This window comes from Hippocampus guttulatus, chromosome 5 (genome assembly GCF_054856545.1).
Source record: "Hippocampus guttulatus isolate MCC_2025c chromosome 5, RoL_Hgut_1.0, whole genome shotgun sequence".
NCBI lineage: Eukaryota > Metazoa > Chordata > Actinopteri > Syngnathiformes > Syngnathidae > Hippocampus > Hippocampus guttulatus.
The window spans coordinates 19926520-19997776 of record NC_141265.1 but is presented as its reverse complement, the minus strand read 5'-3'; the positions used below and the strand labels follow the sequence as shown (position 1 = coordinate 19997776).

The following is a 71257-nucleotide window of genomic DNA, read 5'->3' as shown; positions in this document are numbered from 1 at the left end:
CCAATTTTCGGACCGGAGAGAAGCACCGCAGTTCCGCCGATTACTCCGCCGACAGCAAGAAGCAGAAGACAGACGATAAAGAGTTGAGCTCCACACGCTATGTAGGTTTTTATTCCACCTTTGACGTGAATATATTCATTTTCTGCAACAAGGGCAAAATTCCATGAAACTTGACAATGTGTCGTTTTATCCACAATCGGAAGCGCAAAAGTTGATACGTTTCTTTGTGGATGAAAATCGACTAGGAGAGCGACGGTGAGAAGAGTGACGACAACTTGGTCGTGGACGTGTCCAACGAGGTCCGTATGGCAACCGTAACGCCTTGTGAGCTTCTCGATCAGCAAAATGAATGCGCTTTCCAAACCGCCACCCCAGGATCCAGCCTCTCCCAGAGGAAGTCCCGCCCACTCTCCTCGGGAGAACGGATTGGACAAGAGCCGCCTGCCGAAGAAGGATGCGCCACTGAGTCCCTCTTCTGTCGCCTCTTCCAGCAGCACCCCTTCATCCAAATCCAAAGAGATTAATTTAGTGAGTCGTCTGATCTTCTTCGTACCATTTCACTTGGTAGTTTCTATTTTTAGCGATAAAAGGTTTATAAGGCAAGCGTCATAGATGAAAACTTAGCTGTGTCGTTTTTCCACTATTATTAGTTATTGGTTATACATACACCCAAATTAATTGTTGCCTTTTTTTTCTGGAGAAGAATGAAAAGTCCACCACACCAGTTTCCAAGTCCAGCACACCCACATCTCGGTGTGACGCGCCCACTCCCAGCAGCACCACCACCACCAGCCTGAGGGCAGCTCCGAGTAAGCCAACAGGAGTCGAGACGCTAGGTAAGTGTCGTGCGATTTGGAGCGGGATACACACAAGCCAATTTTTAAATTTTTGAACCATTTTGAAAAATAGGCTCAATGCGATGATTTTTGCACGATTGTGAATTACAGGTAATGTGCCATTATTTTTTTCAAGGTCCTCTTCCGGTATGTTTTGCTCAAAAGCCAGCTGGAATAGGCTCCACCACGCCCGTGATTCTCGTGAGGATAAGCGGATCAGATAATGGATGGATGTATTAGAATCAACAATGTCAGATTTATTGTACATGAAGGAGGGCGGCCCAGTGGTTAGCGCGTTGACCTCACAGTGTGTCCGATTCCAGCTCCCTCCTTCCTGTGTGGAGTTTGCATGTTCTCCCCGTGCCTGCGCGTGTGTAGGTTTTCTCCAGGTTCTCGGTTTCCTCCCACATTCCAAAAAACCTGCATGACAGGCTGATTAAACAGTCCAAATTGTCCCGAGGTGTGATTGTGAGCACGGACAGTTGTTTGTCTCTGTGTGCCCTGCGATTGGCTGGCAACCGGTTCAGGGTGTCCCCCGCCTACTGCCCGAAGACAGCTGGGATAGGCTCCGGCACCCCCCCCCCCCCCCGCGACCCTTGTGAGGATAAAGCGGATGGGAAAATGAAAGGATGGATATACATGAAGGTTTTGGTTTTATAGGTTAGGCTCACACCAAAATAAAGGCAAATGAATCATGAATGAATATGAAAGACAGTTGATCTATTTCAATTAGACTTGTATTACAGTCGTTGACTTGCATAAGCATTCACTTCGACGACTTCAATTCTACAAGTGTGGCGTTGACATAAGTGTGGCGTCAACATAAGTCTGTGGCGAAGTCTTCAGTCAGAATTCAAGACGAATACAAACAAATGGCATTAAAAATGTTTCTCCTTTTCTTGGCTCTTCCCATCCAGCTGATAAAAGAAGTTTGGATTGCCTTCTCGTTGCAGCACCCGGCCTGCGCACACCTATGGCAGTGCCATGCTCGTACCCCGGCCCGTTCGGCATGGTCCCTCACCTCGGCATGAACGGCGAGCTGAGCGGAACGGGCGCCCCCTACACCGGCCTGCATAGCATGAGCACTGTGGCCGCAGCCGCCGTGGCCGCCTACGGACGCACACAAGTGGTACGCAAAACGCAGGCATGTTGTATAACGACAGTAGCAGATAGATTTTCCCGGAGTTGTTCTCATTTCCCACGAGTCTAAATTCTCCAAAAGGCTTGTTTGTCTATATGTGCCCTATGATTGACTGGCGTCCGGTCAAGCGTGTACTTGGCCCATATCAGTCGCTCACCCTTATGACAAGCGCTAGAGAACATGAATGCAAAAGTGATTGATAAACGTCTCAAGACTTTGGTCTGCAGTGAATGTGGCCTCTGTTCTCTCTTAATTCAAAGTTCATCTTTTGTAGGTGGGTTTTGATCCTCACCATCACATACGAGTCCCCGGCCTTCCTCCAAACCTATCAGGAATCTCTGGTGGAAAACCGTAGGTCTCCTTTTTTGTTTCAAAAATGTATACAGGATACGGTATCTGCCCATCTGTTTGTGCGTGTGCTTAGAGCGGATGAGCGTCACATCACAGATGTGTTCCGTCCACATTAGGAGTCACGTTTGTTTTTGCAGTGTGAACGAGTACAGATTGGATTTCACAAACAAACAAACAGAACCAAAAAAAAAAATTTTGAATTGAGCAGCACGCCCTGCAGTGTGAACGTAACCTTAGATCTCGTCCATCTGACCGCAATATCCACCTGCCGAGATGAAAACGACATGTAAATGTAATACATGTAAAATTCTGCGCCTCGCCGATTTCCTGGAGGGGACTAATTAATCTCTGAACCGCAAGCAACAAAAGTGAGTAGTCCAACTCCAAATTGTGCCCAATATTTTGTGTGGCCACCTTTATTTTGGAGCATTGCCTCAACCTTCTTGGCCATGAAGATTATCAGGGCTTCACCGGTTGCCACTGGAATCCTCTTCCACTCCTTCCTCTCACGAAGCTCGTGAATGTCAGAGACACATGACCAGGGAAGCAAAATGCCCTCATTTTTGTTGTCAGTCATTTATTATCATTCTATTATTGTCATTCATGAATGGCTGTGTTATTTTCAGGGAGCAGTAAATTGACAGTTTTACAAGCGTGCAAAGTGTGTTCTCACTTTTTTGGTATACTGTATATTTCTTTGCTCCAGAGCCTACTCCTTTCACGTGAGCGCTGACGGACAAATGCAGCCAGTACCTTTCCCTCCGGACGCTCTGATCGGCCCGGCCATCCCGCGTCACGCCCGACAGATCAACACACTTAACCACGGGGAGGTGGTGTGTGCCGTCACCATCAGCAACCCGACCCGTCATGTTTACACCGGCGGCAAGGGTTGCGTCAAGGTGTGGGACATCAGTCACCCCGGCAACAAGACCTCCGTGTCACAGCTGGACTGCCTTGTGAGTCACTTCAACGGCGCCCCGATTCACGACAGAGAACGGGCTCCTAAATGTGCAAGATTAGAATGAAACGTGTGTGCCATCAGAACAGAGACAACTACATCCGCTCCTGTCGACTGCTCCCCGATGGACGGACGCTCATTGTGGGGGGTGAGGCGAGTACTCTGTCAATCTGGGACTTGGCCTCGCCGACGCCGAGGATCAAGGCGGAATTAACGTCATCGGCGCCTGCGTGCTACGCCTTGGCCATCAGCCCCGACTCCAAAGTCTGCTTTTCCTGCTGCTCGGACGGAAACATCGCCGTCTGGGACCTTCACAACCAGACCCTGGTTCGGTAGGCTCTCAGAGGTGTTGTAAATAATCGAAAATGTTTTGTCATTTTCTTTAATTGAACTCAGACTTGTACGTAGGCATGTAATAAATACCTAAATTTCATTGGCCAAAGTGTGGGCACATGTTTTCTTGGTGTGAGTCAGCAATACTGAACTTAAAAATCAAACATCTGCGGCCCACATTTTGGAACTTGTGTTTTTCCAAAGAAAACACTGTCCCTCAAGGGTTTGATGTCAAACCAGTATCCCGCCCTCCCATTTTGAAAGCGGAACGCTCTTTTCTATAATTGGCTTATATGCGTACCCCGCAGACAGTTCCAGGGCCACACCGATGGAGCAAGCTGCATAGACATCTCGAATGATGGCACCAAGCTTTGGACGGGAGGCCTGGACAACACCGTCCGCTCGTGGGATCTCCGAGAAGGCCGCCAACTGCAGCAGCATGACTTCACCTCGCAGGTAAACTCAGTGTGACTCGTACAGGCGGGTCAGAGCACAAAGAGAGGCAGTGAAATGGTTTAAGATAAGAAAACTTTGATTTGTCTCACAATGGAGAAATTCACAATTTACAGCAGCAAAATTATGAAAGGACAGCACACCTGAAAAACCGCTCTGCGACAGGCCAGCACCAGTTGTGCTCCGAAATGAGTAAAACAGCGTTTAAAGGACTTTTTTGTCAGTGCTATGACTCCTTCTGGTAACTCCTTCTTATCCGAGTCAGACCTTATATTGTTTCGAAGCTTCACAATGGCATTAAATCCGTGTTTCTGGAATCCCCAAAAATGTTTACACGATCGAAAAGCATCTGTTTTCCCCGTCTGCACACATTTTGTCTCCTCGTTACGGCGACGCGGCCATCATGGCGCACGGCGGTGCCGCGTCGCTCCCGCATTTCAAATGTGCGATTTAACAACGCAAAAATCAGCCGTCGCAATTGTTCTCAGATTTGTGAAATCTCACACCTTGCGTTTGCAGATCTTCTCACTGGGATACTGTCCAACTGGCGAGTGGCTGGCCGTCGGGATGGAGAACAGCAACGTGGAGGTCCTGCACGTCTCCAAACCTGACAAGTATCAGCTCCACCTCCACGAAAGCTGTGTGCTCTCGCTCCGATTTGCTCACTGTGGTGAGTCAATGTGGTCTTGATGCGTTTGTTTGGACAAAAGAGGTCCTTGCTGAGCTGAAGTAGACCTTATCACTCATCGGATCTTCCGCTCTGCTCTCCCTTGCAGGAAAGTGGTTCGTCAGCACGGGAAAAGACAATTTGCTCAATGCCTGGAGAACCCCGTATGGAGCGAGCATATTCCAGGTAACTCCAGGAACATATATGGCCGGTATCCATCAGTTACTTTGAGTCAAAGAGGAAGAAAGAGAAAGAGAGAGAGAGAAGCAGGGATCTACAAAAAAAAGTAATGGGAGCGAAAACACGCAACATGCTGTCCGGAACATGAAATGGTAGTTTTGAGACATCTACAGGACTTTGACATTCTGTATTTCCTTCCCCACCAACAGTCCAAGGAGTCGTCTTCGGTGCTGAGTTGCGACATCTCCGTAGATGACAAGTACATTGTGACCGGCTCCGGAGACAAGAAGGCCACTGTCTATGAGGTCATATACTAGGGTGGGCCCGGGGGGGGGGAGGGGGGGTCATCCTCCCACCCAGGCACCATTCAACGAGGCCAACCCTGTGTACCATATGTAATGTGTATAATAGGGATTTTACGTTGTTCTTGGAATTTTTTAAGGCTGTTCAGAAATTGAACAAAGCACAGATTCTTTTTTTTTTCTTGAATGAGTGAATGTAATGTCCATGCACACTGAGCAAACTGTCTGTTATTAAGTCATTATCCACACATTTCTCGACCCCCCCCCCCCAAAAAAAACCCCTCCTCGTTTCTTTTTGAGTGTTTGCGTAGATGTGCGGCACAAACACGAGCTTGTTTATTGTTTCCATTCAGTATTTTACTTTATTCCTGTGTGTGGTTGGATGCTTGAAAGAGGGCTGTGTTGCACTTAACATTTGACACTGGATTTAGCCGTCAAAATTACCTGTAGATTCATAAGACATTGAGATGGTTCTTCACATTTACCAGAAAAATGTATGTTTGTTTCAATTGAAGACCCTCAATCATCCAATGGTATGAATGGGTGTGAGAATGCCTGTTTGTCTGGAATGCCTGTCCAGGGTCCGACATTAACGGTGGCCCAATGACCCTTATACAACACCACTACGTACTTACCTCAGTGTCTTCCATCAAGAGGAATGGCGCAGAATAACCCAAAAAATTAAATCACAAAATATAATATCCCTTACGTTCATGAGTATTTGTGCGTGTACAGTAATAACAAGATTGCCCTCCGTGCCCTCACTACGTTGCGTGTAGGGGGAAAAAAAACACACTGTGCCTTTACACCTCTCTGTCCAACCACGGTTACTGAATATTACTGTTGCCGAAGATGAATTATAAAACCTGCATTTTTGCCTTTTTGGGGGGGGGGGCATTTTTTCTTCTCGTGTTGAAGTCATGCCAAGTTGGACTATCACGGTATCCCATGTATACTGACTAAACTGACGCTCAATAAATGTTTACTAATAATAAGTTTTCCGTCGATAAATAATTCACAAATACGGCTCTTCTCCCAAAACATGTGAGAAAGCCCATTTTTCACATACATGACTGAACCTGATCGTACGTGTATTTAAAAACAGATTTACCCAAGAAATAATATCAAGCGAATGAATCCATTGCAGGGTTCCCATCATAAAATATTCACAACGGGAAATGTGTGAAGTAACATTTAACATTCCTACACGTCTAGAAAGTACAAAAAGAAACGTATCACTGAAAAACAAAAACGTGTCAAAGTAAAATAAAGTAAAATTGCTCACCTTTTGAATATCCCTGACCGAATTTGGAAGGGAACAAGCGCAATTTAGCACTGTAAAAATGTTTGAAATAGAAATTGTACAACTTTTAGAAAGTCCACTCCCTGCTTTTGAATCCTATTGTAGTGTTTTTTGTTTTTTTTGGGGGGGGGGGCGGTTTGTTCTCTTCTGTGAAAAAATTGCGCTTGAAGGAAAAGTATGTTTCACTCAAATTTCAGTGTCTCAAAATAACATGACCAAACAACGATATTCTTCTGGACTAATCTAAACACCCTTGTGCTTTTGTCCATCCACATTTCCATTACTTATACTCAGTATTCATGCAGACAGTTTAAATGAGTAAAGTAACACTGACAAGCAGGAATTACTGGATCGTATGTTGGATAAAAAAAAAAAAAAAAACTTTTCAGAGTTGTGTTACAGGCAGTTCTCTGCTCAAGACTGGAATCGATAGTTAGCTGCTTTTATGTTCCAGGATGTTAGCATTCTGTTATAGCTCAGTGCTTCAGTAATTCATGCATTTTGTTCTCGATTGTTTTTTTCGTCCTGCTGTGTAAATACTGTAACTCTCCCTTTCTCTCTCTCTGTCTTTTTTTTTTTTTTTTTTTTTTTGATCAAGAAACAAAAACAACAAAAAGTTCATGCTAACGCAAGCTGATCCGGAACGATTACATCCAGTGATGGTGCATGAAACATTCAGCTTGGAAGAAGTTTGATAGGATTGTTCAAGAACAGTAAACATGTAATTATTTAAATTTTTAAAAAAGCATCCTGCCGCTAACAGCTATGTTTCTTCTACTGTATATGAATGGCCTTTTTTTTTTATTATTATTTTTTTATGAAGTCTGTAGTTGAGTTAATTAAATTATTGTGTGGATTTTTTTGTGTAAGATGTGTTCATTGTTCTCTCGTCCCATAACTAATCAGAGTAAAATATTTCAGTGGAATACAATGGAAACATTTAAATATACCAAATTATTAATTTATTGTTCTTATTGTTTAGATCTTTGTCTTTTCATTATTGAAAAATGCAAAAATATAGTTAAAGAAATAACACAATATTTCCCTCCTATTTGAGAGGAGAAATAATCATGATGAATAAAAGTATGCTATGGAAACGGGGTTTGTAATCAGAGTTTCAGTTATGGAAAATAAGTAATCATAAAATAATTTAAAAAATGGAAATCAAAACTCAAATAATTCATTGAGATCATGGTTTAAAGAAAATACTGTATATTTCTCCCCTACTCAAGTAACAAGTAAAAATAGATTGTCCAACAGACAGTTTTACTAATGAGGCTTTCATTCGTGGAAAATGTTAAAAATGAAGAAAAAAAAAAGAAGTAAATTAAAAATTTCCGCTGAAGAGGGACAAAACTATTGGGACTGACCCACCGCCTGCAATGGTTTGTGCCCCCAGTGCTTGCGTGTATATTGGCGCAAAAAAAAATAAAATAATAATAGCGGCACTTTGGATGGTGGTGTTGAAATACTCCACACGTTGGTTGGAGAGGATGATCAAAGTGAGCGCTGTGGAGGAGGCGGATGATGATGCCACCATTACAGTGAATGATCCTCCTGTTAGCGCTCTCCAGCAGCAGGCCCTTCAGAGCAGCCCGAAAGGTGCTGCCGTCATGTGGAACGAGCCACCCCACTTTGCTGTGTTATATTAGGAGCTCTTTCGGGCGGCAAATTGCTCACTTTGCAGGCAAAAAAATAAATAAAAATAGAAGGGGGATTAAACAAATGGACGGTGGATTATTCCAAGATGGTCAAAGTGTTGAAAATGAAACATGCAGCAGATGGCGCTGTGTTGAAAAACAAAACAAAACAAACAAACAAACAAAAAAACCCAGCGGATTACTTTTTACAAATGAGTGATTCATTTGTGAAATGAAGGCAATTTTGAAGCCATGTGTAAGTTTGGCTTCCCTGTTCCTGCCAGGACTCCCTGTCTTTTTCCTGAGGTGTTGTGCCATGTCAACAGACATCCCATTGAAATGTACTTGAGAGTACGTTTACTGTCAAGCTACGCAGTGACACCTTTCGACAATTTCTATCTTACTTTTATGTCACCATTGTTAATTCATTTGAACAGAAAAAAATTCGAGAGCATCGCAACTTGCAGTTGTCAAGTAATAATGAATAGACAATGAAAAAAAACAAATTATAACTAAAATGCCATAATTCCTTGATAACCTCCCGTTTCAATGATGATCAGCAAAATTGATACACAATGTCTCCACAAGGGGGCAAAAAGTCCCCATTGCCCAATAATTTGACGTTTGGAGGCCTTTCATTTAGGATTTTTTTGTAGGCGAAATGCTGTGCTGTGCGGCCGCACATATCGCACATACCAGAAACTGTCACTGAATGTCGTTGTGGCTGCTTAATCACCATCCTATCTTCACAGTGTTGGACAGCAGGCCCCCCTCCCCATATACTGTTACCTTGGAAACAGTGTATTTCGTATGAGCATGCCAATTTGTTTGTATTTGCGCTTGCACAAATTTAAGCAACAGATGCTGTGAATTTGATCGCAAGATCTTACATTTTGAAGTTTAAAAAAGAAATGACTGTTTTTGACAATGTTTGTTTGTCTAAGTGTGCCCTGCGATTCGTTGGCAACCAGTTCAGGGTGTACCCCGCCCGCTGCCCGATGACACCTGGAATGATGACACCCCGCGACCCTTGTGAGGAGAAGCGCATCAGAAAATACATGGATGGATGGACTGTTTATGACATTTCTGACAAAAAAGTGGTGCGAGCAATTTAGTGCCCTATTACAAGGCCTGCTGATGATTAATTCATGTCCATGACGCCCCTTAACGAGGTTGTGCCCCTGAGTGGGCAGGAGGGGGCCGCACTCAGCAGCGCTTTGATATCCTTCATTTAAGGCCGTGGCAGCCATTAATGACTTCTTTCAGCCGGGAAACGAGCATCATTATCGCTTTATAAAAGCAGATAGGGGAGAAAGTTTGGGGCGGGGGCTCATTGTGTGCATATGTGTTCTGATTTTCAGCACTTTGTGAGGACAAAACTTTGTTTACACCGTCATGGGAATCTCACAGAGTCGGGACAAACAAAAACCAGGCAGATGACTAAAGAGTTACTTGAGTGGGCAGGCGCAAACTATTTGTATTAGGAATGTTCGATACCATAGAAGTATACGCTCTTTCAGCACTCATCGATACCTTCAGTACTTTTGATTTAGAACATTTTATCGAACACAATGACCAAAAAAAATTGTCATCAAAAACATTTCATCAAATACACATGATGATTTGCCGAGGTGTCAAACTTTTTTTGCCTCTAGTATCAGTGGCTGGCATCGTCAGCGTACACGAGTACCTGATACCTGAAAATAAGGTCAGTATCGGCCCAGTACCGATACCTCTATCATAACTCGCCCATCGCTTATTTACACAAAAGCAATTCAAAAGTAACATTTTCATAATATGTCTCGTAAAAATATAATGATGACCGCAGTACAACTAAATACGAAATGATTCATTCATTCATTCATGATTGTTTTGTAAATTGTTTTGGTAAATTGAGTTTACTTATAGAGCACTTTTCTGTGTGTTTTTCAATGTCACTTCATTCACGTAGTCCTACAATGGTTAATGGAATCATTATTCACGATTTCATTGTGTTTAGAGGATGTGCTGTTTTGTGATTTGTCGTGTTTCAGTAGTGTGGCCATTAATGCACTGAAACTGCATCTCGGTATTCCAAAAATATTCCTCTACACATGCTTCATTAAAATAAAAAATAAGGAAATTCATGTAGCTGAGAATTTCACATCAATTGTTAGACATTTCCAAAGCATTCATTTCATGTTCTATTGTATGAAGCACTCGCCAGCTCTTTACTCCAGCTGGCAGCTTTTCATGTCTTAACTGTAGATCCATTCTGTCACTCCACCGCTGCGGTTGGCGAGGAGGCAGTCAGAGGTCACCGCAAAGTAGAACGAGCCGGCCGGGCGAGAGTAGAGGATCGTGCGTTTCCTAAGAAAACAGGAGCAGCCCGTTGGAGTGGAGGTCACGGGTGCGCCGGCCGAGCGTTGGAGGAGGAATGAACTGAACTAAAAGCTCTCGTTTGGAATGCTCTTCAGCACCACTCTGACAAATGGACGGTGCCTCTCCACGCAGCGCTTGGGTCAGAAAGGATGCTTTTTACAGCTTTTAAGCCAACGCTGATTTCCATTTAAAAACCTCTTTAGTTCACATTTCTAAATGAGAAACAGCACGTGCGTTTAAGTGTTACAGGTTGCCTGGAATTTTCTTACAAAGGACTCAGTTTGTTTGAATCCACAAGTGGGTATTAATCGTGAGCTATGGACGCTAAGCTCGATTCAAACAATTTAGTATGCTTCATTTACATCAACCATCGTATCGTCATTATCTCTGACCATAATGATCACAAGGGTAACAGAAAACGGATGGAAGGCTGAGTTGAAAGGCCCGCGATGTCAGTTTTGACCACTCTCATTTATTTTGCATTGATGGTTTTCCACTTTCATAATGGTTTTTGGTCATACACAATGGGCCCAGCGGTGTGCTTTAAAGCATTTATGGCAGTTATTTTTTTGCAGGAAGTGAAATGCACTTTAAAATAATACAAACACATTTTAAAACATAATATATTAACAGAGAGAAAGAGAGTGTAACAGTATACTGATCTCTTTGTGTTTACACTAAAGGACCGCGTGACTAGTTCTAAAATAGCTTAAAAGTGACGGGACATTGTGATTTTCTAGGAATGTTGTGGGAGTCCTAATTTGAAAATATAAACACTGGAAGAGATTTGTCCTGTGTTATTATGAGAAACCCTTAACACGATCACTGTCTTCACGTGAATTAATATAATTAATTATTAATGATCACATTTACAAAAACATACATGTAAAATACAGTTACAGGTTTTTTTTCTCAGAAGTGTGTCTCAAATTCGCGCTTTGTATTAATCAGTTCAGAGGCACTGTGTGTTTCAAGGTACTGCGTCTCCATCTGCTGGCAAAATATAAAATTTCAAGCCTAATTTCTATTTATTACATTACAGTGAAGAAAAATGATCCCAGATATGAATAGAGTCATGTAACACATTAACTGTATTTCAAGATACCACTGTGGAGATTGATATCATTTTAACTTTCACTTTATTTTTGTATTTTAAAGCGGCGTCTGAATGCACTACGTCATACTGCCACCAGAGAGCGGTATGGATTTCAATTGGCGCTGACAGCAACCAGAAAGCAAGAGCGTTGCTAGGCTAGGCTACCAAATAGAGGGGAAAAAACTTCCCATTGAGTAAAAACTTGGCCTCAGCATGCTTCTTCAGATGGTTAAGCCGCTGCTGCTCCGTTACAGGAGTCCCCTCCTGGCTTGGACGAGATGTTATCACGGTGACAAAGTCGCCCGGCTCGGCTCTCAGCCTGACAAACACTCCGCCGACTATCAGGTGAGCTACATGCTATCGTCAACTGGCTAGCGGCAACCTTGCTCATGTTATCGAGAGAAGCTGCACGTCTCAGGAAAAGGTCAAAATGTTGACTGACTGCAAAAGAAATCGTTTGAACCTCATATAAGTGAGAACAGTATTGATTATCTTAAAAGTGAACATTGGCATTGACAGTGTCTTATGCTGCATTTGGAATTTGGGAGTTATGTTGTCAGTAGTTTATATTAGTATGGAATTAAAGAAACATGTTCATTTTTAGTAAAACTTGTACCTATATGTAGCAAAACAATCCATCCATCCATCATCCACCAAGGTGCCCCTGACACAACTCTCTATTTCTTTCTTTCTTTCATCTGTACTCGGCTACAACATGGTGTATATTCCCCAAAAATGCCAATAGTATTCACCAAGAGGAAAATTCACTTTTCACAGTGTGTGCGCAACAATTTGCATTCCTCTCTTTGTGTTTTGGTGTGTATGGACAACACTTCAAATACTTTGCGGGTGGATTTTAAAACTATTGCTATCACTGATTTTTACAATGTCTAATGTATATAAAGAGTTCATGACTTCTTATTTTGTATTCAAAGTCAATCTTTCACTGTATCTGTGATATAGTTATTTTTTATGTTTTATTCTCTGACTCGAACCATCCTCACATTAAAGGAGAATGGTTTGACTCTATTGTTTTTTCCCCCCTCCCGACTGTTTTCCTTTCACATCTAAAATATCAAGGTGCTTAACAACAACCCGCCATGCTTCTCGTTCTGTCTCCCCCAGGTTGGTTATTGGTGTCTTGTTTATTTTGTCTTGTTCCTCCGAATGGGTAGTAACTGGGAAGTAAATTCGTTGTCTGTTTCTAATACTGGCAGAGGATAATCCCGATGTAAATGTTTATACCATCTCTTAAGTAGGTTGGTGCACTTGTATCACAGTTAGAAGACATATGACTCAACATACAAATATCATTTTTGTCTTCCAGGAGAATTATGAGCGGATGCAAGCCCTTGTTGATGAATTGAAAAGCCGGACGGAGAAGATTAAATTAGGTGGGTGGGAATTAGTTACAGCATTTGTAGTTGATGCTACTATGGTACGAGGGTTCTTGTAATGTCAAATGTATTTATTATTGAGTGGTTTGCAATAATCTGCGGTTCATTTGTATCACCATTCTATCACGAAGCATGTTGTGAGAGACTGACAGTATCTTCAACTAAGAGCTTGACTGACTGTTTGGAGTTTGTTGTATCACAAGAAATTACGTTGTGATAGTGACGTTCACGATGCAAAGGAATGGTCACTTCACACAAGAGCTATTCAGGTTTGATTGTGTTGTTGTTATTGCAGGTGGTGGAGAAAAATCCAGAAAACTTCACACTTCCCGCGGTAAACTCTTACCCAGAGAACGCATCGACAGACTCCTGGATCCAGGGTACCATCCAATATACTTACATTCTTTCTTTTGGGTCACACTCTAAAACCAAGGCACTATGTAATAGATATGAAATCTCTAGATCTGTAATTTTACCCCTGATTATTTCTACTCTATGCTTAAGAAAGGTGCTGAGTGTTTGCCTAATGATGTCAACTGGTTGTTCTGCAGGACACCTTTTTTAGAACTTTCCCAGTTTGCGGCGTACGAGTTGTATGGAAAAGAGGAAGTGCCAGCAGGCGGGATGATAACTGGGATTGGACGAGTGTCTGGGTAACATTTGAACACAATGACAGGCCAACATCAAATCTTTCTTTTTCTCAGTAAACTTTTTGAAAAGGTTGTTTTTCAACAGCTATTTTATTTTAACCAATAAACAGCTGCTTTGATGTCTCCCAGTCAGGTTTTGGACCAAATCATATCACAGAGACTGCTCTGGTCAAAGTGACATACAGTATACAGTATTTAACCACATATCATGGTAGAACTTCACTCTTAATCCTGTTCGATCTCAGGCCCGCATTCAACACAGTTAAAAAGTGGAAATCAGTTCTTAATCGGTTTTTAATATTGCTCAAATTACACGAATTATTTTGTGTCAATATTTAACTTGAAATAAGCAGACCAAAATTACATGTGGGATACACCAAGGCTCCATTCTAGGGCCTCACATGTTAAACTTTTATATGCTCCCACTTGCTCAGATCATGGAAAACAACGAAATACAAAATTACGATATGCAGCTGTGATCATGGCCCCATACAAACACTGGGTAAATGCTATTATAACTGAACAATTTGCTGAAATTAAAAACTTTCTTTTTACGTCTTTACTAACATCATCGAAGTGCATCTTGGCCTATGAACGGATCAAAATACACACAAGCTTTTCTCATTTAATGTAACACAGATGTGTTAGGTAATAAATAAATGTTCATTTTTCTTAACCAGGGTAGAATGTGTCATTGTTGCCAATGATGCCACAGTCAAAGGCGGGACGTACTACCCCATTACAGTCAAGAAGCATCTTCGTGCACAAGAAATCGCCCAGCAGAACCATTTGCCCTGCATCTACTTAGGTGAATTTTGGAATCTAATTAAAATCAGGTTCTATAAAACCTTCACTTTATTTATATACAGTATATGTATATGTCTGCATCATTTGCTCAGTATGATGTTTTTGATCACTTCAGTGGACTCAGGAGGCGCCAATCTTCCCAGACAGGCAGACGTTTTTCCTGACAGAGATCACTTTGGACGTATTTTCTACAACCAGGCCAGGCTGTCATCCGAGGGAATAGCGCAGGTAATACTGCAGCTCTTACCTGATGTTATTGAAAATGTTTCACTTCAAGAAAGTTGTTGTTATTATTTTTTTGGGACCCGGCTTCATGAACGGCGCTTTTGAAAATGCTGTCTTTTATCTTTGTCCTCGAGATTGCCGTGGTGATGGGCTCCTGCACTGCTGGTGGAGCATACGTCCCTGCCATGGCGGATGAAAGCATCATTGTCAGGAAACAAGGAACTATTTTCCTTGGTGGACCTCCACTGGTACTTCATGTTTTTTTTCCAATGATAAAAATGTCACGTGTAATGATTATGATTGTCAGTTTGACTTTAATGATCTATAATTTGTTACCAGTACTAAGTAGGTAATCTTTTCGCTTGTGTGCTCTCAGGTCAAAGCTGCTACCGGAGAGCAAGTTTCCGCTGAGGACCTCGGAGGTGCCGATCTTCACTGCAGGTTAAGAACGGAACTTTTCCTTTTTTTTTTTGATATCATGCGTGCATTTGTGATACCAGGTTTAAAGATTTTGTCCCAGAAACTCTTTCTCGTGCCAGTTATGGTTATATTTCCAGTGCCGTAAAAAAAAAAAAAAGCGAGGTAAGATGAGGCAGCTTTATTTATATAGCGCATTTCATACACAATGTACTTTCTCAGAACTGGAAGTGCAACGTTTAAAAGTGTTTAGTCTTTTGTGCCACCCAGATTTTTCAAGATTTTTCAGTGACGACACACCATCTTTTGTCATTACACAGCTTGTGTGAAATAGCTCTCTGATCTTTTTTGACAGGAAGTCCGGTGTGACGGATCATTATGCCTTAGACGACAACCACGCTCTTCATTTAGCGCGGAAGGCCGTACGAAGCCTCAATTACAAGAAAAATCTAGATGTAAGTCCAGATAATGTGCGTTGGGTGGTGTGTGAGACAAGCTGATGTTGTGTTGTCGTGTCTCTCAGGTTACTACGGAACCCACCGAAGCTCCTCTTTATCCTGCAGACGAACTCTATGGCATTGTTGGAGACAATCTCAAACGGAACTTTGACGTGAGAGAGGTAGATTGACGACATAGATTGAAGTCTGTTTTTTTCCCTGCGATTTCTTTGCACATTTTCATTTTTACTCTTTTCCCCGAGAGGACCATTTCTTTTCAATGTGCAGAATCATTGTGCTGAATGCATATCACCACACAAAAGAACCAAATTGCACAATTTACGTACAAGCAAAAGAATGATGGGAAAGCACGTTGGTGTCGCAGCAGTGCCCATGAAGCAAATTTGTATCTCTCCAACCAGTTCCACTTTCCATATTTATACATTTCCAGCTTCAACATTCAAACCTTTAACCATATAGCTCCAAAACCAAGTCTTTGCACACTACCAGTGGGCTCCTTCATCATTTTTTGGGGGGGAGATGAATTATTCACAATTTGCCACAATGCTGTTTAGTTTCAACTAAGTTGAATTGAATTCAGTTGCCCATGCAGTGTTCACAAGTCAAAGCAAAGAAATCGTCCATTTGCTCTCTCAGCATGTGTGCATAATGGGGTTTTTTTGGGCTTGTAGGTCATTGCCAGAATTGTTGACGGAAGTAAATTTGATGAATTCAAGGCATTCTATGGAGACACGCTTGTGACAGGTACGTTCAAGAACAAAACTGAACAAAATGCCTGGGGGAAAAATGCTACTTTATTATTTCTACAAGGGGTCAGTGATTGTATAGCGTTACACTCGCCTGACTTCAATGCAGCCAAGTTGGTTTAAGGGCTGATTGATTTTTAAAAATAATCCAATTGCAATTTTCTTCCACTTGGTATTATGATTGCAAATATGCAATTTTTTTAAGGTCCACTTTCCTTGTATTAAATTTTTGGGGAACAAACACAAGCAATAAATTAATCTGCATTACAATAACAATATCAGATTTATTATACATAAATTATTGGGTTTTATAAGTTAGCCTGATGCTAAATAAAGTCAAAGGAACTCTTGAGTGAATATGAAACACAGAATCATCTTTACTATACTTAAATTACTTACTGAACACTTTCAAGCTTTCACTACAACTTCCCAAAATTCTACAGAACAGTAAACAAGTCAGCAAGTCATAAATCAGATTACAATAAATCAATTATATCTGTGGTTGGTTTTATCACTTCAGCAGTTTTATTAAACAGTAACATGTAAAGATGTGCACTGCAATTTTAAGCATTGACCATATCTAGACACGATGGGGGGGGGGAGTAAAACCTACCGGTTGACCGAAATGGAGCTGACACCCCCCCCCCCCCCCCCCCAAATTGCATTCTTCAACATTTCAATGTTGATTTGAATTAGATTAAATTTTCACACCGAGTTGGTTACCATTTCAGTGACGGTGTGAATGGAGGGGGGAAAAAAGGAACCACATAGAAAATGGATAAATGGACACCTCTCCCCCCATGAAGGAAATGATGTCTATTATTGGAATCCACCGCCTGCATGACTATCTTTGACTGTGAATATTTCCCTGCAGGATTTTCCAGAATTTTCGGTTACCCCGTCGGAATCATCGGCAACAACGGAGTGCTGTTTTCAGAATCTGCAAAAAAGGTAAAATATTATTTGTTGCGACAACACGGGCTCAACGGCTCGGTCATGTGAAAGTTTTTCAGAGAGTGAGACCGCAGTGTTCTTGAAGTGTCAAGGACTTAAACGCATTAGCCACCGGAAGCCCCCTCCCACGAGGATATGTCCTGCCTCCAACAATGAATTCCAATATTCCTCTCATGAGAGTGCCTCGTCCTAATAGATGATTTGTTCTGACCCTTCTTAGTGGAGGGGCCGCTACAATAAGCTCTCTAATTGCGTTTGTCTGGGCCCACTCCTGAGCGGCCCCGAATACTATCGTAATAGCGTTGCGTTTGAAAGCCACGGACCATTTTTATTCACCTTCGTTCGCTTAATTTGCCAGGCCGTTCTGCCGTGAACAGAGCTGAACTGTAACCACCCTTTAAATGGACGAGGTGTTGAATGTGTCATTATGGACTCGTACGCGTTTCACAATTGGCATTCGATTTGGTAGCGGGGGAAGGGGGGAGGCCATCTGATTCATTTTCCCGTCTCGGTGTGAAAGTGCGAACATTGGGTGTTTTATCAGTGTGATTGCTGTTGAATGCGTCGGGCGCGGTGCCTTAAATGTGCTCGCCAAGCACATCCGTGGAAAATCAATACTGCGACCGCTTTTGGATGTCATCGCCGAAAATGGAGGCGGCCTTCTGCGATGCTGAATGGCTCACTCGGAGCTGTTTGTGTTTTTGCAAAACTGAAAAGCTGCAAAGAAATGATGGCATCCGCGCTGTCGGAAAGTGACGTGACTGATAATTAATCTGCCGCTTTGTTTACACATTCTAATAAGAGAAGAACCTCAAAACAAAGACACGAAGAGCATGACCGGACACTTCTTTTCTGAATTTACTCCAGCCAACTTCTATTTTTTTTTATTTTTATAGGGCACTCATTTCATCGAGTTATGTTGCCAGCGAAACATTCCACTTATTTTCCTGCAAAACATAACAGGTGAGTGGGAACTTGCCGGCGTGTCTTCATAAGTGGCTGTGACCGCCGGCGTCGGGCAGAATTCTCGTTCTCTAAAACCAAACCAAAAAATACCTTGTTTGTTGAGCTATTCGCATTGCACCGTGACGCCTTGTAAATAACTGCTCAGTAATTTGTTTAAAAATAAATAAATAAAAGAAATTGGTCATGGATGCAAATGAACATAATGCTAAATGAACCCCTTCAAAACTTTTCTATGCCTAATTTTCTCTGTGTATTTTTAGAGAGAGGAGTTTAATTTCAAAAAGGTAATTTTTTTTTAATTAAAAAAAACATCTTTCATGAAAATCATTTAAAATTTGTAAGGAAAAAGTTGTGCGAATAAGTTATTTTTCAAGAAAGAAAAAAAAAACTCTCGTCTTTCCTCATTCTGTGAATAAAGATTTTATTTTTCAGGGCAAAATGGTAGGTAAAAAGTTTGAATTTTTTTTTTTTAGAAAGAAAAAAGGAAAAAAAAAAAAGACAAGTTGTTATATTCCACAAAAAATATTACTTTGTGGTGAGGTGACCAGTGAAGTTGATAACGTGTCTTCCCGATAAGGTTTCATGGTGGGCAGAGAATATGAAGCCGGAGGTATCGCCAAGGATGGCGCTAAGATGGTCACCGCTGTTGCCTGCGCGAATGTCCCCAAGATGACCGTCATCATTGGCGGCTCGTACGGGGCAGGCAACTACGGCATGTGCGGACGAGCCTACAGGTAGGACCACCGCTTTGCACTTGGACGGTCTGGTTTTGTTGTGTCGTGACTGGTGGCAGTACAAATGGATGAAGTGCACACCCTCCGAGTAGTTTAATAGCAGAAAATAAGGATAATTTGGGTTGTTAGGAGATGAACTACTAGGGCGTTGTTAGATCTATATTGATTTTTTTTTTCTCAACCAGACTTGCCTTGCCGGCTATTTTCCCCACCAGGCTTCCGAAAACACCACTTTGTTTTTTTGTTTTTTTCCATTCCTCTCATCATGGCTAGCACATGCAGAGCATGCTAACTGACTGAGTGATTGCCTCCTTCCACAGCCCCCGATTCCTCTACATGTGGCCAAATTCCAGGATCTCTGTCATGGGCGGAGAGCAGGCCGCCACCGTCCTGGCCACCATCACCAAGGATCAGCGAGCCAGGGAGGGAAAGGAGGTAACAAAAGGCTTGTGCTCGCTACTCAGGATATCCTGCCAAAAGCATAAACATAATGACTTGACATCTTTTATTTAAAGATCACCCATTACGCCATTACTTAATGTGGTAATGATTCTGATTAGTGCTGTCGTTGGCTGCAATTAAAATGCGTTAGATGTCCTGTGGGGGATGTGCGGAGAGCTTTCATAGCTGCAAAATGACACCTCAGCTTGGTACTGATGATTAAGATTATTAGACATTATGCTATGTGAACACAATGAGACGACACATTAAAAGGTAATGTCCACATGGTGCAAAAATTGGCATTTTTTTTTCCTTGTGTAAATGGAGAATGCTTGGCAACAATCTCATCATTGTTGACCTCTCAAAAGTTCACAGCAGAGCAGGAAGCCGCCATGAAGGAACCAATCGTGCGGCGATTTGAAGAAGAAGGAAGTCCCTACTTCTCCAGTGCCAGGTAACGTTGGCCATTTTCTATTGTATGAACAGCAGGGCCACTTTGCTGTTACAGTGGAACCCCCAAAGTGAAATGTCATCCGTCAGTCAATATCTGATTCGTTCATATTTTAAAACTACCGGTAGCTTTTGTCCTAACAAATACAGTAACAACCCCCCCATCCCAAAGGGAGAGCGCGCGCACAATGAAACAGAGACAAATACTGTACAAACCGTGTTAACTGTGTACGGCTTCCTCTCTTTGTTTCTAGTCAACAAATCCCATTTTCCCAATTTACCAAATTTATCATCTCATAATATACATCAATAATCATGCCCAAGAATGTACATTATAAAATGAACCTTACAGCTGGTGTTTTCCGTAGACATAAAAAGCAGAATGGAGAGACTTGAGAAAGTCAATCTATTCAGTAAAAATGAGCCTCAGCTTGAAACAGCTCCCCTTTTCACTCATCTAGCAAATCTACAGTGATAAATAAAGGAGTGGCCGGCAGTGGAATCACACCCATAATAAACAACTGCAAAAAAGAAGGGTTAAAGTGTTGCCCTCATGTTTTAACAGTAGCGAGCTGCGTGTTAGGTACCTTGTCCTTTAGTTGGGGGCTTGCTCAAGGGCACTTTGGATCTATCTGTCTAATCTTCGTTAATAATATTACAGCACTTTGTATGCAGCGATGGCTGTTTGAAAGTGCTCTATAAATACAGTTGAGTTGAGTTAATTAGATATGTTCGGAAATACATACATTTGACTTTGGAGGTTCCACTTTAATTGATTTGCTTTGAATATATCAAAAAAATATATATCAAAAGTCTACACACGCTAATGCCAGTTTTTGTCATACAAAAAAAATGAGTCAAAGCATTGTTACCTATTACCTGTATAGCTCTATTGGGAAAAAAACATATATTTTTAAGAGGGGAAGTAAAATTAATCAAGTGAGATCATCTATTTGCACAAGTGTGCACACCCTCTTATAGCTGGGAACGTGGTTGTGTGTGGTGTATACTTTTTATATCCACTGTTCATCCGCAAGCATGAGAGTAGTTTTCATCTCATGACGCTTCATGTTTCCCCCTTCCCTAGACTGTGGGATGACGGAATTATTGATCCTGCTGACACTCGCCTGGTGTTGGGACTGAGTCTGAGTGCAGCACTTAACGCACCAACAAAGAAGACCCGTTTCGGAGTATTCCGAATGTGATACGCCCAGCCTGGACCCGTGTATACTTGTCGTCGGCCTTTTGGGTTCGTGTTCTGCGTCACACAAAAACAGGAGAACTACAGTAGCAGAATATTGTTGATATTTTGGTGATTGGATGATGTACTGAGATCTTATCAAGGCCCAGTGTGAACTTGTGCCTTCACTGTTACAATTTGTAAATGACTCTGTCCTTTAAATATCATAAATTGTCGAAACAAAAGCGTTTCAGAAGAATTTTCTTCCGGAGCATAACCAGCTGCAATTTGATGGATTATCACATGGGGGCACTGTTGAGCCACAAACATCTTGCTGGAGCAAACTTGTGCGATTAAGTGTTTTAAGAGTTGTGTGAGTATTGGGAGTTAGTTGCACCGTGGAAACTTCTAAACAGGTGTCTGGAGAACAGAAACCCAGGTGGGTTTGTTTTTCCTTCCGCGCAAAGCATCTGTTTTGACTTCATTTTAAAAGAGTGCAAATATTGTGTCCTAACAGGAACGAATCGAATGCCGTGATGGTGCATGCGGGGCGCAGGCAATGTGTACCAGAGCTTTCTCCCCCACACGGTCAGTTTATTTGTCGAACTTAACACGATAACGTCACAGTAGTGACTCATTTTTTGTACAGCGGAACATTTGATGCAGCAGTGCGTTTCTGTTAGAAACTAACAAAGGCTGCTGGCTGTTGACAGCAGAAATAACTCAGACCCCGTGTGTGTGTGTGTGCTGTTGTGAGTGTGTGAATGCCACCCACAAAGCGCCTCCTGTAGCACCTCCGCCAGTTTTTAAAGCTGTTTTACCAGCCATCCGTTTTTTTCTCTTCCATCAAATGACCCTGAAAGGGGGGCATGGATAATGGATAAAGCTGAAAAGCTTCACATTTATGGAAATTGCAAAGGTTCACACATCTGAAAGAAGAAAAAAAAATCCTTGTTTCTGTGTCACATGCTTTTCCTAATGAAAGGAACTGAAATGCCCGCCCCCGCATGTGAACATTTTTACTCTAGTGTAAAACTGGAGTCACTCCGGAGAGTCCCCAGCTGATCGTTATAGTGCAGTGGTTCACGTAGCTGTCTCGCTTGCCCTCTGATAAACAGGGGACGCGTCCAGGGTGCAGTTCGCAACCCAAGTCAGCCCCTGCAGTCACCCTGCACAGCATAAGTGGTATAGAAAATGGATGGCTGGAATTTGAGTTCCATCTCTGTCGACCCATGATTCACCCCTCCATTTATTTTTTTTGCTATCTATTTTTTTTTTTTTTGCAGAATTCTGCCGACAGAAGAGCGATCACAGAGCAGCACCATTTACTAAGTCTGAGACAAATCCTAGCCCAATTCTTACAGCTCCTTCGTTGGCCATTACTTCATTCCCTCCGCTAAATTTTAATCACTGAAGGGAAGGGCCGAGCAGCATGTCTCATCTGTAGCCGAGAAATGTGCTCATATTTGCTTGCTAAGTGTGCAGTGTCATGTTTAATAGATGCCCCTCAGTTCAGCGGCTTGTTCGCTCCGTGACAAGAGTCTGCTCAAGACAATTGTGACTCATATTGAAGCAGCGGCCTAAAAATAATCCCGACTGCAATTCTGAGTCGGTCTCCACTTCTTGTAGAATGGGCGATTGTTGCGCAATAGTTTTACCTGTGGCTTTTCCCTCCAACGGTCTCTGCTCAATTTAACTATTTATGTTCTGATATAGGGGAAGGGTATTTGAATGTCCTGACCATTGCCTTATGTTGTAATGTGTTAATTAGTTAAAAAAAAAATTAAAAAGGGGAAAATAAAATAATCAGCTGATTTTGAAAGAGCTAATGAAATCGGCTGGTCAATTAATCGGTTGAGCCTTAAAAGAAAATGATCACCTGCCCCATAAGTGTAAACATAGTCATTAACTCATTCACTCCCAAAGACGTTTTTAAACGTCTTTTCAGACTTGGTCCAGAATTGGCTGGTACTGAATGAGTTCAAGACCCTGTAAAGTGAATTTGTTTCTAAATATGTGATATTATCATGTTATCATGGCTAAAATGGTACAGTGTGACACACTTAAATCTCATATCTCACTGACAGGCGAATGCTTGCGAATGTGGCAAATTTGGGATTTTCATCAGGGTTCGTTGCAAAGCTGTTCCCAGGCAGTTTTTACTGAAACCTTTTTTCTTGTCGCCAAGGAATTTTTGATGTTCAAGATTCGCAACGTTTGCAAGTATTCGTCCCTCAGTAAGATACCAGTTTTTGGAATCCAGCTTGACTTGTATAGCGGCTCTTGGGCGCCTCGTTGTGTGGAATGGCCCTGTGATGACCAGGTGGGATATATTCCATCCACCGGATGCTTTAAGCAGATTTATTTTTGTGGATCAAACATGTAGTGTAGGGCATCAAGATGCTTGATGAGGTTGCATCCATTTGTCCATGTCGCAGTAGTGGAATATGATTGACAGTATCAGTTTAGACTCAATCAACAGAACATGATCTATTAACTCATTCTCTCCCAAAGACGTTTTTAAACGTCTTTTCAGACTTGGTCCAGAATTGGCTGGTACTGAATGAGTTAAGTATTCTGCCCTTCTCAAGTATTTATACTTGCATGCATCCATTCATTTTCTTTATGGCTTCACCTCATTGCGGTTGTGGGTGACCTGGACACTATCCCAGTTGACTTTGGGTCAAGACAGCAGCGTACACACTGGACTGATCGATCACAGAGCACGCTTTGCATACGTATTGTTTGTATACACATTGATAGGCCAGAACGTGACGTATACGCGCACAATGTAACGTGATCCCTGACGAAGCCAACTCGTCATTGGTCAAAATGTGAGTCAGAGCTGTGAGCGACTTCACATTCCTGTCAACACTATTTTGCGGTTTCAACTGTCAACAATCGATACCCTCGCCAACTGCGATGAAGCCCATGATGAACTTGTCAGTGTGTCATCCTACTGTTGACATCATTGCTAGAAAACATGCGTGACGTGCCCGGCCGCCGCACGTCTCCGTGCGCGCGCCCTCCCCCGCCGACTGCCCAAAACAAAGCTCCCCCACACTCCTTAGCCAACCAGCAGGCGGCGCGCGCCCGTCGTCTGGGTGACGTCATGCGCTAACAGCTGGTCGATGAGCCAGGGAGAGAAAGGGAGGGAGGGGAGGGGAGGAGAGGAGAGGGGGGAGGATGTAAAAATGTAAAGCGGCAACAGCGAGCTGCACCGCTACGAAGACTCGGAAGCATGTGGAGGGTGGACTGCTGCCCCGTCACGAGGATGCTGCCCCTCATCGTTTACACTTTCCTCTGCGTTCTTGGGGGTGAGTGCACCGCTTTGTGTCTATGTATTTGTTTGAGACGGGAGGGAAGGCTGGGAGAGGGTAGGCGGGGGGGTTGTGGGGGTTCTCGCGTGGAGCTGTTCATCTGGTCCTGGTGCTGAAACGGTCCCGGTGAGCGAGCCGCTTGCCAACGTTTCACTGCATACTGCGTGGCGCGTTCTTTTTTTTTTTATGACATACTTTCATCGTCCCTCTTCTCTCTTCTGTGTTTATGGCGTATTGTTCAAGTTACTCATCCAAAAAAAAAGCCGAAGTGACATTAACAGTGAGTTGCTTGGATCAGATTGTCACAAGCTAAGTGAACTCCAAGGACTGCGGACCCAATTTTCTTTGCCCTCCATACATAGATTCAACGTCAAGGTGTGAGACCAAACATGTAACAAAGACATCAGCTATGACAGCATGCATACCTTTGTGTCCTCCCGGTCTTCTTTTTTTTTTTTCTGCTCTAGTAGGATGAAACCCACCCCCTTCCCCTCCTCAAAAAATGTCTGTCTGCACTTTGTTTTACTGCTTGGGATAACTGGGAAAGAGTGCTTACTCCTCAGTGACGTTCAATTATCTTGTGAAATGTGTTCTGGGTTCTTTTTTTTCCTGCTATAGTAGGATGACCAACTATGTGAATGAAGTTTTATATGTAATGGACAAAATGCCGTGTACTGTATACCTTGTATATTTTAATGTTGTTATAAAAGCACCACCCTGTATGGATATAAAAATATAAAAGAAAAATGTATCCGTGACCCATAGGCTCATTAACAATGTACACACTCAAAAATGATGGGTTGATTTTCCAACCCACTTGCTACTGCTGTGGATTTTGAGTCGATGGGGTTAAATATCAAATGCTGGGTAGTTTTGGATCGTGAGCAGGTTGGGGTAGATTTACACGTTGAAAAAAAAGGAGTGGGTTGTTTTCCGAACCCACTCGTTGTGTGGTTGTGGATTGTGAGCCGAGTGGCTTGTTTCAATCCGGATTTTTTTGGGAGGTGCACTTTCAGAGGAGTTATGTCCAAGTGGAACAGTTCACATCCACAGACATGCAGGAGCCATCTGTGGTGGCTACTATGTTATTTATTGATTTTAATTAAAGTTTTTATATTGATCAAAACTGATTGGGAAGTACTATAATACCCCCAAATGCTCTTCTTTAATACCACACATGAGCCTCTTTCGTATGTGGACATAAATTGGATAAGAATGTGATGCGAGCCAGTAGGTCTGCTTCTGTGAATCTGCAAAGTTGTTTTTCGTAACATTCCAAAAACATGCGTGGCAGGTCAATGGAACACTCTAAATTGTCTCTCAGTGTGATTGTGAGCGCAAATGGTTGTTTGTCTACTCTGCGATTGGCTGGCAACCAATTCAGGGTGTACTGTGCCTGTTGCCCGAAGACAGATGGGATAGGCTCCGGCGCGCCCGCGACCCTTGTGAGGATAAAGCGGATTAGAAAATGGATAGATGGATGTGTGCACGTTCGGTTCATAGGTAAGCTCCAGCCCACGCCTGACCCTCGTGAGCATAAGGCATTGATGGATCAGTTTAATATTTTGGTTAACACCAACCCAAGCTTTCAAATCGTGCTCTCATCCACTTGTGTCATGATTCTGTTTTTGTTTCGATTACGTTTGGTTTTGTTTCCTCGTGTGCTTTTGTCTTCCTTGTTTTGGTTTTGTTTCCACCTGTTCTTGTCATCCTTTGTGTCAACCAATCAGCTCCCTCAACCCTTTTGTTTCTTGTCCAGGTGTTCCTTGTCATCTCGTCAGTCTGCTTAAATTTAGTTCCCTGGCTTTAATACTTAAATAGTTTTCTGTTCAGTTTGACAGTAAACTAAAAATGGGAGTGGCTTTGAACAGCTTCAAGTGTTTTTTTTTGTTTATGATTATTATTATTGTTTTTGTAATAATGCACAGCCCACACCATCGATGGGAAATTTTCAGTGGGCAGTCAAGTGTTTATAGCCGGGCCATAAAATATTCCATCCGCAGGGGGCGTCAATCTCAGACAGAAGGGCATAATATCAGCAGTAAATTTCAAAATCTTTAGTCTGCACCAACCCCTGTCGACATTTTAGTTATTCTTTTTTTTTTTTTTTTTTTTTAGGAAGCATCACCCGTGTTTTTGCACACCGTCGGTCTCACTGGACATCTGAATTTTGTCATGCATTCCAATTGAAGCACAATTAGAGACAAGATTCTCTGGTCTAGCTCGCCGGGACGACTGGTAAATTTCCTTCTTATCAACCCGACGGCAGAACAAACGAGTCGACCGGGAGCAGGTGGCTAGACAGGAGGTGGAGTAGCAAGTTGTGGGCTGGCGAGGTCAGACGGAGGAAAAGGTGTGGCGATCCTAGATGGGGACGCAGCGGGATGGTGGCCGGTGGGCTGGGTTGAAACATGGAATCCGAAACATGGGTGGGTGCGTCAATCTTGCCCGAAATCATGGAGTAGAAGTGTGGTGGGATTGGTTGAAAACTCAGTGTAAGAAGGTTTATAATTGTCTTGTTACCTTCAGGGGCATAAGAAAACTTTGAAATTAGACAAGGTATCGGTCATGGAAAGGGCAAGTAGGGGCTGGAAATATCCTTATGCAGCTGGAACATATTTGTGTGTGTGTGTGTGTTATATATGTATCTGTATGTATGTACGTATTTGGAATTAAATTACCAGCTATGGTTCCGAGTGCTCCAATAGTTTCCTCCATCTTTATTTCGAGTCTTCAGTAAGTTGGTTGAATGGCCAGATTTTTTTTTCTTTTGGATGCTGACAAGTGAGAGGGAGTTAAATGTATAGGAAGCTCCCGTATGTAACGGAGCGCGAGAGCACAATAACAGGAGCTTGGAGCTTTATCCAGGATCAGAGTTTAGCTCTTGACAACAAGATTGCTTCATTCTCCCGAGTTTCTCGGGCTTTAGCAGTCAAGGTTACTTGTGAGAGAGCTGGTGTGTGCTTTATGTGTGGTAAATTTTCTCAGTTTCACAATCACACGTCAGAGCAGGCTGCTGAGTGTGGGCCTCGATTTTCCTCCCTCGACGTTCCGATGGAGGCCTCTTAGCATCCTTCTATTAATGTTCACAAGAGATGAAGTGCACAGAAATTAAATGTTGTTTTTTTTTTAACTGGGTTTTTGCCCACCTGCTGTCTGAGTTAAATGCCAGACCGGCTTGTGCGTATAATGTGACAGATTACACCTGTCGCTTGATCTGCTGCTTTTATATGCAGAGCTTCGGCTGGGTGTAATCCAAGGATTTAACATTTTAAGCAGGATGCCAGTGAGCATACATGCACACAGCTGCCTTTAAAAAAAAAAAAAAAAAAAAAAAAAAAAATCCTATAGTGGGGCTGTCCAAAATACAGCCCCACTGTAGGCTGGTGGTCCACGCTACATTTTTTTGTCAGTCTGAAGCATATAGTGAAAATATCATTTGACACGGCTCCCAACGCTATTTATATCCTCTAGAACTTTTTTATAGCTATTCAAAAATGTAAAGTATCTATTTTACAGTCATCCTTCGCCAGGTCATGCTTCACTTTTTGAGGTTTCATTGAATTGGGGAGATTTATTTTAATCTTGATTTTTTTTTTCATTTTGCAGAAAATGTCACAATTTTGGGATTGTTCCACAATTAATTAAAAAATAAAAAACAAGCCATGCAGTGTGGCTGTTGCAAAGCGTACCTCGTGAAAGTTGCTCGACTGCACATCTATGGTAAAGTAGGTCGCTAATTTAATTTAGCCTACCACTGCTAGCTAAGCAGAATGAATTGTGACCCCAATGCAATTTCAGTCTATTTATTGAACAAAGCTAACAAAATAAACACATGAACATATTCACACACATTTTGCCGTATTGTTTACCACAAGCGACGCCGAGTCGCACGACACAGTGGCTAACTAACCGTTTAGCCAGTTAACAGCCTGCCAACTCTCTACTCTGATTCATGCAGTCCCAGCTTTTAAAGTCACACGCATTCAGTCACGGTCACAGATACGTTACTGTGAAACGTGAGGGTGACGACCCTGAGTGGATAAAAATGACACCTCCACCTCACGTATTGTATTGGTATTATGCAGATTCAACATTTGTCCATCCATCCATCCACTCTCTGCATATCTAAATGCTAATAATAAATTTGGGCCTTTCTGAATCGGACATAGATGGCTTCTTGAGCACCAGAATTTGGTTTCATGACCAAACAGTAAACTTTGCTTTCAAAGGGAAGTGAAATAATTTTTTTGCGATATTCGTTGTATGTGCCCCCACTAGTGAAAACGTGGGATTCTGATTCATACTGCCTTTGTGGAATAAGACTTAAAACAGATGAACTCACCTGTTTTGATCCATCTCAGGGAGCCGCCATGATGGGAAATATCCCCCTCTGCTGTCAACCAAAATTATTATCAAAACTACCCTGCTCAACGTTGGCATTAGTGTCTAATACACATACATAGCACTGGTCGATATGTTTGTTTGTTTTTTTGACGCGTTTAATGTATTCAAATTGAATAATGTCCAACTATCCCTTGCGTCCTTCCTTCCACTTTTCTGTATGCGGCCCATGTAGGAAACGTTTGGACACCCCTGCTGACTAGGATTGCACGCATAGATATGACTATAGATAGTTAAAGCAAACCAAAAAAAAAAAAAAAACCCCAACATTGTCCATTTTCTCAGGCGTTGTTCTCTTTCCTTGGCAGATTGCCTTTTTGTGACTGAATACTTCACCCGAACGCCTCGTAAGCTCAGTGCTTTCAACTCCTTCGCCAGTGTGGAACTGTTCCACTTCAATGTGCCTGACGACACCATAATGGCCGTATGGAACCTCATTACCTTCAAGGAACAAGGCGGTACCTTCGGAGACAGCTGCCCCAATCGCAATGTCACTGTGTAAGTCAATTCCACTTTGTTTTTTCCCCCCCCAAAAGTGGTGTTTCGTTTGCAATTTTGATTGGACATGCTTTCCCTCGCAGAAGCCGATAATACCAGGCTCTATTATTTCTAGTAGGACTTTGGATTCCACATCACGGTGATGACACTGCTTATAACAGTGAAACCACAAAACGCGAGTGTCCAATGGCATGCCAACAATCCCGCTTTATCATCGTCGGGGTTCAGTTTATATTGAAAATCATCAGAAAATGAATACCAAATGTTGATATTTGAAATGGTACATTTTGAACGTTTTGATGACATTTGACTCATTTCGATATGTGATGGTTGTAGTCCTGTCTTAGCCGACCAAAACTCAAAAAAGTTTTTTTGTGAGGCCACCTAGCCTTGTTGTAAGCACGCTGCTAACGCCACAGAAGCCGTGCGTGCTGTTCATTTCGACACGCGGGGAACCGCGACAGGTCTTAAAATGCTACATTTCCCTTCACGTTCCAGGCAGTCACTCAAACATGGGTCACCATGACAATGCATTTCATTTGCTGACTAGCTAAAAATCCCTGCACGTTCGACACATACAGTCAACACATTAGCACAAAAAGCTAACTTTAGCCGGTAGCCAGCTAGGAACCAATCTCAACTCAAGTCAACTTCATTTGTAGAGGACTTTAAAAACATGTAACTCGGCTGCATACAAAGCTGCTGTGCTTTCTGTAAAGCGCAAACATAAAAACATAGTTTAAACAATAAAGCAATTACATCAAAACAGTAAACACACGAAAACAATGATGAGTCTCATGCTGGAGTTATGTGGAAAATTTTAAGCCTATGAAATTTATCACAAGCCGCTTGATATATTTCAAGAGGACTTGTTTGAGCTTAGCTTGGCGTTGACTGTGCAGGCGTCCTATTATTTTGGACGCATTTTTGAAAAATGCCCTGTGATTGACAGGTACTTCAGGTCCGGCGCTCCTCCGGTAATCAACCCCCTGAACACTCACTTCCCTCGGGATACGGTCGTCCCAGGATCTTTCGCGGTGACTCTGACCTGGACGCTCCCGAACCGAACAACGGGGGCGTTCAACGTGACCAGCCCGCTCCCGGGGGATTGGTTCCTGGCTGCGCATTTACCCAAGGATGAAGGCAAGATCTCAGTCAAGGTAACACTGAGAACAGCTCACATCACATCGATGGGGGTCGCCACACACTGAGCCATGTGCACAAATGTCATCAAAATATTTGACCACGATTGGCTAAGAGTAGCGTGTAGACCACATGTGTCAAACTCAAGGCCTGGGGGCCAGATGTAGCCCACCACATCATTTTATGTGGCCCGCGAAAGCAAATCGAAGATGTCAACTTTCATGATGGTGGCGAAAATCTCGACCAAAATGTCAAATTCTCATTTGTAACAAATAAGAGTGATACTGTAAGCATTTTCTTGTTACCAAACCCCTCATTCCAGTCATTTAAACAATAGGTGAATCAACTGTTATTCTTGACTTCTTTATATGGTTTCAGTCACAACGGCCCTCCAAGTGAAACCGTAACTAAAATCTGGCCCGCGACAAAAAATGACTTTGACACCCCTGGTGTAGACTAATGTGCCGCCTTCAAGATTATTTCTCGAGAGACTCCCCGTTGCAGTGAGTGTGTGTGTGAGATGCGAGTACCTGACATTATTTTTTTTCTGCTATTGTGCAGTGTTTGATGGTGTCACTCAATGCGCAGTGGGCCTTGAGTTGAAAAATCAACACTGTAGCTTTTTGGGTCCAGGCATTCCAAATCAAAATCAAAATCAAACGGCAATTAAACATAACTACACTCCTAAATACATTGGGAATCATTCTTTATTTGAGCGTTTCGACCTAAATATTCATGACCTGATCCCAATTTGTAAGCCATTGTTCATAACAACATGCAAATGCTAATTGTCATCTCCATGGGGTTGTACGCTCTGCATTATCTACAAGAAGCTGCAAGACGGACGAGTGAGAGAGCACGGTTGTGCTACAGTGAGGTAGCACAACCGTTTTATAACCGCCAGTAATGATGTCAAATGAATCCAGCTCCAAGGACAAAATTAGCCGTAATTGAATCATTTGTTGCTTAGTGACAGCTCAATCACAGCTTGTGGTCACTATTTTTGAATGTCAAGTCTCATGTGCTGATTCTTGTATTCCGCACAGCACGTGACCTGACTAATAGCAGAGTAAGAAGAAAGCACAGCAACAGGTAGTAGCCATAGTAACGGACGCCGCGCTACAAGAGGTTTTCATAAATAAACCATTGAGATTATTAGTCACCACAGCGCAGATGGCAGATTTGGGTTGATGATCTTTAATTTGGGATATTATAAACTCATTATCGTGTGTATCGTGCACAAGTGTCAGGTGTTTGTGCTGCGCCGTAGTCCCACTCGTACGCCGCCGCCGCCGCTCCTCTGGCGACTAAAATAGATCCACACTTGACTGCTTTTATGATCGGCTGTCATCGCCGCAGTGGCGTTCATAAAGCTCCGGAGGGAGGAGCGATTTAAGGATGCGGCTGTGCAGTTATTATTTTTTTTCCCATCCTATGTCTGAGCTTCGCTTTGACCGGACCCAGGTGATGGACGGGGCTGCCCCTGTTGACCAAAACAATCTCCCTTCCCCTCCCGATAGAAACATAATGATGCGGAATGAGAAGCGTTATTGTCGAAGCTTGCAGTGGATTAAAAAAAAAGAAAAAAGAAAAAAAAAGGATAGAAAGTTGCTCTGGATCTTTCTATTCACCCATCCATATACAAATAAAATGAGTGCAAATATGAAATATGTCTAAAAATGAGCGAACTATTGGCTTTCTTTTTATCAACTGTTTTTAATTCCTGAAATTCCATAACCCCGACAATGGAGGGGAGAATTACTGTATCCTGTTAAAAAAGTGTTCTGACGGTCTCACAATATCGCAGCTCGTCATAAACGTATCGCCCGTGGTGAATGGAGGTTTCACTCGATTCCTTGCACAGCCTCAGGTTCCCCTCTGGCCACTTGCCTTTTCTTCACCTGGCGGGGGGGGAGACAAGAAAAATCCTCACGACTGATGTATTCAGAGAGATTAGTATTCTGTCTTGTGCTGTGGAAACTAAAGAGGCAGAACCGTGTCCGAGGAGTTTTTCTTCATCTCATCGCGTCCGTCGACGTGGTCGCATCAAGACCAGCTGATTTCCATTGCAGGCAATTTACCTGCTGCCGCCCCTGTGTTTGTTTGTGCTTTCCTTTGTGGTCTCCAGCGGCCCATGTAAAATACCCCGCCAGAACACAAAAAAGAAAAAAAAAAAAGTCATGAATGTCATCGGAAATTGCCCAAGACGCGCAATTGGTTCTGTTTGGAGACGCCAATGACACACGGCAGAGATGGAAAACTCCTTGCAAGGAATAATGCCTGGCGGGAAAAAAATCCCGCCAGGCAAGGAATAATGCTTACACGCCTGCTTGCACACACATATAAAGTGTAATAAATCCTGCGGTACTCATCTGTAATATGGAAAAAAATGTTTGCAGGTGTTGTTAGTGCACACTCGATGGCTCCTTGTACTTCATATGTGTCATTCATTTTACAGTTTCAACCTCATTGACTAAAACGTCAAACGATCAAACTTTTGCTTGCAACACACACACGCACAGCAAGTGATGGCTCTTAAAAGACTTATTGTATCTGTTTGAAGCACATTGTAATTATTTCACAGGGAAGTGATATTAAAGTAGGAATTGTTGTTAAAAAATGCTAACGATACCAAAGTTACTTATATCTCAAAGGACCCACATGACACCCATACTGCCTGATTGAATATCATGACGAACATCAGTAAATGCTGAACAAATAAAAAAATATACACGAGTGTAAAATTGTCCAGAAAACTATTGAAAAAACCAGCACATTGTGTTTTTTTAGAGTAGAGTAAAAATAGCTGGTTCTAGAGTAACATTATAGCTTAGTGTGCTAACATTAGCTGCAGGGTCTGCATGAGCAAGATCAGAGTTGTTGTTAGGTCACATTTCACGTTTCCTAGTCATTCACGTTTATTTCATTTATTTTTACAGTTTCAACCTAATTGACTACAACTAGCCTGGCACATAATGGTGCCATTTAATACTGTCTGGTTTAACGGCTTATCAGCCCAGCGCGCCCGACTCCTGATTACCCATCATGCAAAGCTTGGCGTTCAATGAGGGATTTAATGGGAGGCAATATGAGATGTGAAAGATATCGACTGTGTAGCCCAGCGGCTGGCCATCCGTCTTTGTTCTCCCTTGTGTTGGTTGCCCTGATAAGCAACGAGACTCTTATTAATGACACAACAATACGACACAGACTCATTACCCTCCTACCCCCTCACTTAACGTTTGATTATTCTTTCCTTATGCCATTTGGTAGTGTAGCGATTGGCATAGCAGACTTGCATGCATCCGGCATTCGTAAGGTTTCCATAAAGCAACACATTACAAACTAGTCCCCCTGGTTGCAAGAAAAGTATACACCGTTTTTGGAAAGCCCTAATTTTTTCTATTGGTGTTTTGCTTCCCAATAAATATATATTTCAATTTGTCATTCGTATTTTGTAGTTTTAAGATAAGATAACTTTTATTTGTCCCAAATTGGGGAGAAGAAAAAAAAACAAAAAAACAATTAGTTGGCTTTACAAAGATGGGTAGTTAGCTGAACGTGTATTTATAGTCATACTTAGACAGACAGACAGTTATCGGTTCATACGTAGGTTGGTGTATGCTGTATAGGCACTATTTAGTATTATTAGCTTAACGTGCTCATATTAGCAATAGGGACTCGTGGGATAGCGTCAGTTTTTCATGTACTGTACTTGGTTTACTGTGAAGTGATGAATGCATGTATGGTTAGTAGAGGGGTAACCAAAAAAATGGTTGGAATCGGAAAATTGGTTTTGATTTGATGCGCTGGGTTGAATCGGTACATTTTAAATTTGTTGCATCTTTGATTTATCCCCCCCCCCCCCCCCACTCCATGTTTCGAGATTCGAGTTACACATCAAATTGTGTTTTATGAGCGATGTAAACCAGATATAAATCAGTCTGACGGTGGAGATGATTTTTTTTGTTGTTGAATTTCATTAACTTTGATAGTTTAGGCTTTGTACAGCTTTGCGATGCATTTTACATTGGCGTCGTTCGTTAAAGCCGTACCATATTGAATCGTAATCCCTCTAAATCCAACCAAATCGAATTGTTAACTTTGGTCATATTTTAAAATCATCACACCCTTGAATCATATCATATCGTATCCCGTGTGTTGAATCGTCTTTTGGATAGAGATGCACACCTCTAATGGAGAGATACATAGAACACGTGAAAGATGTCATCGGAGGCCTTCAAAAGTTCCTCAAATGGTGCGCTGCAATTTGAAAGCCAAATGGCGAGCTGTAATCAATCAAAGGGTGACTAATGACGCGCCACATCATCATGACTACAGAGAGAGGACAGAGGAGGGCTCGTGTTCACTTGACAGGAACTAAAGACCTCATTGGGCATTCACACCTGTCCTACTCGTGACGCTCTGTTCCTCGTCAAACTAATTTGGCGGCCGATGGTGCGCGGAGACTGCCGGCTTGGTGTCACACACACAGACGTGCGTGACGCTCTAATGGGACGCCGCAGCAGCACCGAGTGGGATGGAAGGTGCTCGTTTCACTGGCTGGCTCACTGGAGGGAAAGGGGTGGGGGGTGGGGGGGGGGCAAATGTGTTATTAATCCCAGGGACAGACTTTACGCTCACATGCTTTTGGAGGCAGATGGTCTGAATGATAAGCATCTTTCAAGTCTTGGACAATTTATAAGACGTCCCTGCAATCCACTGTGTCTGTCTGTGTCCTTTTGGTGTAGGGTTTGTCTGAGGAGTGCCAGTATCTGTTCCAGCCTCAGCTCATTGTCCAGAGGCTTGTTGGGGTCGCGGTGCTGTATCCGGGATACTTCATTGACCAGATGATTCCCGCTCACAACAGATCTGCTCTTTACAAGTAAGTCCACTCCAACGGAAGGATTTTTGAAAAATAAATTGTCCCTAGGTGTGAGTGTGGGCGTGGATGGTTGTTTGTCTCTGTGTGCCCTGCGATTGGCTGGCAACTGATTCAGGGTGTCCCACGCCTACTGCCCGAAGACGGCTGGGATAGGCTCCAGCACCCCCCGCGACCCTAGTGAGGATCAAGCGGTTCGGAGAATGGATGGATGGATGGAATCTAATTGCGATATCATATGTAATTATTTCTGTTCAAGGACCTCTTCCTGTGTATATATTTTTTTTACATCAAACTTTTAGTAATTTGTACATTTAAAAAAATAAATAAATTACTGACTGACCAACAGCCGTATTTCTTTTTTTCTCTTTCCAAATTGCAGCCTTTTGCGTGCCAAAAATTGCATTCTACTACATTTTAATGTTGAGATGAGTTTGATTAATGCGATGCCTCTGCCAAACATCCCGTCAAAAGTTTCAATACATTTTCCGAATAATCACCTCGTCTTTTTGCAACCACACACGTCGCATTATAAAAAATAAAAAATAAAATCAAACCTTATTTGCCTCAAGTGGCTCCCCTAGCTTATTATTGTAGTCTAGAAGTGCAACTTGTTCATTAAAAAATGCAATTTTCTCTGCTTCTTTATTGAGTTTGCCTACTGTAAAAGTGAAGTGTCGGAGGAGCAATATGAATTTTTTTTACATTCTGTTTTCAATGATGTTTTTTTGGTCCACTAAATCAGTGTTGTGATGACTCTTTCCGAGGTTGTTGATCTTGCCGGTTTGATGAGTCTGCCGGGAATGTCGTTATTATTTTTGAATGTGCTTTTAGTGTCTAAAGTTCATTGGAATAGATTTTAATTTCTTTAGTTTCATTTGCATTTTTTTTCGGGGCACATTTGGTGGCGGCCGGTGAATATCTATGCAGACATACAAATTTATGTTGATTCAGCGAAAGATAAATGAATTCCTAAACAATACAATAAAGCAGTCAATAACGCTACATTTTAACTTGAGAGCGCATCATTCACTGTCAGCTATCCGTTACGTCCAAATAAGATAAGAAAACCTTTATTTGTATCACAATGGAGAAATTCTCAATTTACAGCAGCAACATTTTGAAAGAAAGAAATTGTTAATCGGGAGCATGTTCATGCCGTTTTGCACAACGCAGTTGTTTTATCTACTTTAATGTTTTGTGTTGGTGCCCTGAGATTTGGCTCGCAACCGGTCCCTGGTGTACGCCGCCTAGCGACCAAAGTCAACTACAATTATGCTACAGCCCAAATCAGAGGAAAAGTGTAATACAAGGTGGATTCGATGGATGTTAACCGTGGTGCATCCTCTCATGCGAAGCGTGCGTGTGTGTGTCTGTTTGTGCGTGTGCGCGCTCGCAGAGTGTTTGTTCCCAATTACATATCAAAGGTGAAAGTTCAGCTGTTGAACTGCGGCGTGAAGAACAAGAGCGGCGACACTTGTCCCGTGGTGTTGAAGATAAGAGCGCGGGCGCCGCCGGTGCACAACTCGAGTGCCCTCGACTGCCGCGAGTGGAGCCCCTGTGAGCTGGATGCCGCGGTGCCCGCCTGGGAGCAATGGTACTACATCCTGGTGGAGAGATACCTCACTAACGCCAACGTCTACTTCCGCATCGGCGTGCAGGTTACGGGTGAGTGCCACGTCAACAAAGAGAACACCCGAACAGTGTCACGTGTTCCAATGCAAGCGGTCCACTATCTCTGTTGATTGTGTGTCCGATAATTAGCATCACAGGCATCTTCAGACTCGTAATCAGTCAGTCGGCCTATTTCAACGGTAACAAGTAGTCACTGTGCTGTTTGGCGACATGAAGTGTACCACATGAAACATGGACCAGAGGAAGCGAAGGAGCGAGTTATAGCAGGAGATTAGAAAGAAAATGATAGACAAGCAGGTTCAAGGTAAAGGCTATAAAACCATCTCCAAAGTAGCCTCAATGTTCCTGTGACTCCAGTTGCACATTTTAGAAATGTAAGATCCACGGGACAGTAGCCAACCTCCTTGGATGTTGCCGCCGGAGGAAAATTGATGACAAATCAAAGAGACGGAGAGTACAAATAGTACATCGGTGTCAAGATTATGCCATCTGTCAATGTTTGAGCCAAAGTGGACTTCATTGGGAGACCAAGACCGAGGAGGACACCACTGTTGAAAAAACAAAAAACAAAAGCAAGACAGGAAGTTAATAAGCAAAAGAACCAATTTGACATATTCATGTACGGTACTTTTTTTTTTAACCTTATGCACTCCGTATGTTTGACAGCACTCTGGCCAAAAGACCACTACAAAATGATCATTTTCGTCGATTTTGCTATTTTTGCATTTGTCTTAGAGTCAAATAAACATAAAACGTCTGAGTACAGTTACTCACTGAGAAAAAAAAAAAGTAATCAAAATGCATTTTAATTTGTGACTCTTATCAGCACAAGTGTGTACGTACTTATGACTGATACTTACTATCCATGCTCAAATATATTTGTCTGCCTCTCTCTCTATTTATTTATTGGCTTTCGGTTTTCCCATCCAAACTTCAAAAAGTGTCCAGATCCAGTGGGCCCCATTAGGGGGCTCATTCCCGAAGGATGCAGCCCAAAAAAGAGGAGGGGGGGGGGCAGGTCTTCATGTGGTACTGTAACACTTAGTTCCTCACAAAGGTGCTCCAGGTTGTTTTTAGCTTGCAAAGAGCAGAGATGTTGCACGTTCTCAGCCCTGCGGGGGTGCTGGGGCGCCGGAGAAATCTGCGGGAAGTCCGCTTCCCTCTCTCTATTCGACATTGTACTACAGTGCACCTTGTCACCATGACAACGCCGGCACTAATTATTCACAGTATGTCTTTTCCCCGCTGGACCAGCCTGATCTTACTTGACCTTTCGTGGGCTTAAATTGAAGAACCCTTCAGGATCAGCCGGCATGTTGTTGGAGCACTTCGACTTTCCTAACAGGAAGTACTGAAAGTAGGCTGCTCTTTATAATTGATTATGGTTGTTTTTGCAACATATTTCGCGCAGGTTGTAGCCTCAGTGGAGAATTTGGCATTGAAGAGAGTCGAGTTAATTGCATTTGAGACAAATCTTTGGATTATGAATAGTATGGAGGTTTTTTTACGCAACCCCCCCTGTTCCACCCCATCACATAGACACGTAGTAGATTTAGTTTTGAGTGTGATGACCGTAGCCTAAAATATGGAACACTAAAGTGTTTTATTTCCATTTTAGCGTCCTGAACAAATGACTTAAAGCCATGCATCGACAACATTTGTTCAAAGGAGGCAGGCCTTCAACAACCTTTGCAAATTTTTTTTTTCCCCCTCTGGGTACCGGCTGCTTTTTGATTGTTGCCCGTCACGACCATTTTTTGCAACGGGGCGCTTTGTGCTTGGTGAAAGCACACGGCTCGCAATTACTGTGGATCTCTGTCTCATTAAAAAGCTTCCTGTTTACATAGTAGAAGCCCGCCGAAGGGGATGATCTGCAAACGACTCTTTCTGCAAAGCGCGCCTTAATACCGCCAGTACAATAACCCAGGCTGTTATTGCCTGTTTGTGGAGGACTTGCTATGGATTACCCCCCCGCCTACCCCCTCCCGTCCTCCATGACGCCTCAAGTAAACTGGCATGTAACTCTCAGGAAGTTTCGAAACACTAACAAACCTCACGACTTTACTGTGGGGGGGGGGGGGGGCGAAAGCCCGTCGTGCTTCATGCTAATAAGCCATACAAAGCGCCACTGACATGCCAACGGGTGACACCGATCGTCACTGTTTTAGAAGCAATGGATATGTGAACACAAACAGTGGAGCAACACATGTAGACAGATAAAATAACAATACTCACAACCATATGTTGTCTATCCTTTATGAAAAATGACTAATATTGGAGCATCTTACATAGTCAGTCACAATAGTAGAAAAAAAATGTCATTTTCTTAAAACAACCACCGCTGTATATAAAGTGCTGTACATGGAGCAACTATCATATTCACAACCATAAAAATTAAAAAAATAAATTAATAACAAAGAGTAGAAAGCAGTAGAAAGAAAGTAAAACAAGACAAAAGTCATGCTGAGTCAAAAGGCAACCAATATAACAGTACTCAGTCATATATTATTTGCCCTCTGCAAAGAACGACTAATGAGCCGAGAGGAGTTTCTATGTGTCGGGGACTTGTACTGCACACAAGTGGCCAAAAACCGGCACACCAGAAAGAGCGGCTCAATGGCCATTCGATTGATGCAGTGTGAAAAAATGTTCAAGCCTTTACATTCCATTTAATTATATTCACGACTGTAGATTTTTATCAAGTGCAATTTTGGAGCGTGCTATATGCCTTGCTCAAGAGGTCCCTTGACAGCAAACAAGAAGCAGATGAAAGCAAATCATTTGTCTGGGGTTTTGATTTCCGTCTGTCTTTTTTCTTATCCAGACTGCACCAAGTCCAATGCATCAAAGGAGCAGTCCCCGGCCAGCTCGTCCATGAACATGCCGCAGTCGTTCGGCACGGCGATGGCACTCTCCCTTTCTGACAGCCTGTCGGCGGCGGCGCCGGCAGGCCCGTGGTACAACGCCACTCAGCCGCAAGTGTCCGGGGACAGCGTCATCTACTTGGCTCCCCCCACCGCCAGCAACCAGTGCTGGCCCATCCGCCCGACGCTTCGCAACGAGCTGGATACGTTCTCGGTGCACTTCTACGTCTTCTTCGGTCCAAATATTTCCATTCCGCCGGACAGGGCGGCCGTGTTCGCCATCAACCTCATGCCCGTCTTAGACAGCGGCGGCGTTCTCAACATGGAGCTCAAGCTCAACATGGTGAGTTCCTCGGCGCGATCGCTGTGGGGGATTTTAGATGAAAACGAATAGGGGGACACATAAATACCTTGGCTTCGATCCACCTTGTTTTTTTTTGTAGGGGGGGGTTGGCACTCATCTATTTTTCCTAATAATAGACATCTCATGCGCAGAACTTGTGCCCAAAAAGCAGCAATAGCAACACCAAGCAAAAGTGGTTCTAGAAAAAGCATTTTAAACATGGTTCCTTTCTTGCAACTACTAAATGCTCTTATTGACAAAATGTGAATTTGGGATTTGGGCGTGGTCGTAGACTAGTAGTAGTAGGCAGTAGACTACAACGAAAATATTCCTTCCCCTCCAAGCTAGATGGTACCTATCATTAGCAAAGTCAAGAGACACTGATAATTTTGCACAGATCTCTTTATTTATTTTAGAGATAGGCGACTAGTCAACAACCTCAAGTGTCAAGAAAATATAATTGAGTTAATTAACTTTTAATTGAGTTAATTAACTACACACGACACGAGCCCACAACCTTTGTATTGCTGCACCCTTGCTAATCTCGAAGTCCAACGCGCTGCCCGTTGCGTCACACGGACACTTGTCCTAGCACGTGGGGGGTGGGCCTGTCAACTTTTCGGAGCGCCAACCTGTATAAACTACCAAAAAAATCCTAAAGAGCAAAAAATCCTTATAACATACCAAAGCATTTTATATGTCAAAATAACGACAGAAAAAACCCCACAAAATTTTCAATGATATTTATTGTAGACCACGTGATTTACTGGAAAGTTACTGGAAATGAAAGCATTCGAGTAGACGAGCACCATTCTGGGCAAAAGCAAACGGAACTACCTGTTGGGACTGAAATTTTCAGAATCCGTATGATTTGTGCGATACGGCCATATCGTAAGATTCACCACAAAATCCGTATGAACTATGGCTAAACCGTATGAGTTGACAGGTATGGGTGGGGGTGACAAAGGGGGGGGGGATTCCATGTTTTTACACTGTTGACACCAATTTCTATCGGCGCTTCTATCACATACACCGAGGTTGTAATGTCACGTCAGGTCGATGTCATACATCATCTTCATTTCATACTCGCTCCCGTCCACATGACAAGGAATCCCGTTCATTCATTCCACACAATTGATACGGCTCTTAATGATCAATTAATTACCGGGCCCAAACCGAGTTCAAAGTGTGAAATACTTGACTGCCTTTTAAATGCTGCGGCAGCTGCAATCGTCAGCCCCGGAACGGTGCCGCGTTGCAAATCTGAGACTGCACAGTGGGTAAAATGCATCAAGAATGTGTCAGGAGGAGTTGGAGATGTCTTTGTTAAGTTGTCCTTCAGCCGGTAATGGCATTAACAATGCACCTGCAGTGACTCTGGAGGTCTGCGGGGAGACGCGAGCCGGGGAGCTGCCAGATGGACTTTTAATAGAAAGCAGTCAGTCAGTGTTGAAATAACAAGCGGGATGACACATGCAATCCCAGCTGAAAACTTTGACTGTTCCCTTCAAAATGTAAGCCTGCGCAATATGCCCTCTTCTCGACAGATTTGATGGATGGATGCCATTTTCTATCTTTGTGCACGGCACACAAGTCAGTTGAGCTTTTAAGTGGCTTTAAGGTTTACTGTTTACACAACATTCGCTGCACCCGCGCACCCCGATGAGCTACAGGGACGGGTGCTGTATCACACTTGATGCTATTATGGAGAAATTACGGATGCCCCGCTTATCGCAGGGCACACATTGGTAAAAAAAACAAAAAACAACCATTCACACTCATAATCACACCTGGGGACAATAAAGAGTGTCCAATTAACCTCGCATGCATGTTTTTGGAGTGTGGGAGGAAACCGGAGTACCCGGAGAAAACCCACGCGGACATGGGGAGGAACATGCAAACCTGAAGGAAAGAAGCTCCGTGACCATTGAATCGAAGCAAAAAAAAAAAAGTGGCAAAAACCGTTTCCTTCTTGCCATTCTACTTAATTGGATCACAGCGGTATGTCTTTACCAACGGCCGCCAAATAGCTCCGGCAGGTGCAGCGCGCGGGCCCGACATCCTACCTGGATGCCGTTTGCCTTCCGCGCTGTCCGCATCATGTGATACGCAAACACGTCTCTCATCAGCGGCGAACAAACGCGCGCGGCTGAAATTGATCATCTCATCTGAGCGGCCACAAGAAAGCAAACAGGGCCCCCGTGCGCCTTTACCTCCCGCTTCCTCTCCAGGAAATGAGATTAATGGACTGAATAATTCATCGGATGGCTTATTGACTGATGTCGTGGAGTGACGGTGATTACTGTCACATCACAGACAGACTTTAATGTGAATCCCAGTTCAGATCCCCCCCCCCCCCCCCCCCCCCCCCGCTCTCAAAAACTGCTCCCCAATCCCTCCCACATGGGCACGCTTGCCATATGTGTGGAACTGAACTCGCGGACGTCATGGCGTGATGAAACCTGGCCGCTTCTACAAGCCTTGAGATCTAGGCTGTCCTGCGTTATTATTTTATAGAGCTATACCCCCCCCCCCCCAACCCCCAAGTCGTGATGTGTCTGTCACTTGCTTCCATTGGGGAACCCTGGCAGATTTGCAGTCACAAAAGCAAGAACATCTTGTCTGCATTGCGTCACGCTGAAGAAAACACAGCGAAAGCAGATGCAACGTGCCTTTTTTCTTTTTTTTTTTTACCCCTTCTCATCCATTTAATCTCTTTGAATCCAAGTTTTCTTGATGTCAGGCTTCTGTGCGCTGTAATAAGTTACTTCTTGGCACTCTGTCTGTCTTATTAGCTTTTTGTACATCACAATGTGTGTTTTTTTTGTTTTTTTTCATCAGCGGCGCACCTCCTTTGAGAAACTTGTTTAGCAGACAGTGTTAAACTCAGTCAACACAAATTGGTGAGAGTCGAGCAAAAGCCAATTTAGTTCCCGCCCTCGCAAATCACATCGATGGGAACGCGCGTTACATTAAGGAGCCAAATGAAAGTTCATTTTAATTAGTTTGGGTCGCGGAACGTGCAGGGGCGGTTTTTCGCCGTGCATCCGGCCAACTTCCTCCTCCTCTTCCTCCTTGCGTCAGTTGACCCGATGGCCTCTGTGGCGCATGCTCGCCACCAAACGTAAGCTAAATAAACCGTGAAGCGACATCAACTGGCATTTATCGAAGCTGTCAGAGGACGCCGATGAAATCGCAGCTCAGCCGTTCGCGGAATGGATCCGGCACCGGTGAATGGATTGCTCGGGCAAATGTTGACAAAAATGTTCCTTTCCATACGCCGATGAATACAAACGAAGCGGACAAATTTGACAAATGTCACAAATGCAGACAGCCTTTTTGAGAGTGGCCCAAAGACGTTCATCTTCGCAGAAGCTTGCGCGCTATCCTGAACTGTCAACCATTCAATCTCAAACGTGTCGTTTCTTCATTTTCAACTTTTGCTGTAGATCTCGGACCGACAAAAACCGTCGCGTCCTTTGTCTCACAAATCACCAGAGCGGTAATTTCTTTATTTTGTGCAACATCTTCGTCTGGCCATTTCATTCGCACGCAGACGAGAGCTGTCCTTGAGACCTTGAGAAACGGCTCGGATCTTCTTTTCAATTTTGTCCTTTTACCGACGTGGAATTTCATTCCGGGTGGCTTTATATTCTCTTTAAAACGTTAAATCAAAGACGTTGTAAATGCAGAGAGGCTCGCGATGTGGCCGTTGCCCCCCCCCCCGAGGCCACACGTGCAAGAAAACTTTTGCGACTTTTGCAGGTCGCTGCCACCCAAAATGTCACTTCGGTCTCGACCTTCAAAGCGGAGTTTGCGCTTTGTGGCTTTGGGAGGGAAGCGCAAGTGGAAGTAAAGGGAGGTGCACGACTCATTACGGGCCGAGTTTTGAAATTGAGTCTGATTGAGGCGTTTTATCCGGAGATTGTCGGGCAGATGGTGACTCGAGGAAGCACCTGGCAAAGTGTCTGCCGGCTCCTTTCATTAATCAGCACTGTCCCGACGTCACCGCACTGTTCGCCGTGCTGCAGTTTCTTTTCCTACTAAAAGGTGATCGTCAATAAAAGGTTTATTTACTGCAAAGTTAAGGCGTGAATAAATTGCAGTCTGTTTTGTAGCCATCTATTTAGCATTCCGCTCGTCCTCGTTAGAGTCGCGGGTACCTGGAACGCGTCCCAGCCAGCTTCACGTCACACGGCGGGATCTGGGGTTTTTTTTTTTTTTGTCTTTTACGTGACACTCATAGTTTGTTCTTTCTCCTGACATTTGCTCATCTGGTGTGTTACAGTCGACGCTTAAAGACAGGAATGTCACCGTGCAAGGCTGCCTGACTCACGGGATGCCGCTCTTCCTTTGGCAAAGCTCATTATTCAAATGTGACTCAGGTACGTCCGACCCACCGATGCCGCGATCCCTTCAAACGTCAAAAAGGTCTTTACGAATGCTCTCTGTGTCCAGCACGACCGTGTTCGCGACAATTTCCTTTTCTTTTGCTCCGTCGTAGAATCCGTCGCCGGGTTTTTCCTCTCAGTGAACACCTCCACAAATATCACCAAGCTCAGGATTCCATACCCTCAGACGGGCACCTGGTACCTCAGTCTGCGCTCTCTATGCGCCGCACAACACGGGTATGACTGCTCAAAATGTGTTCAAGTCTTTTTTTCCCCTCCGTATTGCTAAAGCCATTTTTAAGAAGTCCCCCCCAAATAAATTACAGAAGGGGAAATTGTTTGTTTGGGGAAGTTGTCAGCCAAATTAAGAATTCACTGAGTTGTTTGGTTTGTGCCTTAAAAGTGCAAAAATGTGAACAGAATTGAACAGACCCCCCCCACCCCCCCGGCCTTTTTTTTTCTTTCTTTCTCCACTCGGGATTTGCAATTCAGCGTGGGTAACAGATGGTGAGAGTGAGCCTAGCTGTGCTCTGAAAAATACCCACATGGCAGTCTGGGATTTTAAATATTTTTTTTACATATTTACTTGCTCTTGATGATCCAGGTCACGGTGTAAGAGGTAGTGCCGGTGACAGGTTTGCTTCACAAGCCCAATTTAGTTGATTGAAAAACGTGAAAAATAAGCAGGCGAGCAGCTGCCTCAATTTAATATGAATTCAGGAAAAAGGCAAATGAAGACATTTGTTAGCTCCTGCAGTTTCAATCGCCGTGATTGATTGTACGATCTGGCAATTAGTGAAGTGACAATTTGCCAGCGGGAATTTTTTTTCCCGTCCACCGATTGTCTTAAAGAATGATTACAAGTACATCCGTTGTCTCGCTTGTTTGTTTGTTTTTTCGGTAGCGGTTGGCAGTTTGTGATGATCGCCGCATGAAATGACGATGGTCTTTTTGTACAAATCCCAAATAAATAATTCCGTGGAGACATTTTTAGGTCATGAGCATATAAAAATACATTTTAGCACGAAGGGTGAAGGATGAAAGACATGCAGGATAAATATGGAGAATTTCACACGGTACCTCAAAATACTAAAATGTTGTCTTTTTTGTTTGACAAATGGCTAACTCTGCTAAAGCCGCTAATGGCTCTCAGGGCCTAAATGACCTTCCCCGTGACCTTCTACTGCCTGATTCAAGATAATAAATATCATTCTAAACTACAGTCCAACATAAAAAGTCTGGCAAAAATTCATTTGATCAGAACAAATGTCCATCCATTTGAAGAAGGCATTTAACGACACAAAGGATTAAATGTCGAGGTAAGATCTGAAAATACTGTGGTTGAAAATAATTAGAGCTGCTCAAGTCAACACCGGCTTGCTTTTTCTAATTCAGCGTTGCTCACTTTACAACAAGAGGTTGTTTGGCAGGTAGTGAGAAATTCTTCCACAAAGAAATTTCAGACTATTAACTGCCACTATTGCGTCAAACTAAAAACAAAACTAGAAGGAAAAAAAACCCCAACGTATTTTTTATTAAAAGCCTTGACAGGCTGATGATGAAAAATAGCCCGATTCTCTTTGTGTGTACCGGGCCTTAACCCTTTCAACAACTGATCACAAACAGTGCAGCACACAATAAACATTCATTCTAGCAGTACGTACAGTCATATATTCTTCATCCTCGGCGAGGAGATGAGACATCTGTACGGGACAGACGTTCAGGTATTTTTTACTTTTTTGGGGGGGGGGGCGTTTCCATTCATTACAAAGGTGGTTGCCACAGAATAAATTCAACACATGTCTCAAGGCACCCTTATTTATGGAAGACATTCAACTTGAAACTAAAGCAGTCACGTGCTACGCGAATGCACCACGAACGGCTTGATTAACTTCGGAAATCCACGGACTGCCCAACTTCAAAGCTTTTGATTTACAGAGTGTATTTTTCTGGCTGAGTTGAATCGGGGGACAACTTTAATCAACCTCTTTTCCACATGTCTGAGGCCGGTAACCCCCCCCCCCCCCCCCAAATAAATAAATAAATAAACACACCTCTATCTGCATATTCGTATACGTTGCAGTTTTGAGGAGTGCTCCAACATCACCGCAGAGGTGTACATGCGCGCCTACCTGACGCCGTGCATCAACGACTGCGGCACGTACGGACAGTGCAAGCTGCTTCGCACAAACAACTACCTTTATGCCGCGTGTGAATGCAAAGCAGGTAAGGAGCGAACGCCAATTGCATCATGTGAATCCAAAAAAAAAGAGGTTGTTTTCCGCAACGGATTTGACGATCCGCTGATGAAATCTATCGGTTGAGGTCACGCAGCGGCTGATGCTAATCTTTTGATTCAAGCAATTTGGAAAGTACAATAAAAAAGGCGCTTAATGAAGAGCCGCTCTTCAATAAATTAGGAGCTTATAGAGCTAAACAAAGCTCGTTCTTTGAGGGTTCTTGAAATCCTGCTTTGATTGCCGCGTTATCAGCGGCGCTGGATTTTACCGTCGTTGCTTAAATGCGGTTCAACTCGTGCCCCTGGCCTCAAATTCTCCATTTGGCTGCGCTCACAAATATTTCATTCACGCCGTCTTATCCAATTTACCTCTTGATCGAGCTCCAATTCGTGTTGCGCAGAGGCGATCTCACCAGGAGGCCCTATGTTGCCGGATAAAAAAAACAACTTCCCAAATCCTTCTTTTGCATATTTCTCCACAGGGATGACGTGTTGTTAACAAAGACGACCTGATGAGGGAATAGTTCAGTCACTTTATGAGCGATGCTGCGCACTAAAACAATGTTGGGTCGCCTTCCTCACCCACTTATTGTGTAGCTGTGGGTTTTGGGAAGGTTGGGTTCGTTATTTTGGCCCAGCAAATTGGGTTGGGAATTGTATTTGGGTGGGCTGAAGATGTGAAGCTGTTCCTTTTTGTGGACTAAAGTTGAAGTCAATCTGATGTAACATTCTTTGAAAAATTTGTTGGTGGCTGGACGGCTCAGTGGGGAACAGTGCTTACTAGAGCCACAGGGATCCGGCTTCAAATCCTGATCAGGGTGGCTGACCCGCCTGAAATTAATATGAAAATGAAAAATTGGTTCACTTTAAATACCAGTTGGGTCAAAAATGGACCGATCCACCTTTTGGGGTTATTTATAGTTTTTTTTTTTTTCGTTTCACCCAAATTTCCTGTGTAAAAACTGTCATACGAGCGATGTGCTGTGGCGACCCCTGATAGCGGAAAGTTGCGTCGTCTTCTTAGAAAAATAATAATCCAATATTTAATAACAACTATACTGATAGCCTGATCATCCATTTGTAGGTAGCTTGAACTCATCGGTGTGAGGTGATTTTTCTTGACCCAACGTGCTGGGTCAAACCATTATCCAATGCGCGAGGTACAAATAACCCAGCATTGGCTCGATCCCTTTCGTACCTTGCACTGGGTTAACGATTAGAAATCCTGAGTGAGCTTTTTAATGTTGTTTTTTTTTCGTTTTGTTTTTTTAATCTTGCCCTGGACAAATCTTGAAACATATCTTTTAAAAAAAACCTCAGGCTCATGCTAAAACGAATTAAAATGTGACTAAATTGAAGCATTACCAAAAAAACCCAAACTAACAAACATGTTCTGAAACCTAATTTAAAAAAAAAAGTCAATGAAATGAAATACAAACTAACAATACTGAAAAAAAAATCCCCCGCTAACACAACCCCGGTGCGCGCGTGTGTTGGCTGTGCACATCAGGCTGGGAAGGCTGGGGATGCACAGACAATTCGGAGGCCTACTCGTACAGCTTCCAGCTCCTCTCCACCCTGCTGCTGTGTCTCAGTAACCTCATGTTCGTCCCGCCGGTGGTCATCGCCGTGCGCAGCCACTACCTGCTGGAGGCCTCGGTCTACATCTTCACCATGTTCTTCTCCACCGTGAGTCCCTCCTGACAATCAAGCAGCTCTTTTGTTACTGTGTCGTTCCACTTGTCTCATGATCGAACAAAAGACCCCTGAACTTTGGCGGAAAAGCCTGCGAGGCAGAGCGCTGACAAGGAACGCGCAACCGACCAGTCTAGACATTTGAAGTTAACCGCGTTATCATCTTGTGTCTGGGTTTTTTTTTAAACTCTTAAGGGAGCTTGCTTTGACAGAATAATAACATGAAACGGAAGACTCGTTTAGAATGGAGGCATCCATCTAAGGACAATGATTTGTTGAAATGAATAGAGTTGAAGTTTACTGTCAAAGTAAACACCAAACAAAGAGAATTTCACATTGTGCATTTAAAACAACCAAACAGCTAAAAAAAAGAAGCCCCTTTGAGCTTCATGCTAACATACGGAGGAAAACACCATTGACATGCTCGCGATTAGATTCCAAGCGAGACCCACTTTGATAAAGTCTCACAAGATATACTAACATCTTGCGAGACACACAATGGCACTTTTGTCCTTTATTACATTTGGTGTGACATTTTTCCGGACATATTTATTAAATACAGAAACCGCTGCCCTCTTTCAAATCACAACCACACAAAAATGACATTTAAAAAAAAGTGATTTTTAGTTGTACGTTAGACCACCAATTTTCAACCCATCTCTTACGGTACATCGTTGCGACATCGTCTCACGTCTCCCGTTTTGTCTGCCCCAACGCGACAGTTCTACCATGCGTGTGACCAGCCGGGCATCGTGGTCTTTTGCATCATGGAGTATGACGTTCTGCAGTTCTGCGATTTCCTGGGCTCCCTCATGTCAGTGTGGGTCACGGTCATCGCCATGGCGAGGCTGAAGTCCATCATTAAACAGGTGCACGCTGGCGAATTTCTTTTTGTACACTACGTTCGGGATTTTGGGCTTGCTGAGATTCTACTTTCTTCTTTTAGCACTGAGGTCTGATGAACCTTAAAGAAAAGGCAATTTAGTGAGTGCTAAGCTGTTATGAGTCAGTTGTGTGTGTGTGTGTGTCTCGTAGACAGAAAGATCAATACGTTTGGTTATGTGACTGTCTGCTTGTTGACTCGATGCGCGGAGCAAACACTAACAGGTGCGGCTTCTCCACGGGTCGCCACGGCCCTGCTGTGAGCCACGATGGCGTGTGTTCACAAATGAGACGGAAAAGAGGTGGGGGGGACCAATGGCAGGGCGCGTGTACCAACATCTGCCGTCCTCCAGAGTTTTGCTTTTTGCTGAGCGCTGCAGTCCGTAGCCTCTCATCCAATGCGCGTCAGGACCGGCAAGTGCAAGTGTGTGTGTTTGTTGAATGTCGAGAGACATTGTGGGTGCGTCCGCGCAACGGCGGCAGCAGCAGCAGCAGCAGCAAAGGACCTTAGATTGTAAATAGATGCTATAATTAAAATTTCACACAAGGACTTTGTAGCAACCTCAAGGGAGCCGTTAATCTCCACTGACTCCAGGATAATGCGCCATCAATCAGTCCGAATCACATATGACACCATAAGACTTTTACGCTGTATTGGTTTCCCTTTTTCTTGTCGCGTCCTCTACTTGATGTTTTGGATGGTCGCGTTGTACTCGATAGAATAGCTGAGCACCAGGGGAGTTGGGGGGGGGGCGAGCTGATAAACTCGTGGGCAAGTTCAGAGCTCCGCTAAAGACTTGAACAAAGCTAATATGGATCAAAACCAACATGCAGACTTGGAGACGCGGAGGCGCACTTTCTGCGGGTGACTGAATTTCCCGCCAGGTGTTTTTGGCACTGCTTCTTCTCCTGAAGGTCGCAGGTGAGTTGGATCGTAGAAGGCAGACTTTGACCGAGCGAGACGGGGTAGGACCTGAGTGCTCGCCATTCACACTCACTTTCATACCTCAGGAGAGTTGAGCCATGCGGGTGTTTTGAACGCGGCAAGAAGCTGGGATAGTTGTGGGGGGAAAAAGAAAATGACACATTTTAAAATTTCAATTTCCTGTGGCGGCAGTCCGGTGGCCCAGTGGTTAGCTCGTTGACCTCACAGCGCAGAGGTGCAGGGTTCGATCCCGGGTCCGCCCTTTCTGTGTGGAGTTTGCGTGCCTGCGTGGGTTTTCTCTGGGTACTCCGGTTTCCTCCCACATCCCCCCCCCCCCCCCCCCCAAAACATGCGTGGCAGGCTGATTGAACACTCTAAATTGTCCCCAGGTGTGTGAGCGCGGATCGTTGTTCGTCTCCGTGTGCCCTGCGATGGGCTGGCAACCGGTTCAGGGTGTCCCCCGCCTACTGCCCGAAGACGGCTGGGATAGGCTCCAGCACCCCCCGCGACCCTTGTGTGGATTAAGCGGTTCGGAAAATGGATGGATGGATTTCCTGTGCCTTGAGTTTTCAAGTTAGTTTATAGTTAATTCACTTACTGTAGTTTTGATGACTTTCGAGGGGATGTTTTTTTTTCTCTTTCAAAATGCTTTGTTTTAGTTATTAGTCTTCATATTAGTTTTTGCTTGTTTGGGTGCTAAGATTAAAAAAAACAAATGGCCACTAAGTATTGTGTACTACAGTAAACGACAATTCTCCAAATAGCGTTTGACCTTCCTTCTTCTGGACGGACGCACAGCAGTACCTCAACAAATACCTTTAAAGTGAGCCGTGAAAGCCCCCCTCCCTCCTTCACCGTCAAACCTTCCCAGACGTGTGCACTTGAGTGAGTTCTGCCGTAATTGAAATGACACTGGTTGCAGCTTCATAGAAAAACGCGGTCATCGCCACAAAGGGAGCGTGCGGCGCACCTTGTATTTTGCCACGCCCCCCCCCCCCCCCCCACACACACACACACACTTGAATCCTCCCAAGTTCATCCATCACGATGACAGATAATGATTCATTAAGGCGCCCGGCCTGTCGGCAGGCGGTCACGCGTCCGCGCTTGAATACAGCACGGGGTGGGGGGGGGACTGCGTGACCCGTGGCGCGGCGTGACTGATGACTGCTGCCGCACGACGCCGCACCCCTCCTTCCCTCGTCTATTCCAATTAGCGGTGTACTCCTGCGGGCGGGTCATCCCTTCCCTGCTCGAGAAAAAACCACCAAATGTCTCCTCACGTTCCCCCGGCAGACGGAACGCACACGGCGGGCGTGTGTGGCATATCTTATCGATTTCCAGCCGCTCCCTCCACTCGCACTTTATCTTTCCCTTACATGCTTGTGGCTTTGTGTCAAAATTGTGAGCTTGACAAAAAAAAAACCGTAAGCTGGTTATTTATAGACGGTGCTTCTCGCGGTCCTCTCTGTGCTTTGTTGTCGTGGTTGTGATGGCGGCCGCTCACCACAGAGGAGACCCGCTTGGTGAATTTTGTTACAGTTGCACTTTTGAAAACGATACTGCCTCGACATACAAATTCGATTTGTTTCCGTGAACGCTCGTAATGTAAAACACCCGTTTTTGGTATGCAAGTACGTTTTAATTTTTGATCTAGCGTCTCGATACCTTCAGTGAAGGAGTGCAGTCCACGTTTGCACATGATTGGACTTTAGGTTGCTCCAAAGTCCTTTGGAGCCACTCGACATTGATGCATGTGCTTTTTGAAACTGTGTCCTTGGCGCTTTTGGAGGATGTAGTTCGCCAGACAAAGCCATCTGGCTCCCCTTGCGACTCTCTTCCCCCGCACTTGTTTGTTTGTTTGTTTGTTTGTTTGTTTATTGAACATAAAACATATATACAGTAATAATTTGACAGAAAATAAGGTAGATAAAAAAAGTAAAAAGAAAGAAATCAATCTTCATTCAACACAGTTATTATGTTCAAGGGAGTAGGAAGAAGTAAAAAACTTATCTAGTCCTACCCCGTTATCTACTTCTTTCAGGAGGTTCTCCCGAGTGTTGGCGCATCAGTCTTGGATATCATCAACAGCAGCCTCTCTTCTGGTGTAGTTCCCCAACAGTTTAAACATGCTGTGGTCCAACCCTTGATCAAGAAAGCTGGCCTTGATCCAGATGTGCTGTCAAGTTTCAGGCCCATTTCCAAGCTGCCTTTCATTTCCAAAATTCTGGAAAAAGTGGTGCACATGCAGTTGAAAATTTTCTTGGATGAACATAACATCTTGGAGGTCTTCCAGTCAGGTTTCAAGACGATGCATAGCACGGAGTCAGCCCTGTTACGCGTTTCTAATGACATCCTCCTGGCAAATGACTCTGGAGACCACGTGTGTCTAGTTCTATTGGACTTAACTGCAGCATTTGATACAGTGGATCACAGTATTCTGCTGTCTCGTTTGCAGCACTTGGTGGGCATTGGCGGCAGTGCTCTTGAGTGGTTTAGGTCCTATTTAGCTGACAGAACCTTCTGTGTCAGCCTTGGCTGCTCTGAGTCACGCACTGCTCCCCTGTCATGTGGTGTTCCACAGGGCTCAATTCTGGGGCCTTTGCTGTTCTCGCTGTATCTGCTCCCATTGGGTTCCATCTTAAGGAAACATGGTATTCCCTTCCACTGCTATGCAGATGACTGCCAGATCTATGTCCCACTGAGCAAGAAAGACGCCTTCTCATTAAGGCCACTCCTATCCTGTCTGGAAGAAATCAAAACCTGGATGGCACAAAATTTCTTGAGATTCAATGAAAAGAAGACAGAGGTGATATTGTTTGGTCCCAGTGGCCCTTGTACATTCCATCCTGTAGACTTGGGCCCCCTGTCTCCTTATCTTAAGTCAACAGTCTCAAACTTGGGCCTTAAACTGGACAGTGATTTCAAACTCGATCGGCAAATTGGTGCCGTTGTTAAATCCAGCTTCTTTCACCTTAGACAGCTGGCCAAAATAAAACCTCTCCTCTCACATGAACACTTTGAGATGGTAATTCATGCCTTTGTCACATCCCGGCTCGATTACTGCAATGCCCTTTACTTTGGAGTCAGCCAGTCCTCCATTAAGCGCCTTCAGCTGGTCCAGAATGCCGCCGCTCGCCTCTTGACTGGTACTCGTAAGAGGGAGCACATAACTCCTACTCTGGCATCCCTTCACTGGCTCCCCATTCATTTTAGAGTTATTTTCAAGATCCTCTTATTTGTTTTCAAATCTCTGAATAATCTCGCGCCACCTTACCTCTCTGAGCTCATCCGCCCCTACACACCTGCCCGGCGCCTCAGGTCTGTGGACCAGACTTTATTAGAAGTACCAAGAACTAAACTGAGGCTCAGAGGGGATCGAGCCTTTTCTGTTGCTGGTCCCTCTCTCTGGAATGACCTCCCACTAAACATTCGGCAAGCCTCCTCGCTGCCCATCTTCAAAACCCTCGTCAAAACTCACTTGTATTCTTTGGCATTCGACTCAGCATGACTTAGATTTGTTCTTGGTTTTACTGTTTGGTGCTTTCTACCGCCTTTATTACCGATTTGTCTTACTGTTTATTGTGCATGTTAAATTGCTCCATGTACAGCACTTTGTATGCAGCGATGGCTGTTTGAAAGTGCTCTATAAATACTGTTGACTTGACTTGACTTGTTTCCCCCCCCCCCTTTTTTTTTTTTCAAGGTGCTGTATTTGCTGGGGGCCATGTCCCTGTCCATGGCTTTGCAGCTGGACCGTCACGGTTTGTGGAACCTGCTGGGACCCAGCTTGTTTGCTCTGGGCATCATGGCAGTGGCATGGGTAAGTCCAATATTTACTCTCCAACAGACCCTTTTTTTGGTTGTTTTTTTTCAACCAAGCACTTTGCTGCTATTTGAGATTTATTGCTTGCCCTAGCAAAGGTCCTGGTAAATTTTCATGGGAATTTAAGATGGAGTAATTTTTTTTGGCGGGGGGGAGAAATAGTTGGAAACGATGGTGATTGTAGGAAGCAATGAGGATTATTGGAGGGCGTTATATTTCAAGCATGAATGTTGTCACATCACTGTGAGCGTGACGGCTGAACCAGGGGGGCAACCCCCCCCCCGCCCCCCCGCCTCCAAAACCCCCCAAAAACTAAGACTGTTGGTGGGGCAACTCAAGTAACGACAGTCCTTCCATAAAATTGGGTTGTTCTAAAGCAGTGGTCCCCAAACCTTTTCCTGTGAGGGCCACATAACTTTTCGCTTCTCTGATGGGGGGCCCGGGGTCAATTTGTAACAGCAAAAGTGTGACTGCAAGAGTACCTAGACGTAAAAATGTATTGTTTCCCAGAAACCCACACAAAATCAAATAACTTTTTTTGATACACTCGCGGTATTAAAGACGTCTTTCTTCTCGGGACACACCACCTCCGCGACAGCATTCATGCATTTCTTGACAAACTCTCCTTACGTACTTGTTGTTGCGACGGGATTCATAGTGTCTCTGCAGATTGTATTCTTTGAATACCGCCACCGACAGATGAGACAGACAATCTTTTCTTTGCAATCGTTTCTCCATTTTGGGTTAAATTCCCTGTATTCTGAATCATTTTTTTTCTCTTACCTCACCTTTTCGCCATGATTACGTTCTCTTTGAGAGGGACGGGTTTAGGATTTTTTTTTCTGGGGTTGCCAGATAACGGCACAGGCCGCAGAAGGATGGAACAAATGTCACGTTATACTGTATGTGTTTATGAAATTGTTACTAGCTAATAGTTAATCATGAAAATAGTTCATAACTAAGGAATATTTTATTGCAAAAGCCAAATTTTATGATAAAATACATATATACATAGATGAAAAATAAATCAAAAGACTCTGGTATTGTTCAGGGGGGCCGGACCAAATGTGGAGGCGGGCCGGATCCGGCCCGCGGGCCGTAGTTTGGTGACCGCTGTTCTAAAGGATTTTGCCAAATGAAATTTCCCTCAACTACATTTAAGTTGCATTTGACGAGCCCGCCTTCAATTTGATTCCTTTCCATACGTGCCAGTTTCCCCCTTGGGAAAATTCCCATCCTTTGCAGCCCTCCTCACACTGCACCGACGTAACATCAGGACATTTGGCTCGAAGCTAATGCTGCCGGGGGCGGGGGGGGGGGCGTTTGACTGCCCCCAACTCTTTAGTAGTTCCTCCCGCTCGTAGGTGTTAATCCGTCACTTGGGCTCACATGTGCGTGGCTAAAGAACTGCGCCCCTCTGACCGGCGAAGCTCTTCCACATAAGCACCGAAGGGCTTTTAAAAGTTCTGCAGCCTGTGCGGGTATTAGTCATGGCTTACAGTTCCATTCCAGGTCATCTTGCGCGTGAACTGACTCTTCTCTCCGACCTCATGCGCGCTCTGAAAAAAAATACAATAAGAATTGAACGGCACACCTCCGACGGGGGCTGCAAAGAACACGGCGTGCGGCTTCACCTACAAAGCGACGCGTTGAGGAGTTTTGTCGGCCGGAAGATCCGCCAGACAGCACGCGTGTTTAAATCGACCGCCTTCGGGTTTTTGAGCCCGTAATAATGGAGCATTTCGTGTAATCGCAGACCCGAGTCTTAACGTCAACCCTTTAGTCCCGGCAACAATTGCGATTATCACTCCTTACGTTGACGTGAATGCAAATGCCGCGTGAGATGCGGCGGCAATATCTGCAGAACGCAATTAATTGCAGGCGGGCGTCTCGTCTGCGCCGATGAAAGCAAGTCCGGCGCATCTCTCCATTTGGAGCATTTTCAACGAGCGCGCCTTCATTTTCGAGACCGCATATGCGGCCGTTGTTCCCGCCGGCAGACGCCAGCAAATTAGAGCAGTCAAGCGGAGGGCACCCAGCGTTTGCCGGCTTTGCAGGAAGTGTCGTGCGCATCCAGGTCGAAATCTGTCACCGCCAAGCTCTCCTAATTCCCCAAACTAAACCAGCTTCCTGATTTACGCAAGAACAAAGACCTCCCCGGTCCCAACCAACAATAAAACACAGCGGTTGAGGGTTGTTTTTTTTCGTCTTCACTCTGCTTCAGTTCAATTATTTCCTGAACCTCGCCAGTATTCGACATGCTAATTTAATCGCCGCCATTTTCCAGCTGGAATCCATGTAATTATTCTGCTCACTGATGGGTGCTCTATATCTGTCTTCACAATCCATCCCAAGGCGCCTTGGGAGACATATCATGCAAGCAATCAGTCTTTATGAATAGGAATAAAAGGGAAGGACTGGAACGTGTCGCCGGCGCGAAGAGAAACATGAAAAATCGACCCGCTCAGCACTTAGAGCCTTTCCGGGCCACTTATGAGTGGATGAGAATTTTCCGTACTAAACTCAAAACGACATCCGGTGACGATGCCACACGGGGGGAGGACGAAAAGGAGCAAACAACAACATTAATTGTGTTTTAGTGGCAGCCGCGGCGCGGCGCCGCCATTGAAAGCATCGATCTGTTGATTGTCGCCAGCGTCGCGTCGTGGGCGGCAAGAACATCAAATCCGTTAAAAGACACCGAAAAAAAAAAAAAAAGGAAAATAGTCCCTCAGTTGGAACATTGCTAAATACTGATATGCCGTGAAAGCTGTTACCTGGAAACACAAAATACAAATTGAGGATTTCAACTCGCCGGGAGACGCGTTGTCCGTATGCACTTACGCGTCGTGTTTTTGTGTTCAGCGCAGGTCAAGACCCATGCAGCATATTACAAAAAAAAAAAAAACGTACATACACAGCAACATCTATGTTTTAGTCGACACGTTGACTTCACCGCTCCACAATGATTGTTAGCACTTGAAGTCAAGCGCCAATCGTGTTTCCGCATCAACAGCGAGGACATATCGCGTTTTGGTCCGCACAGCAAACGAGCATTGGTGCCTGAAATTTGTGCAACTACATGACTAAAAATCCACCCGGTAGCATGGGAACTTGCAAAATATGCTGGTCTGACATTTTCTAGTTACTTTGGAAAATTATTACATCGCAGCTTTCTGTGAAAGGTGAGAAGGCAAATTGTTTAGTTTTTTTTCTAGAGTGGCCAATGGCCCTGTATCTCACTAGACTAGATCCACCCCTGCACTGAACAGTAGCCGAATACCTTTTCCACATTCATAACCAATTTATGAGTAGTAGTGGCGCCAATTTTTTCTTTTATTTTTTTCGACACTGCACTTTGTCACGCTGTCCATCTCCACCCGATTTTTTTTCTTTTAGAAATTTACTAGAGTTGTGGGCCCTGTCAAATGTCCTTTTTAATATCTGCCGCGGGCCGCTGAAAAACGGATGGTGGGCCGCAAATGGCCCCGGATTCTCTTTTGGACACCACTGGTCAAAATCCCCAAGTCAACTATCAATTAGCGAATTCACAGATGGCGCGTACAAGGCGTAATTATTCTTTCTCTTATTTTCCCGGTTCGATCAGACGGTGCGCACCGTTCGCCGGCGGCGATGTTACCCGCCCACCTGGAAGCGCTGGGTGTTCTTCCTCTTCCCGGGCACGGCCATCGCCACGTCGGCCGTGGCCCTTTACGCCTTCGTGGAGACGGAGGAGAACTACTTCTACATCCACAGCATCTGGCACATGCTGATCGCCGGCAGCGTGGGCTTCCTGCTGCCGCCCCGCGCCAAACCCGACGCCAAGGTGACGCCGCTGAAGCGCCGGCGAGGCTGCGGCTATCAGCTGTGCGTCAACGAGCACGAGGAACTGGGCCTGGTGGACCCGGCCATCATTTCCATAAACAGCATCTGCACTAGCTGATGAACTCCCGCGCTGGCGCCGCCCTCCTCCTCCTCCTCCTCTTCCTCTTCCTTCTACCTTAGTGACACTTCATTGCCTTCTTTGACTTGGGATGTTCACACGGGAAATAAGCCACAGAACTTGAAGAACAGATGTAAATACTTTTATGCAGATACCAACCCATCTTTTTGTCGTCATGGTTACAATTGTTGCCCCCCCCCCCCCCCCCCCGTGAAGCGACGCGACACCACACGGTTCGGTTGCTACACTATCTTGTCGCAACGCTTCTCGCTAATCGATCCAAGTCAAGTCCGTTTGATTTGTATCGCGCCAATTCACAACAGAAGTTATCTCGAGGCACTTTACGGATTGAGCGAGTCAAGAACCACACTCCATACATCATACAGCGGAACTTGAATTTACCAGACCCTGAACCAATTCATCGGGCAAAAAGGTAGCTTTCAAAGTTCCGGAATTGGTTGCATCATGATACACAAGGCCGGTCACGTGTTTCTTGCTAGCACTGCTCTCTCATCTGAGGTATAAGAGACGTTACGGTAGACCAGAGCAGCCTAAAAAGTGTGCCGTTATGGCACTCATCTTGGCAGACACGACTTTGTCATCAAAACAACGCATGCGTCGGCCATGTTAGCATGGCAGAGCACTGCTTCAAATGTAATATAGCGTAGATGTTAGCTTAGCATCCGCGGCTCCAAGAATGTGTCGTATTGACCTATTCGTATCTTTGCACTGGAGTGGGTGGCGTACGCATCTCTTGACATACTCATTTCGAGAGTTGTTGTTTTTTTTTTGTAAATCCATCCAATCGTAATAGAGGTGAAAAAAGACAGCGCTAACATTGTAGCTCATGAACGCGACCAGACTTTCCAATCAATTCAAGCTTTTTTTTTTTTTAATTTAATGGACACTAACTTTTTTGTACAGTGCAGGACGTTTTTACACCATGAAAATTACATAATTGTATTGGGTGCTTTCAGGCCAGGAACAAAAAAAAAAAAAGGCTTTGATGTAACGGCCAGTCGGCTCTAACGGATGACAGCTCAACCCAAATAGTCAGTTAAATCGCAGTTCCACTGCATAGCAATGTATCAAACCAAATGAACCCCACATCGCAGTGTTTTGAACACACGGCTAACCAAAGTAACAGAGGGAGCTGAATTCAATAGTCGTTTTTGCGCTTTCAGCTCAGCTGATCTCTCAACGTGAAGTTTTAAAGCAAGAGTCTTTTGCTTTTGATGAATATAATTGGGCGGTTGACAGACAGCTGAGGTTAAAGATAAAGTCAGTGCAAGTTTTTTTCTAATTTTGATCTCGGCAGGTTTAAAAGCCAGGCCCGCCAGGACTTAATTGGACCATCTTGAAAAGGTTCCACTTGGCCACTCAGACCAGCACGCCATGCAGTTGAGCACAGGACATCTGCACCGGCATTAGTTTTCGCTGAACCACAAAAACATGGCATGATTGTCAAGGAAGAAGCAGATCAAAAACAAAGACAGGAAACGAGCAAAATAGGAAGGAGTGAGCGAGAACATTTCGAGAGAGCGTTGACAACGGCCTGTCGTCCCATTCACTGACTGCGCCTGTGCGTTTTGGCGAACAGAGACTCTCCACCCTTTGCTTTTCAACCAGCGCTCTGGTTGCCGAAGCCCGCACACTGCGCGACGGCGGGTTTCGGTGTGCCACCTCTCACCCCAAAGCGCACCTGTGACCTTAATGAGGGCAAGCGCTGTAGAAAATTGACGAATGACTGTTCCGCGGCAGCAGGAGCCCGATCGATTTTGACTCTGCCTGCCGCACAAGGGTGGGGGTTGGCTTTTGTTCACCGCTCTTGAGCGATCGCTTCGCGGGGGCTTCACACCGACCGTCGACTTTGGCACTTTTGTAAGTTACCATGGAGACAAGCGCAAGTACTACCGCTGTGTGTATCGTGATGTCGTTCTAATGGCATATGAGCATGTGCCGTGCCGGTACAGTGCCTGCGCTTGTTTGTGAATATGCCTTCAAAGTCAAGGCTGCTATTTGACGGTGACTGTACAATTGCTTCCGTTGGTTATTTATTGAAACAGGCTTGAAACGTTGCTTTTTGCGTACAGGGTTTTTTCAAGTTCAGGCTCCTCATCACCTCATTTCACATTTCAACACATTGTGCAAGATATCCCCAGAAGGGAGACAATTTACATTTAACTTTGGACAAGCCTTTGTAAACTGGAATAGCAAAATATTACTTTGTGGATCTGACAAAATCTGTTTGGAAAAAACAAGAAAAATCATTGAAATGAGTTTCTAAAATTGTTGGGGTTTTTTTTTAAACTAACCACAGTAGGTCAAACACTGAAAGTGATGGGGGTTTTTTGGTGGTGGTATTTTCCAGAAATGTTCATTTCTCCTCATGCTGTCTGATTTCATTTGGATTAAAAAAAATAGTAACAGTTAAAAAAATAAAATAAAACTACTGCCCCCTCTGGCAAACCACTGAAATTGAGGGAAAAGTACTTTTACGATTTCTCGAGGGCACATTTTAATTTATTTTTTTCTTTTGGATGATAGGACACCTTTTGCACTGAGACGCACCAAATGTCATGTCCATTTTCCCAACCCGCCGCGGGTGTTTACGAATGCAAAAAGAAAATCTAGTCGTCCTGTGGAATGTTCGACAGTCTTTTGCAACGGCAATGTTCTCGCTTTGAAACCAATTGTGCTGATTGCTCTGCGACGGAACAAATCCGAAACGCAGCCGCGGCCTGTCGGGAGGAGAGCGAGACCGAGGTTGGATCACTGCAGACCTCAAATCAACACCGGTCCCCCCCTGCCCCCACGACAGGACCTGCGTGAAACCACATTCATGAACAAGAAATGTTTTCTTTCTTTGCCTTTGGCTCTCACGACTGCTTTTCCAACGAGGCTTTTCAACGACTGCAATTCGCGGCCCTTAATGGAAGCCGGGGAGAGTGAGATGAGACGGCGCTGTCAACGGCATCCTCGCAGGAATAAGGCAGGAGATGAATAATTCTCGCCGCTCTCTGCCTGCCACAAAGCTCATTGCTAAAGTAAAAGTGCGGCTTTGTACCGTCGGAAATTACGACATGGTTTCGGTTTCCTCTTGAGAGAATGACAAAAATATTTACGAGCGTTCCCGCTGTTTTGTTTTTGTTTTTTGTCACTGTGAATTTACTGCCTGCGCGATCTTATGAGCGCTGGTCAAAGAAATCATCACACAAAAGGTAACAATGCTGACTTTGGATTGACAAGGTCATCAGTGTTTGTGACGGCGATTGCGGTTCTGCACTTCCGACAACCGAGTAAGGCCACCCAAAAATTTGACGTGGTGAATGTCAGCCCCACCTGCAATCGGTCAAAAGCTGCAACATGGAAAGAAGGGCCCAATCTGTTACGTTTTTCAAAACTTTTTTGGGCAGATGCCGATATTTGGCAGAATGAGTTGCTGGCTGATTAATTAAAAGGAGACAATGACAAACATCACACTTAAAAGCTATATTTGTATCGCTCAAACTGGACCACTGGATTATGTCGGCTACCATTCTGCCATTTTTGAGTCTGAAGGGGTGTCTAATGAAGCGGCCAGTGATTTGCAATTCCAGCGGAGCGCCAAACCGGAGTTTTTTTTTTCACCAAAACTGATCCAGTTGTGCGGATTAATGACATAAAAATGTGCAAAATGTATTTCGATGAGAGCACCCGAAGCTACAGAACATCCTTAGGTCGCACTCTACAAAATGAAAACCGGGACGGCAACCTTTTGTTCCGATTTATATTCTGCATGCTGTATATTTATCGCTCGTGATTACATTAAGTACGATAACAAGGCACAAAGGAACAACGCGTGCATTCAAACGCTCTTTGTTGTCTCTTCATCTCTTGAGAAAAAACCCCCCACATCTTGGCACACTCCTTTTTAGTCCAAGACATTCAAGGATGGCGCAAATGCAAAACGACACACCGCTTCCATATCGAGTCCTTTCGAGATATGTATCAGGCACTTAAAAAAAAAAAAAAAAAGCATGAAAATTCTTGGAATGAGAAAGCAAATCTGCCGCGTGTCAGAGTGGCGTCCTTTGCGGCCATAAAAGCCCCGCCAATGTGAGCGGTGGCGCGACCACAAGGACTTTTTTTTTTCCTGGACATTTGAAAATCGTCCTTCCACCGCGCGTGAAATGACAGGCCGCCTTCTTCTTTGTATTCATGGCATCTTGATGTCCTTAATCTGATTTTACAGATTACTATTCCTCCGACACGCAACGGCGACCTTCAACACGAGAAACCGCCTCAGCCCGAAACATTTGCCTTGACTGAGCGCCGCCCCTCGACAGAAATCTGCGACGGCTGAAATCGTCGCAAAATCAAGAAAATGCAATTGGCATTCACCATCTTCAACGCGTGGCGTGCCCCTTCTCGACATTTATGGAAATGGATGCCATTAGGACTTGCTTCTCTGCTTTTTCGAGTACCAGATTTCAAGAAGATGCGCGTTGAGCAGCTGGTGCGATTCATCACGACTGCTGATGGTTTAGCGAAGAGGAACGACGAGAGCCATTGCAGATGTTCTCCAGGGTGCAAACACGATGCTTGGGTTAGTTGCGCGCCATCAGACAGAAAATCAACTCAATTGGGGGTATTTTGTTTTGGTGGGGGGGGGTGGAATAAACACGACAAGCAGGCTCTCGTCACTGCCCTATTTCATCCAACAACGAGTGCCTCCACTCTTGCCGTGAAAAGCGCTGCGCCTTCGACATGGAAATGCGAGATTAAAACTTCTGAGAAGAGTGTCGGGAGTTGCTCGCTGCGTTACTTTTTGCGGCAAATCCGACAAGCAAAAAGTCACCGGGGGCCTCTTGACATTTATCTCCGTCAGCCATTCAGGGCCGAGCGCTCGACGAGCCCGGCAGCCAAGGCGGCAATTAGGAGATGAAGGAAGTGCGTGGAGATTACGGAGTTTGAAAAGAAGACGGCAGATGAGGATAAACCAGGAATTATTCTGTCATGGAAGACAGCTGCATGGCGGAAAAAAACAACAACATCTTTTTGTTCTGTCCTGCTAGTTGGAGAGGCTGAATGTTGCGTCATGGATCTTGAGTCTGAGTGCACAGTGGAACCTCAAACCACCTTGCATATATTCTTTATCCATTGCGTAGAACGCTTAAGCTATTTCACGGAATTTAGCGGAGTTTCTCCTGCTTCCTGTTAGCTCGTCTATACCGTTTCGCATTGTTTTTTTTAGCCGAAAAAAAACGACCATGTATAGTAAGGCGTTTTTAGCCGAAAAAAACCGACCATGTATAGTAAGGCGTTTTTGGACGAAATTTTTAGCCGAAAAAAAAAACGACCATGTATATAGTAAGGCGTTTTTAGCCGAAAAAAACGACCATGTATCGTAAGGCGATTTTAGCCGAAAAAAACCCGACCATGTATACTAAGCCGTTTTTGGCTTAGTATACAAAATTTCGTCCAAAAATGCGTGACTATACATGGTCGGTTTTTTTCGGCTAAAAACGCCTTACCATGGTCGTTTTTTTCGGCTAAAAATGTCATCCAAAAAGGCCTTACGATACATGGTCATTTTTTTCGGCTAAAAATTTCGTCCAAAAACGCCTTACGATACATGGTCGTTTTTTTTCGGGTAAAAAGGCCTTACTATACCTGGTGTTTTTTTTGGGCTAAAAGTTTTGTCCAAAAATGCCTTACTATACATGGTCGGTTTTTTTTGGTTAAAAACGCCTTACTATACATGGTCGTTTTTTTCGGGTAAAAAGGCCTTACTATACCTGGTGGTTTTTTTCGGCTAAAAATTTAGTCCAAAAAGGCCTGACTATACATGGTCGTTTTTTTCGGCTAAAAATTTTGTCCAAAAAGGCCTGACTATACATGGTCGTTTTTTTTGTCCAAAAAGGCCTTACTATACATCAGTGGTCCTCAACTAGAAATGCTGTAGGTCCACTTTTTTTTTTTTTTAAATAAGACCAAGGTGGGGGGGAGCAGGGCTATATGCCCATTTAGTATGGTCAAGCCAAGCTTATACAAATCAACACTCCTCACAACCAACCAATAATGGGGTGCATGAAAATAACAATTATTCACTTTGCCAGTACACAGCAAATAATGAGAGGTATTCTGTTGAGGCACAAGAACTCTTTCATTTTGTTAAGTTGTGCCTGCTTAATAATAGAAATAGCCCTTTTAGGGAAATAAGACATTTTTAATTTAACTTTGTTAAACAGTAGTTGTCTTTTTTCCCATAATTTAACAAAAGCAAAACAAAATACTAATTTTACCAAAATAAATACTAAACATGAAAACAAAAATATCCTTTTCATTTGTACAATTCCCCTTTTCACATCTCCTCTGAAATCATTGAAAAATATATCAGAAGAGGAGTTAAGAACCATTTTAAATACTGACACAAGGGAGCACAGGAATGTATAGTGCTGTTCTTCCACTGAAGGTGAATGCAATGTCTGAGGCATGCAAATATTATTTGAGGACGCCATTGGGATGTTCATTTACCATGTTGCGGTGTTCTGCTGTTAAACAGTTGAAAAGATGCCCGGGTAGATGGGAGCAAAACTGCACACAATCGAAACCTCCCGCGATTCGTCTTGTCTAATTGTCTGTGTGCGGCTCTCCTGGGCTGAAGCTGTGAGCACACTGTGGCGTCGCGCATGCGTCTGTTTCCTGACACAATCATCCATTTTGAATGCGTGTGTATTGGGATAGACGCGTGCTGACGCTTATGTATGGGCACACCTTAAGTTCAGAGGAGCCAATCAGCGCATCGTATATGCTGACGCTTATGTATGGGGACACCTTAAGTTCAGAGGAGCCAATCAGCGCATCGTATATGCTGACGCTTATGTATGGGTACACCTTAAGTTCAGAGGAGCCAATCAGCGCATCGTTATCGCCGACATGCCCTGCTCAGCCAGGGTCTCCAGTTAGTCAAACATTATACACACACAGTCGCGCTGCTGCGGTCCTCTGCAATACATCTGTTCGTGCACGCCAAGAATACAACGGATAATTTTAACAAGCGATCGCGGTAAGGCGCAGATTATAGTCCAAAAATATAAAATGTATAACGTAAAAATCACTTCATAATTTATTATTTTATACAATTTGCCGAGGGTCCGGACAGAGGAGGTCCGGACAGAGGAGGTCGGCGGTCCGGTCGTGGATCGCGGTCCGCCAGTTGAGGAAGCTGGTCGTTTTTTTCGGCTAAAAATTTCGTCCAAAAACGCCTTACTATACATGGTCGTTTTTTTCGGCTAACAACGCCTTACTATACATGGTCGTTTTTTTCAGCTAAAAACGCCTTTCTATACATGGTCATTTTTTTTCGGCTAAAAACGCCTTACTATACATGGTCGTTTTTTTTGGGGCTAAAAACGCCTTACTATACATGGTCATTTTTTTCGGCTAAAGATTTCGTCCAAAAACGCCTTACTATACATGGTGGTTTTCTTCGGGTAAAAAGGCCTGACTATACCTGGTCGTTTCTTTTGGCTAAAAACGCCTTACTATACATGGTCGTTTTTATCGGCTAAAAATTTTGTCCAAAAATGCCTTACTATACATGGTCGCACCTTATTAAAATATTAATTCTGTGTCATTTATGCATTTTTTTCATTTTTAAATTATCCTGTGGGCCTGATTGAACCTTTCCCGTGTGTGTGTGTGTGTGCGTGAGCGTGTGTGCGTGTGCGTGTGTGTGTGTGTGTGTGATGAATGGAATTCCGCATCGGTGTGCAATTGTAAAACAAGGCTGTGTGTTGAAAAAATAAATCTGAAACTGCATTTAAGGGTGGCTCAATACTGGCTGGCCATATACGGGCCGGAGTTGTAAATTGATGTCTGGCCCAAATACTTCACTCCACAACTGGCCCTCATCTGGTTTGCCAGAGTCAAGCCAGTGCCTCCTTTGCCACTCCTGGGCCGTGTTCGGCCCACATGCATTATGCCAGTGCCGACTCAAGGCCAGCTGTGCCAGCTTCATGCCGAATCCGGGCCAGTTGCCTTTGCTGATTGGGTGGTTCAAGGAGGAAGATGTTAGGGTCTTTTTTTAAATTTATTTTTTATTTTTTTATGGATAGCGTGGCCGATGCAGCACAATCTTACCAACATTGAATGGATTCTTAAAAAGTGAGATATCAAAATAAAAAATTTAGCCTTGGTGTTTATGTATTTTGGTGGCGGTAACAACAGTATTATTCCGTGGTGCGGTTTAAAAATATCTCGGTCCAGATGCACATTCCAGTCATGAATAAACAAGGACGCCAGCACCAGAGGTGTTAGATGTGTAATAAACTGCGGCCAAATGTAAAATTGACACTCCATACTATGTGTCAGATAGCGAAGCAGCCGCAGAGGATCCTCAAGAGAATTCCAAACGGAGAAAAAAAAATGGCACGCCTCACATACGGCCATTGAGTCGAATCGCATCATCGCAACCTGTCACAACCTGAAAAAAGCTCATCGGTAAAAGCGTAAACGCACTGTCTTCGCGGGCGCGCTCGTGCTACAGTAAGTGTTCCTCTTGATTTTGCACACACTGTACGCATTCATTTACACCTGACAACACGCAAAGCTTATTTTAAGGGCGGTTTCGGGGGCAAAGACAATTTTCCGAATTTCGAAATAATGGAAATAGATAGTCGGCGATACATTGAAGTTGTCAGGTTAGATAATTCTACAGGGAATGGTTTGAACAAGATATAAAGCTTCAATTCTGCTGACCCATTATTCGTTTCTTTGGCTTCACTTGACTTCATTTTAGCGAAGGCACCACGTTTGTGGCGTTAGCATCGGAGACAAACATCCCATCGTGCTGAGATTCTCGGCTCAAGAAAATAACACCGCCAAAATGCCGCAATCGTGAAAACAGCCCAGCGAGTGTCAAGTGTGAAATCAGGGAGAAAGTAAAAGCTGTTGATACTCTCCGCCGACGAATCTCGCAGCCAAAACCGTTGATAACACTCCAAAGCGAGTTCTTCACTTTGCGAGATTCCGCTGCACTGCCACCATTTTGCAGTTTTAAGCCGTCAAACTGGACATCAACGGGTGGGATAATAATCGTGAATTTTTAGCCGGCTGATTATTGTCCTCATGCTTTAAGCCCCGTCTAAGTCCGCGCAAATTCCTTTCAAGCTAATCAACGAGTGGCTGACGTTCCAATGGAATCATGAAGCGAGCAGTCGCCGTTTTATTCGCGTATCTTGTCAACATTTGAAGGGGGCGGGGGGGAATGAGGACAGGGTATTTGAGGCCAGCGGAGGACCTGCTTTTTGTGGAGCGGAACCGACTTGTTCAAACATCTTGAGTGGAGGGGGGGGGGAATAAGAATGTGGCTGAGTGGGAGCTTGGGGACTTTCTAGGTCACGGAAAGTGAATCCCGGGGAGGCTTTTTACTTTGAGCAACACGATTTGCTTATCGGGAGTCGCCAAAGCCTTAATCACATTGTCACTCTGCCGAGCTGCCGCTATTTGGATATTTCCCTATTTTTATAAACGGCAAATTACCAGCAAAAGTGATCATGCTCCCCAGTCGTGAAGCGTGCCATGCTATTAACCGTGTGGCCGTCCTTCTTTTGCCATGTTTACATGTCAAGCCTTTATATGCTCGCGTATGGAATCACTACATGCAGGATCACTTCTTTGCCTCTTTTTTTTTAACAGCATTTGCCAGACATGCTCTGTGATTGCATTTATTAAAAACAACAACAACATAAATAGAGGGTTGTATTTTGTGTAACGCCATAATAGAAACATTCCAAACCCACACATAATGATGTTGTATTGTTATGAAATGTTTACAAAGACTTTCACCCCCCCCCAAAAGTATATATATATATATATATATATATATATATATATATATATATATATATATATATACATACACACACACACACACACACACACACACACACACACACACACACACAAACACATTTTTTTTGACTGCATGTGGGTGAGGGGAGGAAACTAAAGGACGAACTTACTTACAGCATGGAATGCAAATCAGTATCATATCATTCTTTATTTTCAGTGTTCGGGCTCATTTGTCACTTTTGTTGTGTTGTGAAATGTCTACAGGATTTTTGCATTTATTTCTACACGCTTTCCCGCAGATATGAAATTCGGACGGATCCCAGAGTGCCTCCCACACGCTTTCATTAGACTGAGTGCTCATATTCCATTTCAGCGAGGTTCTGTTTTGCCAGCAGACAATTGGTGGTCAAGTTGGAGTTGGCCAACAATCACGGCGTCGAAATCGCCTCCGACGTACGGCTTAACTAAGAGTTGAGTCACCGCGGGGAGTTAAATGTTCCCAAAATGTATTCCGTCGGCCGCGGTTCATGGCAGTTACAGCTCGCAACGCTGCGGGCTTTTCCATCTGCATTGAAATGTTTGGGGTCCTTAACAGCAAATCAACCGCTAATTGGAAGCCACTTATCTCGCATGGAAAATGTCTGCTATTCACTGGGCCGATTTTTGGGCCTTAATGGGAAGAATATCAGGAAGGAAGGCGGAGGCAGAAAAGTAGAAGCGCAATCCTAAAAGGTAATGGACCTCGCCGAGCTGCGTCGCCGCTTCCCATCTGCAACGAAGGGGGTTACATTTTGGACCCAGAGAGCGCTATCTGTCACTGACAGCCTCGAAAACGCTGTTGGTGCGACGTTGCTTTGCTCAGAGCTCGCCGGAAATAAAACTCGAAGACACTCCAATCAGCACCCAATCATGTACATGAGCAGACTGTGTCAAAGCACCAGTTACTTTTTGTAGAATAATGCTCGTGGGATGAGGGCGCCATAAATGTGCTTGCTATTGCAGCTAATTAGCTAACCTCTGTTGGTAGCTATATGTCGTGATATGTAGAGACAAACTTGAATGCCAAAGTGGGTTCAACCAGCGTGCCGTTGAAAGTCAGGCAGCAGCGCCGCAGTGATTTCAGAGTGACAACAGCCCAAAGAAAATGAAGGTAAAAATGCAACAATTAAAAAAAAAAATCTGTTAAACAGAGATGCAAGTCTTTTTTTTTTAGATTAAGTTTTGGTGCTGATTTTGAATCCGCCCTTGTTTTTTTTCCCTCTAGCATATCAGATTTCATCTTCATAATAATAAGATAACAATACAATATGGATGATAGCGATATTTTTAGTCATGCTTATGACTTCAGGGTTAGGTTTGGGCGAAAGGTGGTTTTTTGTTGTTGTTGTTGTTGTTGTTTTTCTTGAAACGCTTGGTAGATCTGTATTGGGCAAGCTTTTATAGATTAAACTGAAAACCCCCCAAAAATGAAAATATCTCCAAAACCCGATAGATAAGAAATGACAATGTTTTTGGAAATCAGCATCAAAAATCGATTTGGGGACACATGAAGCCACCGGTGATTCAAATTTGCTGTCGACAATATGAATGCGGCGTGCCAGCGTCCTGCTGTGACGTGACCAAGAAGCCGCGGCGAGGGAGGGAGCAAGTCCCGGCTGCGTTGAAAAAGGCATCAGGCTACTTCCCATTCAGTTGCTTCGGAAACAGCGGCAAGTGTGGGCACGCTGCGCCCAGCGCTGTGGCGGCAGTTAGCTTCCCGCGGTTCGTGGTAACCAAGACCTTTTCACAATTTTGTAGGAAAAATCTGGTCACCAAAAGGAAGTTGACGTTATGAAAATGTTCATTGCAAGCGAAATCGGCGAAAGGAAAATGAATGACGCAATGAACGTTATCGCCGTGAAAACGCAAACGAGGTACGACTGTCTGCACTTAATCATTTGATGCTTGCTGAATCGAAGTCCCCTCTCACCGTATTCGTTTTTGCACATCTTTGGCCAAATTTGTCGCGGAAATTGCACAGCGTCAAGTGTGGCACCGCGGCTAGCTTGCTTTCCCGTCAAGGTAATTGCCGTTATTGACCCCGTCGGCTCGGTTTGACTTTTCCGGGGTCCCGACGAAACGCCGGGGGGGCTCAATGGCTCAGTGGGAGATTTGAACGGACAGTTTCTAACCTCCCGCTTTATTGGATTTGGGAAGTGCCTCAGCCGGGCATTAGCTTAAATGACTTCCACCCCCCCAAAACCTGGAAAAAGCATCGAGGTGCCTTCTGTCTGCGAAAGGTCAGAGGCTGTCAAAGAATTACAAAGACGCTTTTCCGCTTGAGTGCTCGTGGTCGCGCCGTCGTCCCATCAGGAATATTGGAAGTATTCCTCAGATTCCTCGAAAAGCCGAGCGGCGTCTTATACGAGCGTTTCATCAATTCAGCCCGTTCACGGAGCATTACAACGACCTTTCCCCGCGGAAATGATAGCGCCACGGTTTGAGTTTTGTACCTTTGCAGGTCGCCAAGCTCGACCGTCTGACAATAGACGGTAGAAATGACGGCGAAAATGGATGAGACGCACTCGAACTTGAACGGCGGGGATTCGCATCGGTGGACAACGTGGCGACTGCAGCTCGATTCATCTCTTTGGGTACGTTGATGACCAGCCCCCGCCGTTCAAATTGCTTCGCTTCGTATCCTCGCTAACTAATTAGAGGAACATTTTGTGAGGTTGAAATGTTTGGCCGGAAGATACATTGAGGCTTTTCTCAGAGTCGTACAAACAACGGAGACGACTGGGATAGGCTCAAGCACCCCCCTGCGACCCTAGTGAGGAAAAAGCGGTTCAGAAAATGGATGGATGGATGGATAATGTGATCACCGACTAATCATTCATCTCAAGAACACCTCTTGGTCAATCGACATGTCAATCACGACACTTGGCAGCGGCTGTCAGGTTTCTCACCGTCCACAAAATGAAGGCGAATAATTTTTTGTCCAAACATTGAAGACAAGGAACGAGGATTGTTTGGCCACAAGGCATAACAAAAGATGAGTTAGTGTTGTGACCGGAGACTGACGAAAAAAAATATCAAATGAATAAATGATGCAACGGTACTGCCAAGGTCATCCAAATGGCCACTTTCACAAGTTTTTCCAAAAGTCTGACTTCAACAGCAAGGCCGCTCGCAACCAAAGTCTCCATTCGGGAAGTTTATAGAAAGTCAAATTATTCACGCAATTTCAATCCACTTTGGCCTTTTTTTTCTTTTCTTCATACAATGAAACGAGAAGCGTATCTTTCTCTGACCTTAACCAGTGACTCTCCAAAGCGTGGAAACATTTGCTCCGAGCAGCTAATTAAATCTCGCATTCTGTCCTCACACTGACACTCGGCA

At 44.0% G+C, this 71257-nt stretch overlaps 3 protein-coding genes across 6 annotated transcripts in view; all 3 read left to right on the top strand.

Moving 5' to 3' along the window:
- The window catches only part of LOC147205391 (transducin-like enhancer protein 4), a 26266-nt gene extending 18886 nt beyond the window's left edge, over window positions 1-7380 (top strand). For 2 of the 4 annotated variants that reach the window (XM_086111290.1, XM_086111289.1), the window contains exons 9-20: window positions 1-101; window positions 246-299; window positions 376-528; window positions 704-836; window positions 1790-1965; window positions 2252-2328; window positions 3035-3284; window positions 3371-3618; window positions 3928-4075; window positions 4592-4742; window positions 4849-4925; window positions 5129-7380. The exon at window positions 1-101 is cut by the window's left edge and continues 22 nt beyond it. In XM_086111290.1, coding sequence (XP_085967416.1) covers window positions 1-101; window positions 246-299; window positions 376-528; window positions 704-836; window positions 1790-1965; window positions 2252-2328; window positions 3035-3284; window positions 3371-3618; window positions 3928-4075; window positions 4592-4742; window positions 4849-4925; window positions 5129-5236 — 1676 coding nt within the window. In that variant the 3' untranslated portion in view covers window positions 5237-7380. Of the gene's footprint in view, window positions 102-245; window positions 300-375; window positions 529-703; window positions 837-1753; window positions 1966-2251; window positions 2329-3034; window positions 3285-3370; window positions 3619-3927; window positions 4076-4591; window positions 4743-4848; window positions 4926-5128 lie in introns of all 4 variants that reach the window. The other 2 variants (XM_086111288.1, XM_086111287.1) reach the window with 1 other exon arrangement.
- A 4373-nt stretch (window positions 7381-11753) lies between these two features.
- On the top strand, window positions 11754-21291 carry mccc2 (methylcrotonyl-CoA carboxylase subunit 2). The gene is made up of 17 exons (XM_086112375.1): window positions 11754-11966; window positions 12949-13015; window positions 13314-13398; window positions 13570-13671; window positions 14349-14476; window positions 14591-14703; window positions 14835-14948; window positions 15077-15141; window positions 15473-15572; window positions 15641-15736; window positions 16247-16319; window positions 17196-17272; window positions 18172-18238; window positions 18819-18975; window positions 19296-19410; window positions 19785-19870; window positions 20954-21291. Exons 1-17 carry the CDS (start codon window positions 11835-11837, stop codon window positions 21069-21071), a joined length of 1695 nt encoding a protein of 564 aa, XP_085968501.1. The 5' UTR covers window positions 11754-11834; the 3' UTR covers window positions 21072-21291.
- A 2949-nt stretch (window positions 21292-24240) lies between these two features.
- On the top strand, window positions 24241-60514 carry tmem8b (transmembrane protein 8B). Its single transcript, XM_086111854.1, has 13 exons — window positions 24241-24363; window positions 29079-29268; window positions 30221-30428; window positions 35163-35296; window positions 36693-36961; window positions 39753-40135; window positions 44424-44520; window positions 44640-44763; window positions 46610-46752; window positions 48276-48454; window positions 49183-49329; window positions 53974-54090; window positions 57701-60514. Exons 1-13 carry the CDS (start codon window positions 24288-24290, stop codon window positions 58034-58036), a joined length of 2403 nt encoding a protein of 800 aa, XP_085967980.1. The 5' UTR covers window positions 24241-24287; the 3' UTR covers window positions 58037-60514.
- The last annotated feature ends 10743 nt before the right edge of the window (window positions 60515-71257 follow it).

Bases quoted from the DNA above. Each gene is read 5' to 3' on its own strand.
- mccc2 (XM_086112375.1), top strand. From the start codon at position 11,835: ATGCTTCTTCAGATGGTTAAGCCGCTGCTGCTCCGTTACAGGAGTCCC. The intron at 13,016-13,313 runs GTGGGTGGGAAT...TTGTTATTGCAG, and splicing joins GACGGAGAAGATTAAATTAG to GTGGTGGAGAAAAATCCAGA. The intron at 13,672-14,348 runs GTAACATTTGAA...TTTCTTAACCAG, and splicing joins GGGATTGGACGAGTGTCTGG to GGTAGAATGTGTCATTGTTG.
- tmem8b (XM_086111854.1), top strand. From the start codon at position 24,288: ATGTGGAGGGTGGACTGCTGCCCCGTCACGAGGATGCTGCCCCTCATC. The intron at 29,269-30,220 runs GTAAGTCAATTC...TGTGATTGACAG, and splicing joins CCCAATCGCAATGTCACTGT to GTACTTCAGGTCCGGCGCTC. The intron at 49,330-53,973 runs GTGCACGCTGGC...TTTTTTTTCAAG, and splicing joins TGAAGTCCATCATTAAACAG to GTGCTGTATTTGCTGGGGGC.